Genomic DNA, 54,987 nt, shown 5'->3' with positions numbered 1-54,987 from the left:
AACTCTTTAATGTGGTTATGTTACTTAACTCTTTAATGTGGTTATGTTAATAAAACTCTTTAATGTGGTTATGTTACTTAACTCTTTAATGTGGTTATGTTAATAAAACTATTTAATGTGGTTATGTTAATAAAACTCTTTAATGTGGTTATGCTACTTAACTCTTTAATGTGGTTATGTTACTTAACTCTTTAATGTGGTTATGTTTCTTAACTCTCTCATGTGGTTATGTTACTTAACTCTTTAATGTGGCTATGTTACTTAACTCTTTAATGTAGTTATGTTTCTTAACTCTTTAATGTGGTTATGTTTCTTAACTCTTTAATGTGGTTATGTTACTTAACTCTTTAATGTAGTTATGTTACTTAACTATTTAATGTGGTTATGTTACTTAACTCTTTAATGTGGTTATGTTAATAAAACTCTTTAATGTGGTTATGTTAATAAAACTCTTTAATGTGGTTATGTTACTTAACTCTTTAATTTGGTTATGTTAATAAAACTCTTTAATGTGGTTATGTTAATAAAACTCTTTAATGTGGTTATGTTTCTTAACTCTCTCATGTGGTTATGTTACTTAACTCTTTAATGTGGTTATGTTTCTTAACTCTCTCATGTGGTTATGTTACTTAACTCTTTAATGTGGTTATGTTACTTAACTCTTTAATGTGGTTATGTTAATAAAACTCTTTAATGTGGTTATGTTTCTTAACTCTCTCATGTGGTTATGTTTCTTAACTCTCTCATGTGGTTATGTTACTTAACTCTTTAATGTGGTTATGTTACTTAACTCTTTAATGTGGTTATGTTAATAAAACACTTTAATGTGGTTATGTTACTTAACTCTTTAATGTGGTTATGTTAATAAAACTCTTTAATGTAGTTATGTTACTTAACTCTTTAATGTGGTTATGTTACTTAACTCTTTAATGTGGTTATGTTACTTAACTCTTTAATGTGGTTATGTTACTTAACTCTTTAATGTGGTTATGTTACTTAACTCTTTAATGTAGTTATGTTACTTAACTCTTTAATGTGGTTATGTTACTTAACTCTTTAATGTGGTTATGTTACTTAACTCTTTAATGTGGTTATGTTACTTAACTCTTTAATGTAGTTATGTTTCTTAACTCTTTAATGTGGTTATGTTTCTTAACTCTCTCATGTGGTTATGTTACTTAACTCTTTAATGTGGTTATGTTTCTTAACTCTCTCATGTGGTTATGTTACTTAACTCTTTAATGTGGTTATGTTACTTAACTCTTTAATGTGGTTATGTTACTTAACTCTTTAATGTGGTTATGTTTCTTAACTCTCTCATGTGGTTATGTTTCTTAACTCTTTAATGTGGTTATGTTACTTAACTCTTTAATGTGGTTATGTTACTTAACTCTTTAATGTGGTTATGTTAATAAAACTCTTTAATGTGGTTATGTTACTTAACTCTTTAATGTGGTTATGTTACTTAACTCTTTAATGTGGTTATGTTTCTTAACTCTCTCATGTGGTTATGTTTCTTAACTCTTTAATGTGGTTATGTTACTTAACTCTTTAATGTGGTTATGTTACTTAACTCTTTAATGTGGTTATGTTTCTTAACTCTCTCATGTGGTTATGTTACTTAACTCTTTAATGTGGTTATGTTACTTAACTCTTTAATGTGGTTATGCTACTTAACTCTTTAATGTGGTTATGTTACTTAACTCTTTAATGTGGTTGTGTTACTTAACTCTTTAATGTAGTTATGTTTCTTAACTCTTTAATGTGGTTATGTTTCTTAACTCTCTCATGTGGTTATGTTACTTAACTCTTTAATGTGGTTATGTTTCTTAATTCTCTCAAGTGGTTGTTACTTAACTCTTTAATGTGGTTATGTTACTTAACTCTTTAATGTAGTTATGTTTCTTAACTCTTTAATGTGGTTATGTTACTTAACTATTTAATGTGGTTATGTTACTTAACTCTTTAATGTGGTTATGTTTCTTAATTCTCTCAAGTGGTTGTTACTTAACTCTTTAATGTGGTTATGTTACTTAACTCTTTAATGTAGTTATGTTTCTTAACTCTTTAATGTGGTTATGTTACTTAACTATTTAATGTGGTTATGTTACTTAACTCTTTAATGTGGTTATGTTACTTAACTCTTTAATGTGGTTATGTTAATAAAACTCTTTAATGTGGTTATGTTACTTAACTCTTTAATGTGGTTATGTTACTTAACTCTTTAATGTGGTTATGTTTCTTAACTCTCTCATGTGGTTATGTTTCTTAACTCTTTAATGTGGTTATGTTACTTAACTCTTTAATGTGGTTATGTTACTTAACTCTTTAATGTGGTTATGTTACTTAACTCTTTAATGTGGTTATGTTACTTAACTCTTTAATGTGGTTATGTTTCTTAACTCTCTCATGTGGTTATGTTACTTAACTCTTTAATGTGGTTATGTTACTTAACTCTTTAATGTAGTTATGTTTCTTAACTCTTTAATGTGGTTATGTTACTTAACTCTTTAATGTGGTTATGTTACTTAACTCTTTAATGTGGTTATGTTACTTAACTCTTTAATGTGGTTATGTTACTTAACTCTTTAATGTGGTTATGTTACTTAACTCTTTAATGTGGTTATGTTAATAAAACTCTTTAACGTGGTTATGTTAATAAAACTCTTTAATGTGGTTATGTTACTTAACTCTTTAATGTGGTTATGTTACTTAACTCTTTAATGTGGTTATGTTTCTTAACTCTCTCATGTGGTTATGTTACTTAACTCTTTAATGTGGTTATGTTAATAAAACTCTTTAATGTGGTTATGTTTCTTAACTCTCTCATGTGGTTATGTTTCTTAACTCTCTCATGTGGTTATGTTACTTAACTCTTTAATGTGGTTATGTTAATAAAACTCTTTAATGTGGTTATGTTACTTAACTCTTTAATGTGGTTATGTTACTTAACTCTTTAATGTGGTTATGTTAATAAAACTCTTTAACGTGGTTATGTTAATAAAACTCTTTAATGTGGTTATGTTACTTAACTCTTTAATGTGTTTATGTTACTTAACTCTTTAATGTGGTTATGTTTCTTAACTCTCTCATGTGGTTATGTTACTTAACTCTTTAATGTGGTTATGTTAATAAAACTCTTTAATGTGGTTATGTTTCTTAACTCTCTCATGTGGTTATGTTTCTTAACTCTCTCATGTGGTTATGTTACTTAACTCTTTAATGTGGTTATGTTAATAAAACTCTTTAATGTGGTTATGTTACTTAACTCTTTAATGTGGTTATGTTAATAAAACTCTTTAATGTAGTTATGTTACTTAACTCTTTAATGTGGTTATGTTACTTAACTCTTTAATGTGGTTATGTTACTTAACTCTTTAATGTGGTTATGTTACTTAACTCTTTAATGTGGTTATGTTACTTAACTCTTTAATGTGGTTATGTTACTTAACTCTTTAATGTGGTTATGTTACTTAACTCTTTAATGTGGTTATGTTTCTTAACTCTCTCATGTGGTTATGTTACTTAACTCTTTAATGTGGTTATGTTACTTAACTCTTTAATGTAGTTATGTTTCTTAACTCTTTAATGTGGTTATGTTACTTAACTCTTTAATGTGGTTATGTTACTTAACTCTTTAATGTGGTTATGTTACTTAACTCTTTAATGTGGTTATGTTACTTAACTCTTTAATGTGGTTATGTTACTTAACTCTTTAATGTGGTTATGTTAATAAAACTCTTTAACGTGGTTATGTTAATAAAACTCTTTAATGTGGTTATGTTACTTAACTCTTTAATGTGGTTATGTTACTTAACTCTTTAATGTGGTTATGTTTCTTAACTCTCTCATGTGGTTATGTTACTTAACTCTTTAATGTGGTTATGTTAATAAAACTCTTTAATGTGGTTATGTTTCTTAACTCTCTCATGTGGTTATGTTTCTTAACTCTCTCATGTGGTTATGTTACTTAACTCTTTAATGTGGTTATGTTAATAAAACTCTTTAATGTGGTTATGTTACTTAACTCTTTAATGTGGTTATGTTAATAAAACTCTTTAATGTAGTTATGTTACTTAACTCTTTAATGTGGTTATGTTACTTAACTCTTTAATGTGGTTATGTTACTTAACTCTTTAATGTGGTTATGTTACTTAACTCTTTAATGTGGTTATGTTACTTAACTCTTTAATGTAGTTATGTTTCTTAACTCTTTAATGTGGTTATGTTTCTTAGCTCTCTCATGTGGTTATGTTACTTAACTCTTTAATGTGGTTATGTTTCTTAACTCTCTCATGTGGTTATGTTACTTAACTCTTTAATGTGGTTATGTTACTTAACTCTTTAATGTAGTTATGTTTCTTAACTCTTTAATGTGGTTATGTTACTTAACTCTTTAATGTGGTTATGTTTCTTAACTCTCTCATGTGGTTATGTTACTTAACTCTTTAATGTGGTTATGTTACTTAACTCTTTAATGTAGTTATGTTTCTTAACTCTTTAATGTGGTTATGTTACTTAACTCTTTAATGTGGTTATGTTACTTAACTCTTTAATGTGGTTATGTTACTTAACTCTTTAATGTGGTTATGTTACTTAACTCTTTAATGTGGTTATGTTACTTAACTCTTTAATGTGGTTATGTTAATGAAACTCTTTAACGTGGTTATGTTAATAAAACTCTTTAATGTGATTATGTTACTTAACTCTTTAATGTGGTTATGTTACTTAACTCTTTAATGTGGTTATGTTTCTTAACTCTCTCATGTGGTTATGTTTCTTAACTCTTTAATGTGGTTATGTTACTTAACTCTTTAATGTGGTTATGTTACTTAACTCTTTAATGTGGTTATGTTTCTTAACTCTCTCATGTGGTTATGTTACTTAACTCTTTAATGTGGTTATGTTACTTAACTCTTTAATGTAGTTATGTTTCTTAACTCTTTAATGTGGTTATGTTACTTAACTCTTTAATGTGGTTATGTTAATAAAACTCTTTAATGTAGTTATGTTACTTAACTCTTTAATGTGGTTATGTTACTTAACTCTTTAATGTGGTTATATTAATAAAACTCTTTAATGTGGTTATGTTTCTTAACTCTCTCATGTGGTTATGTTTCTTAACTCTCTCATGTGGTTATGTTACTTAACTCTTTAATGTGGTTATGTTAATAAAACTCTTTAATGTGGTTATGTTACTTAACTCTTTAATGTGGTTATGTTAATAAAACTCTTTAATGTAGTTATGTTACTTAACTCTTTAATGTGGTTATGTTACTTAACTCTTTAATGTGGTTATGTTACTTAACTCTTTAATGTGGTTATGTTACTTAACTTTTTAATGTGGTTATGTTACTTAACTCTTTAATGTAGTTATGTTTCTTAACTCTTTAATGTGGTTATGTTTCTTAACTCTCTCATGTGGTTATGTTACTTAACTCTTTAATGTGGTTATGTTTCTTAACTCTCTCATGTGGTTATGTTACTTAACTCTTTAATGTGGTTATGTTACTTAACTCTTTAATGTAGCTATGTTTCTTAACTCTTTAATGTGGTTATGTTACTTAACTCTTTAATGTGGTTATGTTTCTTAACTCTCTCATGTGGTTATGTTACTTAACTCTTTAATGTGGTTATGTTACTTAACTCTTTAATGTGGTTATGTTACTTAACTCTTTAATGTGGTTATGTTACTTAACTCTTTAATGTGGTTATGTTACTTAACTCTTTAATGTGGTTATGTTAATAAAACTCTTTAACGTGGTTATGTTAATAAAACTCTTTAATGTGGTTATGTTACTTAACTCTTTAATGTGGTTATGTTACTTAACTCTTTAATGTGGTTATGTTTCTTAACTCTCTCATGTGGTTATGTTTCTTAACTCTTTAATGTGGTTATGTTACTTAACTCTTTAATGTGGTTATGTTACTTAACTCTTTAATGTGGTTATGTTTCTTAACTCTCTCATGTGGTTATGTTACTTAACTCTTTAATGTGGTTATGTTACTTAACTCTTTAATGTAGTTATGTTTCTTAACTCTTTAATGTGGTTATGTTACTTAACTCTTTAATGTGGTTATGTTAATAAAACTCTTTAATGTAGTTATGTTACTTAACTCTTTAATGTGGTTATGTTACTTAACTCTTTAATGTGGTTATGTTAATAAAACTATTTAATGTGGTTATGTTTCTTAACTCTCTCATGTGGTTATGTTTCTTAACTCTCTCATGTGGTTATGTTACTTAACTCTTTAATGTGGTTATGTTAATAAAACTCTTTAATGTGGTTATGTTACTTAACTCTTTAATGTGGTTATGTTAATTAAACTCTTTAATGTAGTTATGTTACTTAACTCTTTAATGTGGTTATGTTACTTAACTCTTTAATGTGGTTATGTTACTTAACTCTTTAATGTGGTTATGTTACTTAACTTTTTAATGTGGTTATGTTACTTAACTCTTTAATGTAGTTATGTTTCTTAACTCTTTAATGTGGTTATGTTTCTTAACTCTCTCATGTGGTTATGTTACTTAACTCTTTAATGTGGTTATGTTTCTTAACTCTCTCATGTGGTTATGTTACTTAACTCTTTAATGTGGTTATGTTACTTAACTCTTTAATGTAGCTATGTTTCTTAACTCTTTAATGTGGTTATGTTACTTAACTCTTTAATGTGGTTATGTTTCTTAACTCTCTCATGTGGTTATGTTACTTAACTCTTTAATGTGGTTATGTTACTTAACTCTTTAATGTAGTTATGTTTCTTAACTCTTTAATGTGGTTATGTTACTTAACTCTTTAATGTGGTTATGTTACTTAACTCTTTAATGTGGTTATGTTACTTAACTCTTTAATGTGGTTATGTTAGTTAACTCTTTAATGTGGTTATGTTACTTAACTCTTTAATGTGGTTATGTTACTTAACTCTTTAATGTGGTTATGTTACTTAACTCTTTAATGTGGTTATGTTACTTAACTCTTTAATGTGGTTATGTTTCTTAACTCTCTCATGTGGTTATGTTACTTAACTCTTTAATGTGGTTATGTAATAAAACTCTTTAATGTAGTTATGTTTCTTAACTCTTTAATGTGGTTATGTTACTTAACTCTTTAATGTAGTTATGTTTCTTTCTCTTTAATGTGGTTATGTTTCTTAACTCTCTCATGTGGTTATGTTACTTAACTCTTTAATGTGGTTATGTTACTTAACTCTTTAATGTGGTTATGTTACTTAACTCTTTAATGTAGTTATGTTTCTTAACTCTTTAATGTGGTTATGTTACTTAACTCTTTAATGTAGTTATGTTTCTTAACTCTTTAATGTGGTTATGTTACTTAACTCTTTAATGTGGTTATGTTAGTTAACTCTTTAATGTGGTTATGTTACTTAACTCTTTAATGTAGTTATGTTTCTTAACTCTTTAATGTAGTTATGTTACTTAACTCTTTAATGTGGTTATGTTAGTTAACTCTTTAATGTGGTTATGTTAGTTAACTCTTTAATGTGGTTATGTTACTTAACTCTTTAATGTAGTTATGTTTCTTAACTCTTTAATGTAGTTATGTTACTTAACTCTTTAATGTGGTTATGTTAGTTAACTCTTTAATGTGGTTATGTTAGTTAACTCTTTAATGTGGTTATGTTACTTAACTCTTTAATGTAGTTATGTTTCTTAACTCTTTAATGTAGTTATGTTACTTAACTCTTTAATGTGGTTATGTTACTTAACTCTTTAATGTGGTTATGTTTCTTAACTCTTTAATGTGGTTATGTTAATAAAACTCTTTAATGTGGTTATGTTACTTAACTCTTTAATGTGGTTATGTTACTTAACTCTTTAATGTGGTTATGTTAATAAAACTCTTTAATGTGGTTATGTTACTTAACTCTTTAATGTGGTTATGTTAATAAAACTCTTTAATGTGGTTATGTTACTTAACTCTTTAATGTGGTTATGTTACTTAACTCTTTAATGTGGTTATGTTAATAAAACTCTTTAATGTGGTTATGTTACTTAACTCTTTAATGTGGTTATGTTAATAAAACTATTTAATGTGGTTATATTAATAAAACTCTTTAATGTGGTTATGTTACTTAACTCTTTAATGTGTTTATGTTAATAAAACTCTTTAATGTGGTTATGTTAATAAAACTCTTTAATGTGGTTATGTTAATAAAACTCTTTAATTTGGTTATGTTAATAAAACTCTTTAATGTGGTTATGTTAATAAAACTCTTTAATGTGGTTATGTTAATATAACTCTTTAATGTGGTTATGTTACTTAACTCTTTAATGTGGTTATGTTAATGAAACTCTTTAATGTGGTTATGTTACTTAAGTCTTTAATTTGGTTATGTTAATAAAACTCTCTCATGTGGTTATGTTTCTTAACTCTTTAATGTGGTTATGTTACTTAACTCTTTAATGTGGTTATGTTAATAAAACTCTTTAATGTGGTTATGTTACTTAACTCTTTAATGTGGTTATGTTAATACAACTCTTTAATGTGGTTATGTTTCTTAACTCTCTCATGTGGTTATGTTTCTTAACTCTCTCATGTGGTTATGTTACTTAACTCTTTAATGTGGTTATGTTAATAAAACTCTTTAATGTGGTTATGTTACTTAACTCTTTAATGTGGTTATGTTAATAAAACTCTTTAATGTGGTTGTTACTTAACTCTTTAATGTGGTTATGTTACTTAACTCTTTAATGTAGTTATGTTACTTAACTCTTTAATGTGGTTATGTTACTTAACTCTTTAATGTGGTTATGTTAGTTAACTCTTTAATGTGGTTATGTTACTTAACTCTTTAATGTAGTTATGTTTCTTAACTCTTTAATGTAGTTATGTTACTTAACTCTTTAATGTGGTTATGTTAGTTAACTCTTTAATGTGGTTATGTTAGTTAACTCTTTAATGTGGTTATGTTACTTAACTCTTTAATGTAGTTATGTTTCTTAACTCTTTAATGTAGTTATGTTTCTTAACTCTTTAATGTAGTTATGTTACTTAACTCTTTAATGTGGTTATGTTAATAAAACTCTTTAATGTGGTTATGTTACTTAACTCTTTAATGTGGTTATGTTACTTAACTCTTTAATGTGGTTATGTTAATAAAACTCTTTAATGTGGTTATGTTACTTAACTCTTTAATGTGGTTATGTTAATAAAACTCTTTAATGTGGTTATGTTACTTAACTCTTTAATGTGGTTATGTTAATAAAACTCTTTAATGTGGTTATGTTACTTAACTCTTTAATGTGGTTATGTTACTTAACTCTTTAATGTGGTTATGTTAATAAAACTCTTTAATGTGGTTATGTTACTTAACTCTTTAATGTGGTTATGTTAATAAAACTATTTAATGTGGTTATATTAATAAAACTCTTTAATGTGGTTATGTTACTTAACTCTTTAATGTGTTTATGTTAATAAAACTCTTTAATGTGGTTATTTTACTTAACTCTTTAATGTGGTTATGTTAATAAAACTCTTTAATGTGGTTATGTTAATAAAACTCTTTAATGTGGTTATGTTAATAAAACTCTTTAATGTGGTTATGTTACTTAACTCTTTAATGTGGTTATGTTAATAAAACTCTTTAATGTGGTTATGTTAATAAAACTCTTTAATGTGGTTATGTTAATAAAACTCTTTAATGTGGTTATGTTACTTAACTCTTTAATGTGGTTATGTTAATAAAACTCTTTAATGTGGTTATGTTACTTAACTCTTTAATTTGGTTATGTTAATAAAACTCTCTCATGTGGTTATGTTTCTTAACTCTTTAATGTGGTTATGTTACTTAACTCTTTAATGTGGTTATGTTAATAAAACTCTTTAATGTGGTTATGTTACTTAACTCTTTAATGTGGTTATGTTAATACAACTCTTTAATGTGGTTATGTTTCTTAACTCTCTCATGTGGTTATGTTTCTTAACTCTCTCATGTGGTTATGTTACTTAACTCTTTAATGTGGTTATGTTAATAAAACTCTTTAATGTGGTTATGTTACTTAACTCTTTAATGTGGTTATGTTAATAAAACTCTTTAATGTGGTTGTTACTTAACTCTTTAATGTGGTTATGTTAATAAAACTCTTTAATGTGGTTATGTTACTTAACTCTTTAATGTGGTTATGTTAATAAAACTCTTTAATGTGGTTATGTTACTTAACTCTTTAATGTGGTTATGTTAATAAAACTCTTTAATGTGGTTGTTACTTAACTCTTTAATGTAGTTATGTTACTTAACTCTTTAATGTAGTTATGTTACTTAACTCTTTAATGTGGTTATGTTACTTAACTCTTTAATGTGGTTATGTTTCTTAACTCTCTCATGTGGTTATGTTACTTAACTCTTTAATGTGGTTATGTTACTTAACTCTTTAATGTAGTTATGTTACTTAACTCTTAATGTGGTTATGTTACTTAACTCTTTAATGTGGTTATGTTTCTTAACTCTCTCATGTGGTTATGTTACTTAACTCTTTAATGTGGTTATGTTAATAAAACTCTTTAATGTGGTTATGTTAATAAAACTCTTTAATGTGGTTATGTTAATAAAACTCTTTAATGTGGTTATGTTAATAAAACTCTTTAATGTGGTTATGTTAATAAAACTCTTTAATGTGGTTATGTTAATAAAACTCTTTAATGTGGTTATGTTACTTAACTCTTTAATGTGGTTATGTTAATAAAACTCTTTAATGTGGTTATGTTACTTAACTCTTTAATTTGGTTATGTTAATAAAACTCTCTCATGTGGTTATGTTTCTTAACTCTCTCATGTGGTTATGTTTCTTAACTCTCTCATGTGGTTATGTTACTTAACTCTCTCATGTGGTTATGTTACTTAACTCTCTCATGTGGTTATGTTACTTAACTCTCTCATGTGGTTATGTTACTTAACTTTTTAATGTGGTTATGTTACTTAACTCTTTAATGTGGTTATGTTACTTAACTCTCTCATGTGGTTATGTTACTTAACTCTTTAATGTGGTTATGTTACTTAACTCTTTAATGTGGTTATGTTACTTAACTCTTTAATGTAGTTATGTTTCTTAACTCTTTAATGTGGTTATGTTACTTAACTCTTTAATGTGGTTATGTTACTTAACTCTTTAATGTGGTTATGTTACTTAACTCTTTAATGTAGTTATGTTTCTTAACTCTTTAATGTGGTTATGTTAATAAAACTCTTTAATGTGGTTATGTTTCTTAACTCTTTAATGTGGTTATGTTAATAAAACTCTCTCATGTGGTTATGTTACTTAACTCTTTAATGTGGTTATGTTAATAAAACTCTTTAATGTGGTTATGTTAATAAAACTCTTTAATGTAGTTATGTTACTTAACTCTTTAATGTGGTTATGTTACTTAACTCTTTAATGTGGTTATGTTAATAAAACTATTTAATGTGGTTATGTTAATAAAACTCTTTAATGTGGTTATGTTAATAAAACTCTTTAATGTGGTTATGTTACTTAACTCTTTAATGTGGTTATGTTACTTAACTCTTTCATGTGGTTATGTCATTAAAACTCTTTCATGTGGTTATGTTACTTAACTCTCTCATGTGGTTATGTTTCTTAACTCTTTAATGTGGTTATGTTAATAAAACTCTTTAATGTGGTTATGTTACTTAACTCTTTAATGTGGTTATGTTAATAAAACTCTTTAATGTGGTTATGTTACTTAACTCTTTAATGTGGTTATGTTACTTAACTCTTTAATGTAGTTATGTTACTTAACTCTTTAATGTGGTTATGTTACTTAACTCTTTAATGTGGTTATGTTACTTAACTCTTTCATTGTGCACAGTCCTGTCTCCACAAAGAAATGGCTCACCAGTGTTTCAAAGGGGAACTAAGAAACAGCACGGTCTGGATTGCTATTTCTGATTAGCTGGTAAAGCCAACCAGGAACAATGTTCTCTCAAGTGGATGGTCTGTTTATTCCACCAAAAGGTGGACTTTTGTTCAGTCTGGTTTTGTTTAACCTAATAAGAAGTAAAGCTTTGAACATATATTATCATATAAAAGTTAACAATGCATCAAGAATGTGGGCAGATGTATGATACGTTACGTTAATGTGTTTGTTTATTAAGACAGTAATAATAAATAAAAATGTCCCTCTTGTATGGGTTAGACATGGTGTAAAGTGGTATTAGGGCTTGTGTTTTGGTTTGTGTTGTTGCCAGGATGACAGATGGTTGTTCAGCCCAAGTCTTGTGCAGATGGCTGGCACAGCGAAATGTGAATTGATCTGTTGACTCCAATGGTGCAGCACTCAACGTGACAAGGAGATTATGGGGTCTCTCCAAATGATCCCTCTGACTCTTGATGGTGTAGGTAGGTCAACATGAACATCTCTATTGTATTCTTACATGTTTGACACCATTGATATAATGGTTGACATCAGTGATACAATGGTTGTCAGATAGGGTTTAAAGCAGTACTGATATCCTTTCCACTATTATGTGGAGACCCCTACTTTTATGATCTTTCCTTTTATTGGTTGTCATTTCCACTTAAATGCACAGTCTGTAATAGCAATCTCTGTCCAAATTCACACAAGACAGATGGTGACACTCAGGTAGCTAGATTGAATGATATCTGGCCTCAACAAGCTCTCACAGTCTCTCTGCAGAATCAGACGTCCAAACCCTTGTCCCTAAACGTCAATCAACTCCACGGCGAACTGAATGGTTAAGGGTTCAGGTTTGGGATAGGGTTCAAAGAAAACCAACACCTTGCACTGGGATTGAACACGCAACCCTCGGAGCTGGAGCGTGTGGCTTACACATATTTACCATTCACATCCACAACGCCCTAATAAAACCCAAGCAACAATGACAAGCTACTGGGGACTGACAATCTGGATGGAAAATTACTGAGGATAGTAGCAGACGATATTGCCACTCCTATTTGCTATATCTTCAATTTAAGCCTACTAGAAAGTGTGTGCCCTCAGGCCTGGAGGGAAGCTGAAGTCATTCCTCTACCCAAGAATAGTAAAGCCCCCTTTACTGGCTCAAATAGCCAACCAAACAGCATGCTACCAACCCTTAGTAAACTTCTGGAAAAAATTGTGTTTGACCAGATACAATGCTATTTTACAATATTTTTATTTTATTTTTTATTTCACCTTTATTTAACCAGGTAGGCTAGTTGAGAACAAGTTCTCATTTGCAACTGCGACCTGGCCAAGATAAAGCATAGCAGTGTGAACAGACAACAACACAGAGTTACACATGGAGTAAACAATTAACAAGTCAATAACATAGTAGAAAAAAAAGAGTCTATATACATTGTGTGCAAAAGGCATGAGGAGGTAGGCAAATAATTACAATTTTGCAGATTAACACTGGAGTGATAAATGATCAGATGGTCATGTACAGGTAGAGATATTGGTGTGCAAAAGAGCAGAAAAGTAAATAAATAAAAACAGTATGGGGATGGGGTAGGTAAAATTGGGTGGGCTATTTACCGATAGACTATGTACAGCTGCAGCGATCGGTTAGCTGCTCAGATGGCAGATGTTTGAAATTGGTGAGGGAGATAAAAGTCTCCAACTTCAGCGATTTTTGCAATTCGTTCCAGTCACAGGCAGCAGAGAACTGGAACGAAAGGCGGCCAAATGAGGTGTTGGCTTTAGGGATGATCAGTGAGATACACCTGCTGGAGCGCGTGCTACAGGTGGGTGTTGCCATCGTGACCAGTGAACTGAGATAAGGCGGAGCTTTACCTAGCATGGACTTGTAGATGACCTGGAGCCAGTGGGTCTGGCGACGAATATGTAGCGAGGGCCAGCCGAATAGAGCATACAGGTCGCAGTGGTGGGTGGTATAAGGTGCTTTAGTAACAAAACGGATGGCACTGTGATAAACTGCATCCAGTTTGCTGAGTAGAGTGTTGGAAGCTATTTTGTAGATGACATCGCCGAAATCGAGGATCGGTAGGATAGTCAGTTTTACTAGGGTAAGTTTGGCAGTGTGAGTGAAGGAGTCTTTGTTGCGGAATAGAAAGCCGACTCTAGATTTGATTTTAGATTGGAGATGTTTGATATGAGTCTGGAAGGAGAGTTTACAGTCCAGCCAGACACCTAGGTACTTATAGATGTCCACATATTCTAGGTCGGAACCATCCAGGGTGGTGATACTAGTCGGGCGTGCGGGTGCAGGCAGCCAACGGTTGAAACGCATGCATTTGGTTTTACTAGCGTTTAAGAGCAGTTGGAGGCCATGGAAGGAGTGTTGTATGGCATTGAAGCTCGTTTGGAGGTTAGATAGCACAGTGTCCAAGGACGGGCCGGAAGTATACAGAATGGTGTCGTCTGCGTAGAGGTGGATCAGGGAATCGCCCGCAGCAAGAGCAACATCATTGATATATACAGAGAAAAGAGTCGGCCCGAGAATTGAACCCTGTGGCACCTCCATAGAGACTGCCAGAGGACCGGACAGCATGCCCTCCGATTTGACACACTGAACTCTGTCTGCAAAGTAGTTGGTGAACCAGGCAAGGCAGTCATCAGAAAAACTGAGGCTACTGAGTCTGCCGATAAGAATATGGTGATTGACAGAGTCGAAAGCCTTGGCAAGGTTGATGAAGACGGCTGCACAGTACTGTCTTTTATCGATGCCGGTTATGATATCGTTTAGTACCTTGAGCGTGGCTGAGGTGCACCTGTGACCGGCTCGGAAACCAGATTGCACAGCGGAGAAGGTACGGTGGGATTCGAGATGGTCAGTGACCTGTTTGTTGACTTGGCTTTCGAAGACCTTAGATAGGCAGGGCAGGATGGATATAGGTCTGTAACAGTTTGGGTCCAGGGTGTCTCCCCCTTTGAAGAGGGGGATGACCGCGGCAGCTTTCCAGTCCTTGGGGATCTCAGACGATATGAAAGAGAGGTTGAACAGGCTGGTAATAGGGGTTGCGACAATGGCGGCGGATAGTTTCAGAAACAGAGGGTCCAGATTGTCAAAACCAGCTGATTTGTACAGGTCCAGGTTTTGCAGCTCTTTCAGAACATCTGCTATCTGGATTTGGGTAAAGGAGAACCTGGAGAGGCTTGGGCGAGTAGCTGCGGGGGGGGGGGGGGGGGGGCTGTTGGCCGAGGTTGGAGTAGCCAGGAGGAAGGCATGGCCAGCCGTTGAGAAATGCTTGTTGAAGTTTTCGATAATCATGGATTTATCGGTGGTGGCCGTGTTACCTAGCCTCAGTGCAATGGGCAGCTGGGAGGAGGTGCTCTTGTTCACCATGGACTTCACAGTGTCCCAGAACTTTTTGGAGTTAGAGCTACAGGATGCAAATTTCTGCCTGAAGAAGCTGGCTGACTGTGTGTATTGGTTCCTGACTTCCCTGAACAGTTGCATATCGGGGGGACTATTCGATGCTATTGCAGTCCGCCACAGGATGTTTTTGTGCTGGTCGAGGGCAGTCAGGTCTGGAGTGAAACAAGGGCTATATCTGTTCTTAGTTCTGCATTTTTTGAACGGAGCATGCTTATCTAAAATGGTGAGGAAGTTACTTTTAAAGAATGACCAGGCATCCTCAACTGACGGGATGAGGTCAATATCCTTCCAGGATGAGGTCGATTAGAAAGGCCTGCTCACAGAAGTGTTTTAGGGAGCGTTTGACAGTGATGAGGGGTGGTCGTTTGACTGCGGATCCGTAGCGGATACAGGCAATGAGGCAGTGATCGCTGAGATCCTGGTTGAAGACAGCAGAGGTGTATTTGGAGGGCCAGTTGGTCAGGATGACGTCTATGAGGGTGCCCTTGTTTACAGATTTAGGGTTGTACCTGGTGGGTTCCTTGATGATTTGTGTGAGATTGAGGGCATCTAGCTTAGATTGTAGGACTGCCGGGGTGTTAAGCATATCCCAGTTTAGGTCACCTAACAGAACAAACTCTGAAGCTAGATGGGGGGCGATCAATTCACAAATGGTGTCCAGGGCACAGCTGGGAGCTGAGGGGGGTCGGTAGCAGGCGGCAACAGTGAGAGACTTATTTCTGGAGAGAGTAATTTTTTTAATTAGTAGTTCGAACTGTTTGGGTATGGACCTGGAAAGTATGACATTACTTTGCAGGCTATCTCTGCAGTAGAATGCAACTCCTCCCCCTTTGGCAGTTCTATCTTGACGGAAAATGTTATAGTTGGGTATGGAAATCTCAGAATTTTTGGTGACCTTCCTGAGCCAGGATTCAGACACGGCAAGGACATCAGGGTTAGCAGAGTGTGCTAAAGCAGTGAGTAAAACAAACTTAGGGAGGAGGCTTCTGATGTTGACATGCATGATGATGATAAGAGAGGTTGTATCTCTGGACATGCTGGCTGTAATGGGTGAGCTCACCGCATGTGTGGGAGGTGGGACAAAGGAGGTATCAGGGGTATGAATAGTGGAACTAGGGGCTCCATTGTAAACTAAAACAATGATAACTAACCTGAACAACAGTATACTAGGCATATTGACATTTGAGAGAGACATACAGCGAGGCATACAGTAATCACAGGTGTTGATTGGGAGAGCTAGCTAAAACAGTAGGTGAGACAACAACAGCTAATCAGCTAGCACAACAACAGCAGGTAAAATGGCGTTGACTAGGCAGAGAGGGTCGGATTAACTACACACAGAGCCTGAGTGCGGCTGGGGCCGACAGATAAAACATAAACAAACAGAATGGAGTACCGTGATTGACAACAGAATTTCAGTATGCTTATAGGGAAGGACACTCAACAAGCAATCAACAAGCAATCAACAATCACTGATGATTGGCATGATTGAAATTGATGATAACATGATTGTGGGGACTGTCTTGTTAGACTTCAGTGCAGCTTTTGACATTATAGATCATAGTCTGCTGTTGGAAAAACGTATGTGTTATGGCTTTACACCCCCTGCTATAATGTGGATAAAGAGTTACTAGTCTAACAGAACTCAAATATAATCCAGTTAGAATCAGGAATTCCCCAGGGTAGCTGTTTAGGCCCCTTGACTTTGAGTAAAGCCAGAGTGTCTATGTATGCGGATGACTCTACACTATACACGTCAGCTACTGCAGTGACTGAAATGACTGCAACACTCAACAAAGAGCTGCAGTTAGTTTCAGAGTGGGTGGAAAGGAATAAGTTAGCCATAAATATTTCTAAAACCTAAAGCATTTTATTTGGAGCAAAACACTCACTAAACCCTAAACCTCAACTAAATCTTGTAATAAATCATGTGGAAATTGAGCAAGTTGAGATGACTAAACTGCTTGGAGTAACCCTAGATTTTAAACTGTCCTGATCAAAACATATTGATGCAGTAGTAGCTAAGATGGGGAGAAGTCTGTCTGTAATAAAGCAATGCTCTGTCTTCTTAACAACACTATCAACAAGGCAGGTCCTACAGGCCCTAGTTTTGTGGCACCTTGACTACTGTTCAGTCCACAAAAAAGGACTTGTGGAAATGTGCAATTGTCTCAGAACAGGGCAAGCGGGCTAGCCCTTGGATGTACACAGAGAGCTAATATTAATAATATGCATGTCAATCTCTCCTGGCTGAAAGTGGAGGAGAGATTGACTTAATCACTACTTTTATTTAAGAGAGGTATTGACATGTTGAATGTACGGAGCTGTCTGTCTAAACTACTGGCACACAGCTTGGACACCAATGCATACCCCACAAGACATGCCACAAGAGGTCTCTTCACAGTCCCCAAGTCCAGAACAGACTATGGGAGGCACACAGTACTACATAGAGCCGTGACTACATGGAACTCTATTCCACATCAAGTAACTGATGCAAGCAGTAAAATTAGATTTAAAAAACCGATACAAAAAAACACCTTATGGAACAGCGGGGACTGTGAAACAACACAAATATTGACACACACACACACACACGATAACATACGCACTATACATGCACATGGATTTAGTACTGTAGATATGTGGTAGTGGTGGAGTAGGGGCCTGAGGGCACACAGTGTGTTGTGAATGTATTGTAATGTTTTTAAAATGGTATAAACTGCCTACATTTTGCTGGACCCCAGGAAGAGTAGCTGCTACTTTGGCAGCAGCTAATGGGGATCCATAATAAATACAAATACAAATGTTAATAGCTCTCACTGTTGCCCCTAGTGGCCATTTTGACATCATCTCCTGACGTCCTGCTTACCTGGAGGGACATCTAATTTCGCAGTGGATCTTGAGCGATCCCTCTGCTGGCACCGTGGCACGGCCCTGCCTGCTGCCATTCATGCGTCAGAAAGAGTGGGATCTCCTTTAAGCGTACCCAGGCAGAGGCGCCGACCAGATTACATCACCAGATCATGAGATGTTCAAGAGAAGGCCGGCCGAGGGTTAACCAAGGGTAACTGGGAACGTTAATACCTGTCTCCTGTACTCCTCCTCAGTGGCCTCACTACCTCTTCTGCTACTACACACATCACTGTTGCATAAAAATAGAATGATTCTATTTACATGCACTGTACACTTCCTTGAAAGACACCTGGTACTCCAGGAAAGATGATGTGGCAATGTGCACTGCAGCAGAGAAAGCAGCAGGCACATCTTTAGTTTCATTCAGGTGTTCCGTTTACACAACACAAACAATGAAGCTTATTCCTCTAAAAAAGTTCATTTTGGGTTCCACTGTGTCTGCAGTGAGCATGATTAGGTTATTATGATTTGAGTATGACTCTAGTGTAGCTTATACGGCTATCCATATAAGGAGGATTCTATCTTATTGTAACGTCTGCCTTATAGTCATTCTGATAGTACACCGTATTGCTCTACTGATCAAAGATGCTAAATGACAAGAATGTCAAATGTAAATATAATGTGGCGGAACAATGAACATCTGCTCTGTGTACGCTACCTAAAAGGAACCAACACTTCCTCATTCCTGTATCTCAGTGTTTATTGGTCAGGTCTGTGGTAAAGTGAATACTGTTTTAGGAATGATATATTTTTGACTAATGTTGATACCATAATATAAATCTAAACCAGTGTATACATTTAAACCAGTGTATACATCTAAACCAGTGTATACATTTAAACCAGTGTATACATCTACACCAGTGTATACATTTAAACCAGTGTATACATCTAAACCAGTGTATACATTTAAACCAGTGTATACATCTAAACCAGTGTATACATCTAAACCAGTGTATACATCTAAACCAGTGTATACATCTACACCAGTGTATACATTTAAACCAGTGTATACATCTAAACCAGTGTATACATCTAAACCAGTGTATACATCTAAACCAGTGTATACATCTACACCAGTGTATACATTTAAACCAGTGTATACATCTAAACCAGTGTATACATCTAAACCAGTGTATACATCTACACCAGTGTATACATTTAAACCAGTGTATACATCTAAACCAGTGTATACATCTAAACCAGTGTATACATCTAAACCAGTGTATACATTTAAACCAGTGTATACATTTAAACCAGTGTATACATTTAAACCAGTCTATACATCTAAACCAGTGTATACATCTAAACCAGTGTATACATTTAAACCAGTGTATACATTTAAACCAGTCTATACATCTAAACCAGTGTATACATTTAAACCAGTCTATACATCTAAACCAGTGTATACATCTAAACCAGTGTATACATTTAAACCAGTGTATACATTTAAACCAGTCTATACATCTAAACCAGTGTATACATTTAAACCAGTCTATACATCTAAACCAGTGTATACATTTAAACCAGTCTATACATCTACACCAGTGTATACATTTAATCCAGTCTATACATCTAAACCAGTGTATACATCTAAACCAGTGTATAAATCTAAACCAGTGTATAAATCTAAACCAGTGTATACATTTAAACCAGTGTATACATCTAAAGCAGTGTATACATCTAAACCAGTGTATAAATCTAAACCAGTGTATACATCTAAACCAGTGTATACATCTAAAGCAGTGTATACATCTAAACCAGTGTATAAATCTAAACCAGTGTAGCTAATCACTGGGAGAGGAGATTAACATAACAATGTACTGGTCCCCTAATCTGAGTTGAGGTCAGATGAACACATGCCACTTCTGCCTCTGTCCTCTCCCCTGTATCCAATGGCTGTCCTAACAAATTCAAGACAACTTCATGTACATAGACACACTGTTATACATGCTAAACCTCCCGTTTTCTTCTGAAGTTCACTCCGTAAGTGGCAAGTAGTAAAGCTATTGTAGGAGATTTTGCTAATGCATATATTAAATTGGATAGTGCAATGTAAACAGGTTCAAATCTGCATGAAATGAGCTGGTCCGAGTACACTGTCTAGACCTGACCGAGGCTGCCATTGTAAACATACTACAGCACATCAATTGCCAATAGAGAGCAATTGTAATGGCATATTACTGTAGCCACTAACTCCGCTATAGTTCATTCAAGCCTATAGCGAAATGAATGGAGTTTTTGTAGGGGTTTTGAATAAACTCTGAAAAGAAAGTCTGTGGTAAACACAGGCTTAGGAGATCTTATACGTTTTGTTCTGAGATAATCTTAATCAGTTAGTCACTTTTTATGAATTTTAAAGCATTTATGTAATCAGAAAAAGCACATAAAGGCTTCATAATTCATAAAGTTCATGTTAACTGATATTATCTCATAGAACAAAAGGTATAAGATCTCCTAAGCTTGTGTTTACCTCAGACCTTATTTTCGGCGCTTATTCCAAAACCCTATTCTTTCATTGATTCATTTCCCCCATAGGAGTGGCTGAATGAACCAGAGGTAACTCATTTCTGGTTTTTAGGACTACAAGTTGGCGAGCTCTATACAGGTGACAGATTCATGTATTTCAAATGGGCACATCACATGTCCTGTCCATTCAAAGAAGTTGGTGAAATCCTTGCTATTCTACAATAGTTTTTTGGGATTATACTCAGTCCCTCGTGTCAGTTCTAAAGATCCCTGATAAACAATATCTGTAATGAAAGGTTAAAGCAAATGTTCCTTGCGTCCCATGACAATAAAGCAAGATGGGCAATTCCAGATATTGATATCCTATCCAGTGTGTGACTTCTTTATCGATCAGATACATTGTTTGGACTCATGAGGTCACATGAGAAGCCAGGACAACAGTGTCTGTGTGCAATCATTAGATGTGTCTTATCAGTAAGCCTCTTATGCCTTGCTCTTCTGGCAACCTGATTCTCCACTCCTCAAGGAAAGCCTAAGATGCTATAAGTGTATAGCAAATCACTTCTCTTCACACATTTACACTGGGTTTAACTGGGCTTAGCCCTGCTTTTAGACACTGTGAATCTAAGAACAGTCAATGGGTGGACTGGGATGAAATCGCCATGTGCTTTTGGTACTGTATGGTCCATACTTTGCATTGTAAGTAAGCATTACACCAATCAATTCAATCAATATGTATTTCATTCATTTCTCCTATTTTTAGCATGTGACAAAAGATGTATGTCGCGTGATTACGGTAAAACAAATATAAGCTTTGTCCAGGGTTAATAAATTCCATCTATTTCCAGGCCTCTTCCTTTGTTATTCAATTACTTTCCTGGGTGTTCATCTGACAGTTTCAGCTGAAGGATGAGATCACAAAATAGCTTATGTCTTCATCTAATCCCCTTACAGCTAAGCTCTCTCCCATTTAGCCCCCATGTGGCTGAAACTATATATAGATACACAATAAATAACTTAATCATTGTCCCAGACCAGTGGCGAAACCGGTACCAGTTATAACACACCAGTACTGCACCATGCAGGGTTATAAAAGCCACACCAAGTGACGTGGAGAGTCAGAGACACTGAGGGGGAGATGGACATCGATATGAAAGGAGACTAACGTGTCTGGCTGAAGCAGAAATATGTGATTTTAGAAAATGTTATCATCTAAAAAATGACCAGTTCAAACAGTTGTGGTGCAGCGCTCTGTGGTGACTGTATATTGACCTATACGCTATATTGATACACTGTATAGTCACCCAACTAAAGTAAGTAACTTAATCAGCCATGATGTTCATATGTTCGTGACCTCCCATGGTTTCTCAGTGGTGATGGGCAGGCACATAGAAACGATTTACTTCCTGGCATGGGTATACTCAAAATAGCTGGCATTCCACCCATCACGCCATCATTGACCATATTTCTATGGGCAGGCAGGTATTAGCTATGTGCTATACGGTGTCGCTAAATGATCAGATTAAAGATGAAGAATACCAGGGTTGGAGAAGTGACAGGGCAAAAAAAAGTCTGATGCCTCTATTTTGTTATGTAGACAGCTGCCTTGAGATAGCTAGGTTCCCTCCATCAGTGTAGAACTGAGAGACAGCAGATAAGTGAAAGCAGATAACTAAGTTACCAGAAAGGGAAGGTTTTCTGTCAGATATTTCTGTGTAATTCAGCGCTTGCATAAACATAGCATCCCTGGTAATTGAATGGACAGCAACAGTAATGGGATGAGCCCAGGGTTATAATAAGACAGAAGCAGAGCATGCTGTCTGTGTGTTCGGGAATGAACCTTTATTTTTTACACCAATTTAAATGACCACATACAAAATGCTAATGATGTGCTGAACCCAACTCCAAATGTGAGTGAAATTGTTAGCAAAAATGAGCACAAAACAAAACCTGGCCTGTCCCAAATTTAAACTGTATGATCAATTATTATTAAACAATATTATACAATATACATATGATTCTAAGCAAATATCTCCTCACTATACCTGCAGTATAGAAGGAGGCAGTACAGAGTCTGCAAGGGCCATAGGGATGACAGGAGTCTGTGTGCTAAATCACTACCCAGCAAACATGTCCACATTGGCACGAGGTGGGCCTGATGCGGGTTAAAACACTGGACCCATGTAGCCTACCCACATTGGCACGATGTTGGCCTAATGCAGGTTAAAACACTGGACCCATGTAGCCTACCCACATTGGTACGATGTTGGCCCAATGCAAATTAAAACACTGGACCATGTAGGCAGCCCACATTGGTACGATGTTGGCCCAATGCGGGTTAAAACACTGGACCATGTAGGCTGCCCACATTGGTACGATGTTGGCCCAATGCGGGTTAAAACACTGGACCATGTATGCTGCCCACATTGGTACGATGTTGGCCCAATGCAGGTTAAAACACTGGACCATGTAGGCTGCCCACATTGGTACGATGTTGGCCCAATGCAGATTAAAACACTGGACCATGTAGGCTGCCCACATTGGTACGATGTTGGCCCAATGCAGGTTAAAACACTGGACCATGTAGGCTGCCCACATTGGTACGATGTTGGCCCAATGCGGGTTAAAACACTGGACCATGTAGGCTGCCCACATTGGTACGATGTTGGCCCAATGCGGGTTAAAACACTGGACCATGTAGGCTGCCCACATTGGCACGATGTTGGCCCAATGCGGGTTAAAACACTGGACCATGTAGGCTGCCCACATTGGCACAATGTTGGCCCAATGCGGGTTAAAACACTGGACCATGTAGGCTGCCCACATTGGCACGATGTTGGCCCAATGCAGGTTAAAACACTGGACCATGTAGGCTGCCCACATTGGCACGATGTTGGCCCAATGCGGGTTAAAACACTGGACCATGTAGGCTGCCCACATTGGTACGATGTTGGCCCAATGCAGGTTAAAACACTGGACCATGTAGGCTGCCCTTAACTTAAAACGTTCTCATATGTCACATGCACTTATCTAAGCCTTTTTGCAGACTGTGTACAAGATAAACCTTTATGTTGACATCACACAACAGAACACTTAAACTGGAACGACACTGGGCTGGTGTGGGATTGCTGCGGGCTAGCCCCTATCTACCTTGCCCACCAAATACCCAAACGGGGCCATGTTTGCTGTGTACCCTCTTCTGACCCACTTATTATCTGTTGAGAAACACAACATAGCTGTAAGAACAGACTACCTCAGGGACAGCAGTAAGGTTTTAGATTTGGGGGTGGGTGAGGGTTTGGGATGGGTGAGTCAGCAGTCACTGACCTCCTATAAGAAAAAGCTACAGGGAGCAACAACAATGACTGGTTTGTGGCCTTTGGAAAGTCGTGAGATGGGATTAGGCCTGTAATAAACAGAGGAGTTGAGAGGGCGGGTAATGGAATGGGCTTGTACTGACGTCAGCTTGTTTGTGTATGTTATGGGTTTGTGTGGTGGGGGTGGTGGGCAATGGATTTCTGCTGAGTTGTAAGAGGCAGCACAGCAAAGCTGGAGCCAAACAGCTGCCCACAAACGCAGTTCCACCCACTGGGTGAAGAGAGGAGGGGAAGAAGAGGAGGAAGAGGGGCGTTGTTTGCATGCCAAAAATAAGCCTCCATATCCATTTGGAGGCTGCTTTTCTGCTGGGAGAGAAAGGAGGGACAGAAAGGAGGGGGAGAAAGGAGGGATAGAAAGGAGGGAGAGAAAGGAGGGAGAGAAAGGAGGGATAGAAAGGAGGGGGAGAAAGGAGGGATAGAAAGGAGGGAGAGAAAGGAGAGAGAGAAAGGAGGGATAGAAAGGAGGGGGAGAAAGGAGGGATAGAAAGGAGGGAGAGAAAGGAGATAGAGAAAGGAGAGAGAGAAAGGAGGGATAGAAAGAAGAGATAAAGGAGGGAGAGAAAGGAAGGTGGAGAAAAAAGAAAGAGAAAGGAGGGAGAGAAAGGAGGGAAAGAAAGGAAGGTGGAGAAAAAAGGGAGAGAAAGGAGAGAGAGAAAGGAGGGAGAGAAAGGAAGGTGGAGAAAAAAGGGAGAGAAAGGAGAGAGAGAAAGGAGGGAGAGAAAGGAGGGAGAGAAAGCAGGGAGAGAAAGGAGGGATAGAAAGGAGGGGGAGAAAGGAGGGATAGAAAGGAGGGAGAGAAAGGAGGGAGAGAAAGGAGGGATAGAAAGGAGGGGGAGAAAGGAGGGATAGAAAGGAGGGAGAGAAAGGAGAGAGAGAAAGGAGGGATAGAAAGGAGGGGGAGAAAGGAGGGATAGAAAGGAGGGAGAGAAAGGAGATAGAGAAAGGAGAGAGAGAAAGGAGGGATAGAAAGAAGAGATAAAGGAGGGAGAGAAAGGAAGGTGGAGAGAAAAGAAAGAGAAAGGAGGGAGAGAAAGGAGGGAGAGAAAGGAAGGTGGAGAAAAAAGGGAGAGAAAGGAGAGAGAGAAAGGAGGGAGAGAAAGGAAGGTGGAGAAAAAGGGAGAGAAAGGAGAGAGAGAAAGCAGGGAGAGAAAGGAGGGAGAGAAAGCAGGGAGAGAACGAAGGGATAGAAAGGAGGGGGAGAAAGGAGGGATAGAAAGGAGGGAGAGAAAGGAGAGAGAGAAAGGAGGGATAGGAAGGAGGGGGAGAAAGGAGGGATAGAAAGGAGGGAGAGAAAGGAGATAGATAAAGGAGAGAGAGAAAGGAGGGATAGAAAGAAGAGATAAAGGAGGGAGAGAAAGGAAGGTGGAGACAAAAGAGAGAAAAAGGAGGGAGAGAAAGGAGGGAGAGAAAGGAAGGTGGAGAAAAAAGGGAGAGAAAGGAGAGAGAGAAAGCAGGGAGAGAAAGGAGGGAGAGAAAGGAGGGAGAGAAAGCAGGGAGAGAAAGGAGGGAGAGAAGGCAAGGAGAGCAAGGAGAGAGAGAAAGGGATGTTAGGGAGAGTAACAAAAGAAAAGGGCGGGGAACGGAGAAAGAGAGAGGGGAATAAGCTAGCCAGCACAGTGGAAAAAAGGCTGGAAAAGAGGACAAGAACGCAGGAGTGAGACAGACAGAGGCTGTGCCAAGCCTCCCACCTGAGTGTGCACGGCGCGGCTGTGTTTTGTGTTTGGGATTTCAGGGAAAAGGAGGAGAAGGAGGGGAGGAGGATGGAGCGTGGGGTGGGCCAGAGAAAGGAAGAGTCTGCTGGCAGCGTTGGTTTCACACACCAGTGATGAAGTGAAGCCCCTCGCAGGAATTCTTTCTGCTGCTGCGTCAGTTTTTTTCTCTGCCCTCGCTTTTCCTTCTTACTCACATCTGGAGCGGGGAGTCACTTCCTCTGTCTGTGCTGCCCCGCGTTGTGTTGTGCTTTAACAGGACTAGTCCTCTCATCCTCTAGCCCCCCTTCACCTCCTCTTCTGACGACACTCTAGGGAGATACGGAACACACCACGCCAGGGGGACAGGACACTCCCAACACACTCTCTGCACGGGACCGACCAGGGACCCTTGACACCCCCCACCAACACCCCCGACCCACCCTCTGTAATCTACGTCTGACAACAAAGAGGAAGAGAGAGACTGTGGAATCTGGAGAGAACTGCAACCATCAGCTGAACTTTCTGCAGGGTGTTTGCCCTTTCCCTTATATGGCAAAACAACTGGAAAATCATTTGAATTGTCTGATATCTATCCACCACAGCAAGCTGTGCAGCAGGGTTTGTTTGTATGGCTGACTGACTTCTCTTGGTTCTTCTTTCCTGTGTTGTTTGCATGCAGGGCTTTTATTGAGGGGACAGCAGCATTGTCGGTCTTTGGGGTGAGGCTGCAGGCACTACCCCCAGGGGTGGTTGGCTATATGCATCATTGCTCCCCCTCTCTTTCTCTCTCTTTCTCTCTGTCTCTGTCTGTCTGCCTGAGAGGAACATCCAGCTGTCTGTCTACCTGAGAGGAACATCCGGCTGGCAGCAACCTGCACACAGACACTGAGACAGTTGTTCTCTGTGGGGGAACTAACTGCAAGGTGGGCCTGAGTTCAGCAACTGTAGTTCTGGAATCTGGACACAGAGAAATCTGTGGGAGGGATATTGACTCTGACTCTACAACGACAACAATCCTCAAATGCAACAGGATGTGTAACCCAGTAGGACCCTGGAAGGCGTGCCTGTCTTAAATGAGGAGGACTATTGTTGTTGTCCTGTGTCGACCTTACTAATGAGGACGAGGATGCTGGAGAAGCCGTGAACACTCAAAAGGACTGAACAACGAGAGCTCCTGACTGGAGGGTCTCGTGGTGCCATGACACAGGTGTGGGACAGACTGTGTGTGTGTCATCTCTGACCGTACACCTTGTTGTGGATTACCCCGTGGGACGGACAGACACTCCACTGACTGACAGGTGGACAACAACAGCGTCGGTTGTCATGGCGGTGGCGTGGTACCACCGCGACATCAGCCGCGTGCATGCGGAGGACTTGCTGGCCCGGGCTGGGAGGGACGGCAGCTTCCTGGTCAGGGACAGTGAGTCTGTGCCTGGAGCCTACGCCCTCTGTCTGCTGTGAGTAGCCTTCCACCACACACACACACACACACACACACACACACACACACGCTCGCACACACACACACACACACACACACACACACACACACACACACACACACACACAGACACACACACATGCACGCACGCATAACATTCCTTTCCATCTCTGAGTGTGTATGGTCAATATCAACTCAGTGATGCTCACAGTCAGTGGAAAGGGAACTAACCTCACATTCACAAGTGCTATAGCGTGTCTCAATTTCTGCATTGTAAATAGATTCAGCAGCCTGTCTCTCTGTCATCTTTATCATTGTCACTCTGACCTGGGACACTGGGCAGGGAGAAGGCTGTGGCTCACAGGGCTGCTGGAAGTCTATAGCTCCTGAACACTCAGGTTGCCCAGTCCCGATACAGCCCAACCAAGCCTGGCCAGTGTCCGTGTAACCCTGGCTTAGGGCTCCCGGTCCCCCACTCTCCTCTCCTCCCCCCTCCATTCAGTCTTCCCTGGGGCCCCTGGAAGAGGGCGGGAGCTACAGTGACCACACAGCTCTCTGTGCACAGCGGCCCGAGCCAGACACATTCCTGAAAGCTGAGCCCCACTGCTGCTCATTCTGCCCCCCCTCCCTCTTAGCTGTCTCATTCTCTCTCCCGCTTAGCTGTCTCATTCTCTCTTTCCTCATTCTCTTTTCCCTCTCTTTTGCTGTTGTTTTCTATTCCGTGTTTTTTCTGTCCCTCTGTCTCTGTACCTCTTCCTCCTCTCTATGTTGTATATAGGCCTAGTGTACACTAATCTAATCTCCACATCAATACAGGTCTGCTGTTTCTTTACATTATTCTCTAACGTCATTACAGGGAAATATGAATTCATTCTAGATGAATGATACCTGTGATTCTCTACCAGGCATCACAAGGCCATGCTTTCAGCAGGGGGCTTTCAACTGGTGTCTTTTCAACAGGGGGGGTTACAGGCATTTACTGTACTGTGTTGAGAGATAAAGTAGAGATAAAAGTTAGCCATCTATTGGATACTTGACACAGACTAATGGTATGGTTTTGCTACCAAGTGATTATTATCGAACATGAAGCCCACATGCGGTCCAGATGAGTCACACTCCTCTGGCTAGTTTGTGTAGGTTGTGTAAATCGTGGTGTGTAAAAACGTGAGATGTGTGGGTAGGTTCTTTATGAGCACCAACATGTGACATTAATGGGATCATGTCAAAATGGGTGGCAAAAGAAAACTAATTAAGAGTTTTTTTTTATTTTTAATTAAGGCATATATACATTTTACAAGACTTTTCCATCCTTAGAATATGGAATAAGCATAGGCTTTAATTCCTTGTCAAACAGATGGAAAAGGAGTCTGAGAAAACATCTATCAGAATAAGTCTTAAAAGGTATTAGAAAATACATCTAAACACAATAATGCTGAAGTAAAAACCCCTGCCAACTAATATCAACACTTATATTTAGGTTAGGAAAACATTTTCTGTAATCTGTAAATTGAAGAAACATTGCCTTGTGCCTTGAAATTCTGTTACCAAAAACCCACATATTTTAAATATATTTTTTATGTGGAGGGAGAATAATGAAAGTTCACAGAAGTAACCAGTAAAGGTAGACATATCAATTAGTTTTTACCAATATCAATTATGTTAATGAATTGGCAACAGAATTTCTGAAAAATCTGCAACAGAATTTCTTCCTCCCTTCCACTGTCATGTTGATAACCGTTTTCTTTCACTTTCTGTTATCTGATGGTCAAAGCTAATGTGTCTGGACAACCCCTCCCCCAGGTCTATTTATTTCTGCAACAACATACTAACTCATCACAATTTGTGAGCAAGCTGGTTACAGTGCCTCCTAAAGACATGATTGACATGGGGAAAAGGGGGCGGGCTTGCTGATCAATAGGTGCCTTTCTTTGCGAGGCATTGGAAAACCTCCCTGGTCTTCGTTGTTGAATCTGTGTTTGAAATTCACTGCTCAACTAAGGGACCTTACAGATAATTGTATATGTGGGGTACAGAGATGAGGTGGTCATTCAAAAATCATGTTTAACACTATTACATCACACAGAGTGAGTCCATGCAACTTATTATGTGAGTTGTGAAGGACATTTTTACTCCAGAACTTATTTAGGCTTGCCATAACAAAGGGGTTGAATACTTACGTATTTACTCAAGACATTTCACCTTTTCATTTTTTAGTAATTTGTAAAAAATGTGAAAATCATACTATCCACTTTGACATTATGGGGTATTGTGTGTAGTCCAGTGACACAAAATCTAAACCTCCCAGTAAAGCCATAAAAACAATTAAGCATCCCAGAAAAGTGCAAAAAATAGCCAACGTTAACATATGTAGGTTAAGAAACAAGGTTCATGAAATCAATAATTTGCTAGTAACAGATGACATTCATATTCTGACAATCTCTGAAACTCACTTAGATAATACATTTGCTGATACAGTGGTAGCAATACATGGTTATAAGATCTACAGAAAAGACCCAAATGCCAAAGGTGGAGGTGTGGCCGTTTTCTATTCAGATACACATTTCTGTAAGGCTTAGAGAGGATCTCATGTTTGTCACGGATCCCTCCGGAACTGTCATTACGCACACGCTCATTGTGCGCTTGTGTATTTATTTGAGGTACTCCTCGCTCTTTTGTTTGGGTCTCAACCCTGTGTTTTGTATACGTCTTTGTTTGGTAGAAATTTGGGTCTAATTCTTTTTTTTTACTATTACGCATTCCTGCGCCTGTCTCCTGAACAGTTATACCAGTGTGACAATGTTAAATACTGTTGAAGTAAGATGGCTACAGGTTCATCTGCCTCACCTAAAGCCCATTCTGGTGGGAAGCAGCTTTGGACCACCAAGTGCTAGTCAGTATCTGGCTAACATGTGTGAAATGCTCGATAACGTATGTGATATCAACAGAGGTATATTTTCTGGGTGATTTAAAAATTGACTGGCTTTCATCAGGCTGCCCACTCAAGAAAAAGGAAGGAAAATAAATTGTGTATATATGTATTTTTGTCTAAGTAAACAAAGCAAAAACAGAAACGTCCCTTTTTCAGGACCCTGTCTTTCAAAGATAATTTGTAAAAATTCCAAATCATTTCACAGATCTTTATAAAAGGTTTAAACACTGTTTCCCATGCTTGTTCAATGAACCATAAACAATTAATAAACATGCACCTGTGGAACGGTCGTTAAGACACTAACAGCTTACAGACGGTAGGCAATTAAGGTCACAGTTATGAAAACTTAGGACACTAAAGAGGCCTTTCTACTGATTCTGTAAAAACACCAAAATAAATATTCTCAGGGTCCCTGCTCATCTGCGTGAACGTGCCTTAGGCATGCTGCATGGAGGCATGAGGACTGCAGATACGCCTATGGGCACAAACCCACCGTCGCTGGACCAGACACGACTGGCAAGAAGTGCTCTTCACTGACGAGTCGTGGTTTTGTCTCACCAAAGGTGATGGTCGGATTTACGTTTATCGTTGAAGGAATGAGCGTTACACCGAGGCCTGTACTCTGGAGCGGGATCTATTTGAAGGTGGAGGGTCCATCATGGTCTGGGTCTGTGTGTCACAGCATCATCAGACTGAGCTTGTTGTCATTACAGGCATTACAGGGAAGATATCCTCCTCCCTCATGTGGTACCCTTCTTGCAGGCTCATCCTGACATGACCCTCCAGCATGACAATGCCACCAGCCATACTGCTCGTTCTGTGCGTGATTCCTGCAAGACAGGAATGTCAGTGTTCTGCTATGACCAGCGAAGAGCCCGGATCTCAATCCCATTGAGCACGTCTGGGACCTGTTGGATCGGAGGGTGAGGGCTAGGGCCATTCCCCCCAGAAATGTCCGGGAACTTGCAGGTGCCTTGGTGAAAGAGTGGGGTAACATCTCACAGCAAGAACTGGCAAATCTGGTGCAGTCCATGAGGAGGAGATGCACTGCAGTACTTAATGCAGCTGGTGGCCACACCAGATATTGACTGTTACTTTTGATTTTGACCCCCTCTTTGTTCAGGGACACATTATTCAATTTCTGTTTGTTACATGTCTGTGGAACTTGTTCAGTTTATGTCTCAGTTGTTGAATCTTGTTATGTTCATACAAATATTTACACAAATAAACACAATTGACAGTGAGAGGACGTTTCTTTTTTTTGCTGAGTTTATTTTTGTGCCACAAAAGCCAAGTAGATATACATGTTTATAAACACAGGGCCGCTACAATTAATGTAATACAGTAAATTTCGATCTATCCCTTAGGTAGCAAACTTGAAGACGTCATGACGAACATGCGGGCAATGGGTTTAGAACAACAATAACAAAACTTAATACAAAAAAATATCTATACCACCCCCCCAAAATGGCACATGGTGAGTGGAAGGGCAAAGGGGCATGTACTAGGCACAGGTTGACTCCTTTCTGTGCCCCTGCCTACCAACACCTACCCATGAGCGCCCTCTCTTTCTTTCATGGATGTTGAAGAATTGTTGAAAACTGGTCAGTCCACCCTGGCCTTGATTTCAATGTCCACATATGCCATTTTTTTGGTACGGCCTGGACCGGCTTTAATTTCAATGTCCACAGATGTTGATTTTTGGTCTGTTCCGGACGGGCCATGATTTGACTGAAATAAACGTGTCTGATTGGTTAAGATTTGGACCAGACCGAACAATTGAACCAATCGTAGACGTCTATTTCTCACAAGTTTGGAGAGCGCATTACAGTACGGTAAAGTTTTAAAAAATTGAGTAGAATATAGCTCAGTACAGTAGATTAGTATAGAGTAGAGTTCAGTACAGTACGAGTTGAGTACACTATATTGTACTCTACTGAGCTCTACTGTGCTGTACTTTGATGTCAAAACTTGTGAAACATAGATGCATATGATTGGTTCAGATTTGGTCTTGCTAAGTGGAGGAGCTCATTCAAATAATAGCCAGTGTGTAGAATAATAACCAAATATGCAAAGGAGGATTTTGCATATTAATACCTGTGTGTACCTATTTAGGATACAACGCCATGAAGAGAATTACATTTATATCTATAATTATGCATTTCTGTGTAGTACAGATCAGGGACCCATGAAAGAATTCTGTTACCGCAATCCCGTTACCGGGTGTAAATCCACTTACTGTGGCTCAATAACCAAAATAGATTTTGTTCAGAGTCAAGGTGTCATGGCATAGCTAACTTCCAAATTCTTTCGGTAGACATCTTTTAACCATGAAAAACATGGTCACATGAAAAACAGAGGGTGATTTTACCGAAAAAATTTCACTAAACTTTGCATATGCACAGTTCTTCCAGTAAATGTTTCTGTAAACTGTTCTGTGTAAATTGTTAAAAGCAGTCATTGTGCATGGAGTTGTATGGTTTGTTTAACTTTGAAATCAATGGTTTTTGTTTGGAATACATTTTAAGTGAAAAATCTGCTTCTCAGCGCAGTTCCGTTTCCATGGAATTGCCCGGTAGTAGTCATGTAATCCCACGCTGTGCAGTGGACCATGAAGCTGCTAAAATAACCATCGAACTGAGTCACACCATCAACAAATTAGCGTCTTGTTTATCTTTAACAAGGGCAGCACATCTGCTCATCCTTATTTCATTGTTACTTTAAAGCGTGTTTTGCCTTTTAATGTTTATTTCTGCCCATGACAGTGGTATAGTTATGTATAGTGCTGTCTTGGGATATACAGTACATTTGTAAATGTTATTTTCCCCTTTTCAGGTACCAACGGCACGTTCACACTTATCGTATTCTTCCTGATGCAGACGGCCTGTTGGCTGTACAGGTGAGTGACCATCATCAGTTTAACTTTCCAACCCCCCCCCCGCCTCACATACACACACATGACCTAATCCTGACAGTAACTAGGCTAATACTGTAGCATATCCTACATGTGCAAGCATGATATTATCCTCTTGTAGCAACCACTTTCGAGAAAGAATGGACTGTACAATACTGTAGTTGTTATCGTTACAAAAGAGTTGTGTTGTTGTATGTTGTAAGGGAAACAGGAAGTGTCTTGTGTTCATATACTAGGCTCATTCTGCCTTAGGCCTTTTTGTTTGAATGGCATCTCTGCCATGCGGCTGCATGCTTGGAGAATGACAATTGCACGGAGGAGAAATTGCGTGTGTGTCTCACAGATTCCTGACCTACCCACTCATTGACCAGTGCTCTAAGGAGGATGGGTCTGTTTGTGCTTTGTGTGTGAATGTGCCGTGGACAAGGATGTGTGTGTTGAGGGTTAGTTGGGTGGGGGATAGGGATGGTTCGGATTAGTTTGTGTGTGGCGGTTGTATGGGTGTGTTTTAGATAGTGACTATAGGGGACGACTCCTTTCAAGAGCCACAGCTCCTGGTCCTAATTATCAGGAATGAGGAAAAAAACACAGTAACAAAAAACATTTGAGGCAGCCCGCAAACCAGCCTGTGCATTCCTTTACCATATCTGGTGCAAAACCAGCTCAATAACAATTGTCTCATAGAGACAGTCATTTAATGAGTCTTTGATTTGAAAACACCATTGTAAACGTTCTTTTCAGATGAGGGCTGCGCTCCATGTACTGTATCGCTGCCTCGCTTGTTTTCCACGGAAGTCAGTAAAATCCCCAATAAGCAGATTGTCTCACTGGCTTTGCTATTAAAAAACATTACCACATAGGGATTGCGTGGTTGCTTTCTTGTTTTTCTGAGGGGGCTATTTTATAGAAGGGATATTTTGAGCTAAAAGACAGGCTGTTTTTGTCTCCCTGAGTCGTTTAGTCTGTATTTTCTTTGTAATTACTTCTCAAGAGTTCCTCGAAAAAATGCATAAACCATTAGAGGAGTCCCTGGCAACTGGGGCAGGTAATGTCTGCCAAAAATGGTTTTTCAAACCACACAATGAAAACAAACGTTTCTAAAATAAGACGTACAGGAAAGGGGCTTTTAGTTTGCAGTGTTGCTGTGTGCGCCCTTTGGGTCCTGTGTCTGAGAGTGTGTCCGTGGCATCTAATATGTCTATGCCCGCGGTGTGTGTGTGTGTGTGACTGGCACTTAATGCGTTTGTCGATGGCTGTTGAATATGTGTTTCCCCTCCATGTTTACTGTACGTATCTGAGACAGCTGGCTGTTGGAGTGTTGTTTATAGCGGGCAGCGTTTGTGCGTGTGTACGGTAGACCGGCTCAGAACACAGAGGTCGGCTAGTAAACTGCTGGAACACTGTGACTCATGGCAGCCAACCTTGCCAGTGACCAGAATTTGGGGGGGTAGGTTTGTGACATCATCTCCTGTCCTGTGGCTGATTAGCAGTGGTTTCTGCAGCCTGCTTGGCAATGAGTGTTTGATGTGGTTCTTGTTCTGGCTATGCAAACAGAGGTGAGTGGTTGTAGCTTCTGTTTGGCACCTCCAGGGCCCAAGAGACCGCACCTCTACTCCAAGGGATCCCCCTGAATATATCCAGGTCCATTTTGTTTTGGTGGACACTGTTCGAACAACACATGCGTATCCTGAACAGGTTCATGTGGATTTGAGACATTTGTGCGGTCTTCCAAGCTTTAGGAACTTTAGAGAAACAGTTTATAAACATTATCTTGATGGACGGTTTGCAGCTCATTGTGGCATCAGTTCAGGGAATTTGTACATCTCTCCTGTACATTAAGGACACTCTCATGAAGATCAACTTGTGTTGTGTAGGTTCTGTATCATGTGTTTATGGTATTTTTGACCTTTCTGGGTAACCACAGCCCATGTATGTATAACCACAGCCCATGTATGTATAACCACAGCCCATGTATGTATAACCACAGCCCATGTATGTATAACCACAGCCCATGTATGTATAACCACAGCCCGTGTATGTTCATTCTTACATGTTTGAGCAAATCGCTATGTCTGTGAATGTCTATTTATATTATAATTCTCTCTATGCTGTATGTGTGTTTCCCCACAGACATCTCAAGGGGTGCAGGTGAACTGTTTCCGTACACTGGGGGACCTGGTGTTGGGGTACCAGCACCCTCATAAGGGTCTGGTCATCCCCCTGCTGTACCCTGTGGGGAGGGACACAGAGCCTGGTGAGGAGAGCTCAGGTGATGATGAGAAGCCAGGGCTGGTGTGGAGTCCCAGCCCAGCCCCAGTCTCAGTCAGTACATCTCCCCCAGAAGGACCCCCAGTCACCCCAGTCACCCCATCCCCCCATCTCCTCTTCCTCCACAGGCTGCAGGAGCTCAACACACCCAGGTACACACACCCTAACACCAATCACACATCAGGAGAATGCAGATATACTTCCAGTTCCACACATAAATAGGGAAAAATGTGCACTATTGGTCTGGGGCTATTTGGGGTACTTTAGCACTGTAGTATTTTCCTGTGGCATCTAGGTATCCCCTTTCCCTTCCTTGAAAGTGCTGCTTTCAACCAGGCTTACGTTTGCGAACACTCATGATAAACTTTGTTTCTTTTCAAGAGTGTGTTGAATTATTAATTTTTTTACACTAACATTCCATTCCGTTAGTTTTATTTTCTCTTTCTGGTAAAAATGATGGATAAACCACATAAAATGTAGATTTTTTTTACTGTGGTTTCACAGCATGGCAGGTGAGGTGGTTGGGCTGCTCAGTGAGTATCTGTGCAGTGAGCTGCCTCTGGATGTGGAGGGTCTGCGTAGAGGAGCAAAAGGCCTACTCCATCTACACCACACCCTGGGCACAGCATGCCAGGGACTCAACAGGTGGGTTTCAGCATTTTGCTACTGCTACTACAGTTAGTGCTGTATGTCATTTAGTGTTTGTGATGTGATGGATTTGTTAGTTATCACAGGGAGAAAATGAAACTGATTGTCTGATCCACAGTGAGATTGATCTGACCATGTCCAGTTTGGAGACGCTGGCCAAAGTGTTTGACCATCCCACCTGCCCTTTAACCTCCACCAAGTCACAGGTACATCCCATCTGTGATATACCCTGTCTGTCCTACCCGTTCTGTCTGTCCTTTTTTTAACCCTGTTTTCTCCCCAATTTCGTGGCATCCAATTGGTAGTTACAGTCTTGTCTCGTTGCTGCAACTCCAGTACGGACTCGGAGGTCCTACCCTGTCTGTCTTACCCCGTCTACTCTACTATGGTCCACAATGGACCCACAAACAAAGAAGACAGAAAATGAATGGAAATCTGATCTGCTGCGCCCTCTAGTGCACTAATTGAGAAAACTAACTTTCACAGCGCATCACTGTTAAAAAAGTTGAAAATAAAACACCTCTAAATATGTTCCATTCATGGGGTACAATTCTATATTTAGACCTGTATTTCACATAGCACACAGCTACTTAATACTTAATATTACTGTCCCTCCTTTTAGAATATGGGTAGAGGTCCAGACATGGAGTTGGACAGCCTGCTGTGTAAAATCTCTGCCCTGGTCAGCCTGCTGTCCTCCCTGGAGAAGAGGGTTTGTACCCACATACATACACACACACACACTGTCCCCCCCCCCCTCCCCAATGCAAACCAGTCTGATATTAATTTACTTTCCAGTCTAAAGCTCTCTATGCTCTTACTGTGCAGGTGCTGAAAGCTCTTCAAGATGCTGTGACCAATCACAACCTGGCTGTGCAGCCTGCCCCTCTCCGTGAACCCGCCCCTGTCTCAGCTCCAGTCCCTGCTCCTGCCCCAGCTCCAGTCCCAGTCTCTGCTCCAGCCCCAGTCCCTGCTCCATCCCCTGCTCCTGCCCATGCTCCAGCTCCAGCCCCTTCTCCAGCCCCAGTCCCTGCTCCAGCACTAGTCCCTGTAGCCAAGAACAATGCCAGGCCCATACCTGTCCACTCCTTTCAGGTGACAGAGAGAGACAAAGGGCACGTCATACTTTTAGGGGGGCATACCAGCTGTTTAGTCATATTTTGATCATTTTTGTGGTACAGTATTGTATATCTTGTATCATCTTTGCGTGTGTGTCTAGATTAAGATGGTGCGTTACGGCAGACAGACCGTGTCAGTGGACTTGGACACAGGAGTGCTGCTGTTTGACAGGAAGGCCGGGTCATTCGGAGCGGAGACAGTCTCACACGACCGGAGTAAGAGAATAACATCAACATCTGACATTACTTGACCGAGTTCGATGAAGAAGTGTTCAATGATCCTAACGATTCCCCTCTTTTCCCTTGCGTGCGCACGTGTCAGTTCTGCAGCTAGTCAAGTTCCAGAGCAGTCCAGCCAAGCTGCGCATGGTAGTGGACAGTCATCACAACACCCCACGAGAGCTCATGTTTGAGAGTGCAAGGGTACATACAGGTCTACATTCGTCTGTGTATGTTGCCACCCATTGGATTCCATTGTATTGACTGAGAACACTCTCTCTTCCCTCCAGAAACGGGAGGCGTTCTGCCAGCTGCTACAGCTGATGAAGACCAGACACTCCCATCTGAGTGAACCTGATGTCATCTCTGTGTTTGTGGGCAGCTGGAATATGGGTAACTACGACATCAGTAGAACCTCACTGTCCTAGAGTAATATGTCTTCCGTTGTCACTGTCTGACATCAGTACTTTTCCTGGTATGGCTACGGTTATTACAGGGTTATTACACTGGAAAGCCACCATTTTCTTATTAGAAACACTGTTTTTTATATTTGAAGCACTAGATAGTGGCCTATACTGAGTAGGACCCTCACTAATGATCTTATTGGCTGTGTGTCCAGGTGGCTCCCCTCCCCCTCGCAGTCTGCAGTCCTGGGTGACGTGCTGTGGTCTGGGGCGAACCCCAGATGAGTCCACAGCTCTGCTGCCTCACGACATCTACGCCCTGGGTACCCAGGAGAACTCTCAGGGGGAGAAGGAGTGGACCGAGCACGTCAAGGCTACCCTACACAGCTACACTCATATAGAGTACAAACAGGTGAGCATCACTTTTTCCTCTATTGTCCTCCATTTATGTCAAAACAAATTTGGGACACAGACAATGTACAACAAAAACACACGTTTTAGAACACGGAGAAAGGAAATTGTTGCACCAGATTTAGCAAACAGCTCATTTCCATCTGTTGTCCCCCAGTCCTCTTTCTCCATCTCTCTCTGCTTCTTTTTCTCCATCGCTATGTCCCTGTTTTCCTCCACCTCTACTGTATGTGCCGCTCTTTCGCCATCTTTCCATCTGTCTCTTTCTTTCTGTCCCTATACCTTATTGGCCCTTTCTCCCAGCTTTCGGTGTCTCTGATTGTCATGTGTTTGCATTATGTCATTATGTCCTTGCTCACCTTATAGGATATCTGTTCTGATGCACTTTTTATTTTACCATTCATCCTGAAGCAATGATAGCTGTTTATCTCTCTGTGACAGTGACTTTACATGCTCTTTGTATTTGCACAAAGAGGTAATAAAAAAGGGTGCATAAACCAATGACTTATATAAACCCCGGATTACGGATGCTATGTATTGGCCAATGAGAGGATTTGAAACCACCAGTGGGCCATATTGGCACTCCCTAGTAGAGAGGGTTCTCCATAATAATGAATGGAATTCTACAGTATTTCAATTAAATGTTTTAAGGACAAAATGACATTGATTTCAGTATTTTGTTGTTGTAGTGGGGACAGTAACATTCAGACTTTCAAAAAGTATGCTTTAAGGAAAATAATTGTATATATTTTACACTTTTTATTTGTATGTTTAGCTCACATATAATGAAAAGGTTTGCATTAATGTGTCTGTAATGGAATAAACGCGGCAAAAACTATGCATTTCTATAGCTTCCCCAAAAAAATTTTACAACAGTGGAGTGCCAAGATGGGGGCGCGGTGGCTTCAAAACAGCTTCCCCTGTTAGTCATCTAGTGTATATATAGATCGTTGGTATAAACTGGAAGTCTAGAGCATCTTAAGGTTTATTGCTCATTCATTTACCTGATACTCACTGGAGTTAGCCTCGCAATAAAATGTCTAAAAACAATTGCTTATGTCTATGATTATGATACTTCCATGAGAAATCAAGACATATATGTTATCATTACTTTAGCTTTTTTCAATCAGCAGTACTGTAGGCCGATGTCTTGATTGCTCTGTTATAGTGTTCTGTGGTTATGTGTCCTGCAGGTGGCAGTACAGTCACTGTGGAACATGAGGCTGGCAGTGTTCGTGAAGCCGGAGCACGAGAGTCGCATCAGCCATGTAAACACAGCCAGTGTGAAGACTGGCCTGGGGAACACACTGGGTATGATACCAGGCCCCTACTTTGGGTGGTCTATGGGTCGGCTACCCATAACACCACACCCGCCTCCTCGTCTCAGAAATGAATGCGTAGTATACACATACATACCAGTGGAGACTGCTGAGGGGAGGACGGCTCATAGTAATGGATGGACGGGAGTCAATAGAATGTCAAGGAAACCACATGTTTGATACCATTCCATTGACTCTATTCCAGGCATTATTATGAGCCGTCCTCCAGTCAGCAGCCTCCACGGACACATCCTGTATCTTTGGCATAGCCTACAGCCAAAGACACGTGTCAAACTCATTCCACGGGGGACCTACGGGTTTTTGCTCCTCCCTTGTACTTGATTGATGAATTAAAGTTGCTAATTAGTACATAACACCCCTCACGTGGTTGTCTAGGTCTTAATTGGAAGGAAAAAAACAAAAACCTGCAGACACTCGGCCCTCCGTGGAATGAGTTTTACACCCCTGATCTATGATATCAGAGCATGATCAACAGGAACGAGATGTTGTGTTTTATCAACAAAATGAGGTTAACCTTTAAATGTCAAATCTGTTTGTTTCCAGGAAATAAAGGTGCTGTTGGGGTTTCCTTACTCTTCAACAGTACTTCTTTTGGATTTGTTAACTGCCATCTGACCTCTGGCAGTGAGAAAGTAGTCAGGTATGTACATATTGTATACACCAGTGGAGGCTACTGAGGGGAGGATGGCTCATAATAATGGCCGGAACGGAGCAATTTGCATCAAACTATGTGTTTGATGCATTTGATACCATTCCGCTAATTCCGCTCCAGTCCGTCCTCCCAAATTAAGGTACCACCAGCCTCTTGTGGTATACACATCTTGGGTGTATACCACAGGAGGGGTGTTAGTTGACAGATAATTTTTATTTTATTTTATTTCACCTTTATTTAACCAGTTAGGCTAGTTGAGAACAAGTTCTCATTTGCAACTGTGACCTGGCCAAGATAAAGCATAGCAGTGTGAACAGACAACACAGAGTTACACATGGAGTAAACAATTAACAAGTCAATAACACAGTAGGAAAAAAAAGAGTCTATATACATTGTGTGCAAAAGGCATGAGGAGGTAGGCGAATAATTACAATTTTGCAGATTAACACTGGAGTGATAAATGATCAGGTGGTCATGTACAGGTAGAGATATTGGTGTGCAAAAGAGCAGAAAAGTAAATAAATATAAACAGTATGGGGAAGAGGTAGGTAAAATTGGGTGGGCTATTTACCGATAGGCTATGATAACTTCAGCGCTTTTTGCAGTTCGTTCCAGTCACTGGCAGCAGAGAACTGGAACGAAAGGCGGCCAAATGAGGTGTTGGCTTTAGGGAAGATCAGTGAGATCAGTGAGATACACCTGCTGGAGCGCGTGCTACGGGTGGATGTTGCCATCGTGACCAGTGAACTGAGATAAGGCGGATAATGTTCAACACAACTATCATCAGATTGATGTCCACTGTGTCCGTTCTATATAAGGACATGCCAGGGCTGTAGAGTGTATACGTTTCCAATGTATGTACGCAGCATGTCTATGTGTGTGAGTTGATGTTGTCACTCCCTGTGCTTGTGGTCCTGTCAGGAGGAACCAGAACTGTGCGGACATCCTCAGACTGTTGTCCCTGGGTGACCGGCAACTCAGTGCCTTTGACGTCAGCCTGCGCTTCACACATCTCTTCTGGTGTGGAGACCTCAACTACAGACTAGATCTGGACGTACAGGTCAGACAAACCCTGTCTGCTCTCCGCTCTCTGTTTCGTTGTTCCCCAGCAAATAGATCAAATGTAGTTTAACCCGAAATCAAGAATCTCCATAGATCCAGAGCGGTACCTTGAATTCTCTCATACTGAATCGCTATTGCTTTACAGGACATTCTGAAACATGTTTCCAAGCGGGAGTTTGATGAGCTCATGTGTGCTGACCAGCTGACGCAAGAACGACACAAGAGGAAGGCCTTCCTCAATTTCAGTGAGTAGCATCCTACTGACGTCATGTCCAACTGTGTGTTCCTGTGCGGGTGAAAATACCTGTGTTATTTATTCTTGTCAATAATTTCTCCTCTTCCTTGCTTTTGTCGCTGAATCTACCCATTCTCTCTCCCTTTCTCTCACTTTGTCCTGGTTAAGAGGAAGAGAAGATTGCGTTTCCGCCCACCTATCGGTACGAGAGGGGGTCCAGGGACAGTTACCTGTGGCAGAAGTACAAGACCTCTGGCGTGAGTCTATCTCCTTGTGACACTCTCGGACACAACCTCTCAAAGCTACATTGTGTCCAAATCAGTGTGTTGTCTGAATTACATTCAAGCAGTAAGTGATAAATAATCCACACAAAGCATCACTGTGAGCCTTGTGAAAGCAGTCAGCAAATAAGGGAATTTGCTATTTTGGGAACGTTACCTTTTGCAACTAGTGTAACCTGCCCCCCTAAACATTCTACACAAAGAAGTATAGCTCACGACTAGATTTACTGTATGTGTAACCCAATCAGTCTCTATTGGGGTCACAGGTGCTTTGACGGCAGCTGTCATCACGACTACTAAAACTACCTCACAGAGTGAAATGGCTTGTATGATTGGAATGCAGTGTTCCCTACATTATATAATACCATTTTTCTAAATCAATTCTATGTTCAATGTGTCCGCACCGAACACAAACACACAATAAATATAGCCATTCTTCTATTCTGTGTCTACAGGTGCGTGTCAATGTGCCATCATGGTGTGACCGGATTCTGTGGAAGTCTTACTCAGAGACACATATCACCTGCAACTCCTATGGTGGGTTTAGGTTTTACGACATGGATGATTTTGATGGGGCTGGGGGCCACAAAAAAACGGAACTCATCATGAGGGGCCGCAGTGGCTCATGGGTCTGCGTACCCCCCCCAACCCCATCCCCTTGTGAGAAAACATTTTAGCGGCCCCACTCATGACAGCCATGACCGATATTTACATTTGAAGGTGAATTTCCTGCAATTCTACTCATTTTGCCACAGGGTGCAGGCAAATGTTTGCAGTTTTTTATGTGATAACTGATGATCAATGGGCCCCACCCCGGTCGGTAATTAGACCATGCTTACTACAAGTTTAGATAGCTGGCCGCGAGACTAACTTACCAAACCTTTAAAAAAAATGCTGACGTGCTAATTGAGTGACTGCTGATGCACACCCAAAAAAAAAATAATTTACCCCTTTTTCTCCCCAATTTCGTAGTATCCAATTGTGTAGTAGCTACTATCTTGTCTCATCGCTACAACTCCCGTACGGGCTCGGGAGAGACGAAGGTTGAAAGTCATGCGTCCTCCGATACACAACCAACCAAGCCGCTGCTTCTTTAACACAGCGCACATCCAACCCGGAAGCCAGCCGCACCAATGCGCCGGAGGAAACACCGTGCACCTGGCCACCTTGGCTAGCGTACACTGCGCCCAGCCCGCCACAGGAGTCGCTGGTGCGCGATGAGACAAGGACACCCCTACCGACCAAGCCCTCCCTAACCCGGGCGACGCTAGGCCAATTGTGCGTCGCCCCACGGACCTCCCGGTCGCGGCCGGTTACGACAGAGCCTGGGCGCGAACCCAGGACTCTGATTGCACAGCTGGCGCTGCAGTAGCACACCCAAATTTCTAAGTTGCACACTGTGGATTCTATTATTCCAACGCTCAACAGAAAGTTGAGACCCCGATTGAGTTCCAACAAAAATAGTATTTTTGTTATTATTATTATTGGGCCACAGGCCTCCAAAAGGGGGGCTGTGGGCAACTAGTTGCCCATCCCTGGTTTAGAACATAAACTCAGCAAAAAAAGAAACATCCCTTTTTCAGGACCTTGTCTTTAAAGATAATGGATTTGACCTCAATCGAACATCTCTGGAGAGACCTGAAAATTGCTGTGCAGCAACGCTCCCCATCCAACCTGACAGAGCTTGAGAGGATCTGCAGAGAAGAATGGGAGAAACTCCCCAAATACAGGTGTGCCAAGCTTGTAGCGTCATACCCAAAAGACTCGAGGCTGTAATCACTGCCAAAGGTGCTTCAACAAAGTACTGAGTAAATGGTCTGAATACTTAGGTAAATGTTATATTTCCGTTTTTATTTTTAATAAATTAGCAAACATTTCTAAAATCCTGTTTTTGCTTTGTAATTATGGGGTGTTGTGTGTACATGAGGGGAAAAAACAACTTAATACATTTTAAAATAAGGCTGTAACCATAACAAAATGTGGAAAAAGTCTAGGGGCCTGAATTCTTTCCGAAGGCACTCTAACAGCTTTGTAGTTTAGCATTCAGGCACAGCCAATTGGATATGATAGTATTATTTCTCGTGGCGTTCCTAAATTAGATATTTTGTGGCCATTTCTTTGATTGTTTTCCTGTAAAATGCGAGAGTCCCTGTTTAAGGTATGATTGGCAACTCCTACGTCCTCTGGTCTGTGGTCCTCAGACGAGCAGTCACTTCCTCACTGTGGCCCTGACTCCAGGGCACTGCTTTTGACCTCCTTCAGCAAATACTCACCATACAGCATACCATACAGCATACCATACAGCATAGTCCGTCATAGCCATTAGAGGATCATTAGTTTAGTCTGTGCCGCAGGTTTTGACGAAAAGGTTGAATAGCATAGAGTGCTGAAGTGATCATTAGTGACATAAGAATGCTTGTATGATGGTACAGTTAACAGAATAAGGATAATGGACACGGTTGTATCATTACGACTGAGATCTCTCTGCCTCCAGGTTGTACAGATGACATCTTCACCAGCGACCACTCGCCTGTTTTTGCCACATTCCATGTAGGGGTGACGTCACAGTTCATTTCCAAAACAGGTGATTGTGGTTATTTTGACATAAGAATTTTGATTAATATACGTTGTATAATATAACTGTGATACTTGCTTGTGAGCCTCGATTTCTTTGCACTACAAAACAGACCCAAACTCGAGCATGGAGAGGGCCTGGATGGAGTTGGAAGGTGTTGAGGCCATTGTGAAGACAGCCAGCAAAGCCAAGTTCTTCATTGAGTTTCACTCATCCTGCCTTGAAGGTGCTTTGTCCTTAACCCTTTCTCACCTAGTTCATCTAAAGTTATATAACAAACTCTGTGACTTATGTGATGAATAATTTAAGTCGATATCTGTTTTGAGCAGAGATCCGCCGTTCCGTAGAGAATGACTCACAGAGCTGTGACGTGCCTGGCTTCCTCAAACTGGGCTGGTCCCCCAAGCAGCTGCCCAAGGTAAATACATCAATCTGGAGCTAGATGAGCAAACTCATACCAAAGACTCATAGCTAACCTGTTTGTGTGTGTGTGTCTACATATCATAGCTTCTCCCGATCGTCTCAGACATGGAGTACCTTCAGGATCAGCACCTCCTGCTGTCTGTCAAGTCATGTGACGGGTTTGAGTCATACGGTTGGTCATTACTCCTTCCCTTCCTGTTCGTAACCACCACCATTCACTATTTCCCCTCTCATCAGTCACTTAGTCAATCAATGCCATTTGACCGTAGTCATTGAGATGTTTAGGTTTTTAAAGTGTATTTTAGGCACAGATCAAAGATCAGTGTACAGTCTTCAAATCTTAACTATTAGGATAGAAAAAAGCTAAACTGACCAGAGATCAGTGTCTAGGCCGGGATCAGTGTCCACTCCATTGTTGATCCTACTGTTGACTTTGTAGGTGAGTGCTGTGTGGCACTGCGCTCCCTTATCGGCGCGGCAGAGCAGTTTGAGACATTTCTGACCCACCGGGGTGAGGAGATGGGCTCCATACGTGGGCGGGTCAGGGTCCATGTGCCCAAGGACCGGCGAGGAACACGGGAGAAGATCTACGGTGGGTTCGCCTGGCTGCCCTCCCACCAACCTCATCACTGCTCTCCTCTCCTTCCTCTGCTCACACTATCACTTCCCGCTGGGCTTCTGTTGCAACAGTCAATATGCCCTCTGGTTCTCCTGTGTATCTCTCATTGCTTCCTCTATTTGGTTCCTGATTGATCCAAGGCTTGGCTTTCTCTCTCTGTGGTCTCTGCCATGGCTTCCTCTTTTGGCTCCTCGCTGACTGACCCTGACCAGATGCATCCTGAGACATTCAAAAGACACACAGTGTGAGTGGGTGCCATTTGCCCTATAGGTCAGGCATTATGCATTGCCATGACAACACACATAAACACTGCCACCACACGCCACGGGCAACCTTTACCCCAGACAACACAGGACATATGGAGAAGACATTAGTTAGATGGTGTCCAATAAACATCTGTTTTGTCTTTTTCAGAATGGTTCTGCTTTGAGAAGGATGAGAAGGGTCTGGTGAGGGGATGCTTGTCTCCTCCGCCCACTCGGGCACCTATCAGCCGGTGAGGATCTTTTTGGTGTTTTTCAAGCCACTCATTGTAAAACTAGCCAACATACATTGTCAGCATATGATTCCGAGATATAATTAGTGATGGGAGTTTATAGTATGGTTTGTCATTTAGCCTACTTTCATTATTATCTGTCCACACATTTCAGATCCTCACCGTCTCCACCCAAGCCGGCCCCTAGCAGTTACACAAACCCTGCATACTTCATATTTGAAGGTGTGTCTGTCCTGGGAAGAGTAGAGGAGTCTCCACCCCCTCGCAGGGACCCTCAGGTGGTCTGGGCCGGCGACTCCGCGCTGCAGTTACCCAAACTCTTCAGGGGGCGTGGCTGTGACAGGAAGTCCCCTCGCAGGTCTGACTTCACTGAAATCGAGATTCCAGGGATCCTGCCCCACTATCCTTCCACCAATGACCATCATCCACCCCAGACTAACTCCTCCTATCAGCTCTTCCCAGCAAAGGACCCATTGCCAATCCCCCCAGCCCCAAGCCCCACCTCTCACTATCATGAACAACCCATACAACCACGACCAAGCAAAAACAATGTTGTCCAGGACTCCATCCTGCCTGCCAAGAACCTGAGGAACATGTACATGAACCACTCCGCCATCATCAGAGAGACCCCCAGGAGAGAACAGCCTAGGGTGCACCAACAGGAACAAGCCATCCCTGTACGGAGCAGAAAACTCCCAGCCTTCTACCCATATGTGTCCACCTGTGTACCCCACACCCAGGCCTCAGCACCGTGGGTAGTAGAGCAGCCAGTTGGACCCCTTGGGGACCACTCCCTCACAGCCCTGCAGATAGCCAAGTCACTCAGTGAGGTAGACTTCTTCCCATTGGACCTTGAGGCTCCATCTACCCCATGCCAGAGACCGACCCAGAGGAATGACCTGGCCATAGCTGCAGAAAGAGGATACTGCTGGGAGAAAGAGGTGGGTAGATCTAAAATGTTTATTTTATATTTTATCTCACCTTTATTTAACTAGGTAGGCCAGTTGAGAACAAGTTCTTATTTACAACTGCGACCTGGCCAAGATAAAGCAAAGCAGTGTGACAAAAACAACACAGAGTTACGCATGGGATAAACAAACGTACAGTCAATAACACAATAGAAAAAATTTAAATCTATATACAGTGTGTGCAAATATATACAGTGTGTGCAAATATACAGTGTGTGTTTCCTAACTGACTGTGTATAAGGCAATACATAGGCCATAGTGGCGAAATAATTACAATTTAGCATTAACACTGGAGTGATAGATGTGCAGATGCTGATGTGCAAGTAGAGATACTGGGGTGCAAAAGAGCAAAAATAAATAACAATATGGGGATGAGGTAGTTGGGTGGGCTAGTTACAGATGGGCTGTGTACAGGTGCTGTGATCGTAAGTTGCTCTGACAGCTGATGCTTTAAGTTAGTGAGGGATACAGTGCCTTGCGAAAGTATTCGGCCCCCTTGAACTTTGCGACCTTTTGCCACATTTCAGGCTTCAATCATAAAGATATAAAACTGTATTTTTTTGTGAAGAATCAACAACAAGTGGGACACAATCATGAAGTGGAACGACATTTATTGGATATTTCAAACTTTTTTAACAAATCAAAAACTGAAAAATTGGGCGTGCAAAATTATTCAGCCCCTTTACTTTCAGTGCAGCAAACTCTCTCCAGAAGTTCAGTAAGGATCTCTGAATGATCCAATGTTGACCTAAATGACTAATGATGATAAATACAATCCACCTGTGTGTAATCAAGTCTCCGTATAAATGCACCTGCACTGTGATAGTCTCAGAGGTCCGTTAAAAGCGCAGAGAGCATCATGAAGAACAAGGAACACACCAGGCAGGTCCGAGATACTGTTGTGAAGAAGTTTCAAGCCGGATTTGGATACAAAAAGATTTCCCAAGCTTTAAACATCCCAAGGAGCACTGTGCAAGCGATAATATTGAAATGGAAGGCTTTGGTGATAGACTACATATAAATTGGTGAGTAGAGTGTTGGAGGCTATTTTGTAAATTACATCGCCGAAGTCAAGAATCGGTAGGATAGTCAGTTTTATGAGGGTTTAGCAGCATGAGTGAAGGAGGCTTTGGTGCGAAATAAGAAGCCAATTCTGGATTTAATTTCGGATTCGAAGATGCTTAATGTGAGTCTGGAAGGAGAGTTTACAGTCTAACCAGACACCTAGGTATTTGTAGTTGTCCACATATTCTAAGTCAGAACCGTCCAGAGTAGTGATGGTGCAGGCAGCGATCGGTATAAAAGTATACATTTAGTTTTACTAGCATTTAAGAGCAGTTGGAGGCCACGGAAGGAGTGCTGTATGGCATTGAAGCTCGTCTGGAGGTTTGTTAACACAGTGTCCAAAGATGGACCAGAAGTATACAGAATGGTGTCATTTGCGTACAACTGGGTCAGAGAATCACCAGCAGCAAGAGCGACATCATTGATGTATACAGAGAAAGGAGTCGGCCAGAGAATTTAACCCTGTGGCACCCCCATAGTGACTGCCAGAGGTCCGGACAACAGGCCCTCCGATTTGACACACTGAACTCTATCTGAGAAGTTGTTGGTGAACCAGGCGAGGCAGTCATTTGAGAAACCAAGGCTGTTGAGTCTGCCGATATGAATGCAGTGATTGACAGAGTCGAAAGCCTTGGCCAGGTCGATGAAGACAGCTGCACAGTACTGTCTTTTATCTATGGCGGTTACGATATCGTTTAGGACCTTGAGCGTGGCTGAGGTGCACCCATGACCAGCTTGGAAACCAGACTGCATAGCGGAGAAGATATGATGGGTTTCAAAATGGTCGGTGATCTGTTTGTTGACTTGGCTTTCGAAGACTTTAGAAAGGCAGGGCAGCATGGATAGAGGTCTATATCAGTTTCGGTCTAGAGTGTCTCCCCCTTTGAAGAGGGGGATGACAGTGGCAGCTTTCCAATCTTTAGGGATCTCGGACGATACGAAAGAGAGGTTGAACGTGCTAGTAATAGGGGTTGCAACAATTGTGGCAGATAATCTTAGAAAGAGAGGGCCCAGATTGTTTAGCCCAGCTGATTTGTAGGGGTCCAGATGTTGTAGCTCTTTCAGAACATCAGCTATCTGGATTTGGTTGAAGGAGAAGCGAGGGGGGGGCTTGGGTAAGTTGCTGCGGGGGGTGTGGAGCTGTTGGCCGGGGTAGGGGTAGCCAGGTGGAAAGCATAGCCAGCTTTAGAAAAATGCTTATTGAGATTCTCAATTATCGTGGATTTATCGGTGGTGACAGTGTTTCCTAGCCTCAGTTCAGTGGGCAGATGGGAGGAGGTGCTCTTATTCTCCATGGACTTTACAGTGTCCCAAAACTTTTTGGAATTTGTGCTACAGGATGCAAATTTCTGTTTGAAAAAGCTAGCCTTTGCTTTCCTAACTGACTGTGTATATTGGTTCCTAACTTCCCTGAAAAGTTGCATATCGCGGGGGCTATTCGATGCTAATGCAGTACACCACAGGATGTTTTTGTGCTGGTCAAGGTCAGTCATGTCTGGAGTGAAACAAGGGCTATATCTGTTCTTAGTTCTACATTTTTTGAATGGGGCATGCTTATTTAAGATGGTGAGGAAAGCACTTTGAAAGAATAACCAGGCATCCTCTACTGACGGGATGAGGTCAATATCCTTCCAGCATACCCGTGCCAGGTCGATTAGATAGGCCCGCTCGCTGCAGTGTTTTAGGGAGCGTTTGACAGTGATGAGGGGTGGTTGTTTGACCGCGGGCCCATTACAGACGCAGGCAATGAGGCAGTGATCGCTGAGATCCTGGTTGAAGACAGCAGAGGTATATTTGGAGGGCAGGTTGGTCAGGATGATATCTATGAGGGTGCCCGTGTTTACGGATTTGGGGTTGTACCTGGTAGGTTCCTTGATCATTTGTGTGAGATTGAGGGAATCTATCTTAGATTGTAGGTGCCTAGTAATTGGCCCAGACCTAAGGCTTTATCATTCCGTTTTTTGACTAGACATTTGTTTTGGTGTTTGATACAGGTCCTCTATGGAGCTCCAGAGACGGTGCGAGAACTACTCAGCACCCTGGGTCTACAGAAGTACACTCTGGGACTCAGCCTCAACGGCTGGGACGACCTGGACTACTTCAGGTGAGAGGAGAAATAACGGTGGATGGAACCTGATTTGTTCTCGGTGGTTTGGTTCCCGAAATGACCTTTGCTCTCTCCACAGTGGCATCACAGAGGAGGACCTGCGTGCAGCCGGAGTGTCGAACCCGTCGCATCGCCGGAGGATCCTGGAGAACCTACCCAGGATCTGGGATTCACTATAGACCTACTCACTTTGTTTGAGTTCTCAAACTGAACCCAATGGACGTCGGCGACAGATGCCTGCCCTTAATGGACAACTCGTCATCTCTTCCACTCACGTCCTTTTATATACAGTAAAAAATAGTTTCTAGTAAGCACACACACAGACATGGTGCCTGTCCCATGAAATCCTCATCTCATATCCGTTTCCATTCATGTGTCCACCTTAAAATGGTCAAACATTTTTTATATCCAATTGTAGATCCACATAGCTAAATATTGATTTTATGTCTCCCCAGCAGTCACCAGACGAGAGTGTTTACTGAGCATTCACACGCATCACCTCCTCCCCTGCCCTTTCCACTGCTCTGCCGTTTATAAAGAACAGCACAGAGCTTGTAAAATCACTCAATAAGGGCCATGGAGGATGAAATGTACAGCTGTACATATTTACCGGCACACATTTGAACATGGCCTGGAAAGTTAATGATAAGGCCTCGCTTTCTGTTTACTGTCCGATGGTATTATTATCTTGTCACTGTGGTGTAGCTGTTAGTGATAAGAGGGGAATCTGGTGGGAGGAAAATGCGAACCCTGGGCTCGTTTATTTACATTCTTACTATTACATTGTACATGTTTCTCTATTCTCTCCCTTATCCCATAACTCTCGTGCGCTCACAAGATAATAAAGTGGCACCCACCCATTTAACATGAACATCACAGTCACTTAATCAATGCTTCTGTGAACTTAGCATTTTTTTTACTGCCTTTTTAAAACGTTATTGTATAAAACTAACTGTTGACATATGTGGGTTCTTAGACACTGCTACTGTGGGAAGATTGAGGGCGTAAAACTTGTGCTTGACGCCTGTGGTTCTTTGCCAGTGTACTTTGGTCATCATCTGAGTTTTAGATATACATTTAACTGTGGATCATAGAAGTTTAACTACTTTATTTGCTGAAGGTTGTTGAATTAAGGTCATGAAGTATTACATACAGGTGATGTTCAATTTTTTCAACCAAATGGGACACCACGTGAATAAAACAATGTTGTGTCAACATTATGAAATAAACTCTATATATTTATTAGGACATTTGGGACCATATAATCCAAAGGAGATTCATATCCCAGACTGTACTCTGGAATTATGTTTGTTTTGTCTTCATATAAAACTATAAACTAGCCACACTCTTAATGGTGCAGGCCTTGCTGGCACAAAAATACAATAGCGGAAAAACACTTCGACCATGCCTTGATATAACCATCAACCTAAAATGGTATACCTAGATACAGCATATAAACACAATGATATTGCAATCTTTATAGAAACGACAGAAATTCAATTGAATAGCTGTCATAATTTGCTTAATTTGCTAAATTATAACAGGTTTAGTTATTATCTTTGCTCATTGTTATTTTTTCTTGAAGCCTTTGTTGGATATCTTCCCCAAAACTTCCTGTGTCTGGTTTCACACTATATTGCCAGTTACACCCACAAAAACCACACTACTCTGTCTCTGTGCTGTACTCACTTGTTCCCCTGACATGATTTGGGTCTTTTACATAATGAATGTCAATGTCAGTACCACACACGATAGCTCAGTGGATGTTATCAAGGCCTGCATGTTTGAACAGGAGAAATACTTTTACTCTTATGTAAATTCCAATGTAAAGTGTACCCATGGAGCGACAGTCATTATGGGAAAATAAAAGGCATTTGTCCTTACAGCAAATGTTCTATAACTACGAGCTGAATGTGGGTCTGATGTAACTTCGGAACCCAGAACCATTTCCTGTCTGCGCTGGCCATGTAAGTTCTACTCGTTCTAACACAGGCAAGAGTGGAGGACGCGTGTCCATGTGAGATTCGGAGAAATCTGTTGATATTATCGGCCTGTGTGTTTGCGTCCTGTGGTGGTGCATACGTACAAGTTAGTCATTCAAAAATGAGCCAACACATCCCTCTGTATCCCCTGACAGCAGGTATGTGTCAGTGACCCCCTGGCTGACCGTAGAGGCAAATGTGTACTGGTCTCCCCTCCTGGACTCAGACACTGCGGCGGGGTGATGGCCAGGGTGATAAGACCCCCGGTCAGACTGGCTCCGGTGGAACTCTCATGATGTCATCACAGGACATCCTCAGGGGATTCTGGGACTTTTAGCAGAACGTCAACATAGTGATCCTGTCTGCTCCTCTATAAACCCAACAGCCTTTGTCCACTACAGTAGGTTAGTTTAAAGCCAGGAACAAGATGACAGTGTGTCTGTGATTCCTTTCAAATCATTCTAATCCAACTGCTACTACTAATAGTAATAAGGCTGTGACTGCGGAGCTGACTTTTCCCTGACCTTTTTTTCCTGAGTGCATGTGTTTCTCTACCTCTACGTTAGGTACATATTTTTCTGGTCTCCTTCCTTCACATTTCTCGCTGCCAGGTGTGAATGATAATTCACGACTGGCAGCATTTTACTGGTGAAACGTCCATGCAGCGTCTGCATACCAACTATTTGATCTCAAATCAGTTTCATTGGGATATACGCTTAGATCTTCTTTAGTTATACTATACAGTGTGGTTTCGTAGTAGCCTACAGAGCCGACCTTTTTTGTTTTGCCTAGCGGAATGACCTGTTGAGTTTCAGCCACATGAGAGGAAAATGGGGTGGTGTTTGTTGTCTTACAGTAACGCAATGCTACTGTATTATTTCATGTAGAGTACTATCCTCATGGGATCTTTCAGATGTTGATTCATCTTTCATCTATCTTTATTAAACAAGCACCATTCACATGAGTTCTCTAAAAGTAGAGCACGGAGAGCAGATAAGGAGAGAATTAACACAGCTTGGGGACCATTAACGTTAGAAAATAAATGTCTGGGAAAAGTTGGATCCTCAGCCAAGCCATAATAATAATACCCTGAATGTATAATGCACAGTGAGTGCGTTAAGATAAATACAATTAAAAAACACGAAATAAGGCCACAAGTAGACAGGGTACCTGAAACAAAGAACAAAGGGACAAACAACAAAAAGCAGAGCTGCCGCTACAAACACAACAAGGAACACGTCTACAGTGAGCGTCAAAATTGTTGTGACAGTGACACATATTTTGTTGTTTTGGCTCTGTACTCCAGCACTTTGGATTTGAAATGATACAATGGACCTGTGAGGGGTAGAGCCTCGGTTTTGCGGCTATTAAGTTGAAGGGAGTTTTTCTTCATCCAAGCTCTTATCTCCTTAAGGCAGGTGTTTCGACGAGCACAGGCAGCAGAGAGACTTGGGGCAGTTTTCACCAGTGGCGATCAGGGTTGTTTAAGATGAGGGAGGACGATACACATTTTTTATATATTTTTTATTATGGGCATGGCCTTATTTCTATTACAGCATATTGGGTGACTGTCATTTATATTACATTCACCCAGCTCAATGTAACATTGATAAGTTTAGGCTACTACATGATACTCTAGTTTTCCCTGTACACTTCGTGAGGTTGCTACAACCTAGCCTATGAATGAACGTTTTTCAACATAGGTGCACAGGTCGAGACACATTTTGTAGTCAAGGTGACAGACATTGGCACATTCAATACCGCCTTGCACACTTTTGCCCGCATCTAGCTGATCTAGGGTGTAATCATTAGTACTTTTAGTTTCAAATGAGTTTCTATTGGACACATTCAGGTTATGTTTATCCCCGTTTTGTTCTGTTTGCTTCCGTTTATGAAACGTTTTTCAACAGAATCGGCGGGATGAATACACCCCTGATCACATGCAAACACAGTTCACTTTCATAGAAGCCACATAGAAACAGCATGATCCCTTGATCGTTGTATAATTCCTTCTCGCATCCATATGCTCTCCTCCTCTCACCTTTTCCCTTCGCTTGTGGACTTCAGTGTTCAAAACATCAGCGGGCTGTCATGTGCCTTTTACTGAGGAGTGGCTTCCGTCTGGCCAATCTACCATAAAGGCCTGATTGGTGGAGTGCTATGGCCCTGACCAAGACCCTTCTTCCCCGATTGCTCAGTTTAGCCGGGCAGCCAGCTCTAGGAAGAGACTTGGTTGGTCCAAACTTCTCCCATTTAAGAATGATGGAGGCCACTGTGTTCTTGGGGACCTTCAATGCTGCAGAAATGTTTTGTTACCCTTCCCCAGATCTGTGCCTCGACACAATCCTGTCTCGGTGCTCTACGGACAATTTATTTGACCTCATGGCTTTGCTTTTGCTCTGACATGCACTGTCAACTGTGGGACCTTATATAAACATGTGTGTGCCTTTCCAAATCATGCCCAATAAATGTAATTTAACACTGGTGGTCTCCAATCCAGTTGTAGAAACATCTCAAGGATGATCAATGGAAACAGGATGCACCTGAGCTCAATTTTGAGTCTCATAGCAAAGGGTTTAAATACTAATGTAAATAAGGTATTTCTGATTTGGATTTTTAATACATTTCAAACATTTATAAAAACGTGTTTTCGCTTTGTCCTTATGGCAAATTTTGTGTAGTGTAGATTTTATAATAGGCCTGTAACATAACAGAATGTTGAAAAAGGGAACGGGTATGAATACTTTCCGAATGCGCTGTATTTGGTGACGTGAATATGTATATTTGGTATAGATGTATCTAAAAAGGATAACTGTTAAAAATATTTTCCTATTTTTCTTTTTTTTTTATCACAGAGGGGGATGGTCCTCCCCTTCCTTCTCTGAGGAGCCTCCACTGGTTTTCACATATAGCTGGGTGTCATCAGCAGAGGAATATCATTGATATTATCTGTATGAGTGCTCATCTGATGCTAACTCATCACCCTAGTAGTCTACTACAGATGGTATTGGATTTGATCATTTTTAAAAAATACAATACACTGACTTTCTGTCTGTGAAAGTCATATAAAGCAAGTCAGC

The 54,987-nt window shown here is 40.4% G+C and overlaps 1 protein-coding gene across 4 annotated transcripts; it reads left to right on the top strand.

The window, feature by feature from the left end:
* The first annotated feature begins 25,605 nt into the window (after nucleotides 1-25,605).
* Nucleotides 25,606-51,154, top strand: LOC110487728 (phosphatidylinositol 3,4,5-trisphosphate 5-phosphatase 2B). Of its 4 annotated transcripts, XM_090198344.1 has the most exons (27): nucleotides 25,876-26,279; nucleotides 26,430-27,207; nucleotides 32,956-33,019; nucleotides 35,165-35,454; nucleotides 35,807-35,947; nucleotides 36,069-36,156; nucleotides 36,573-36,662; nucleotides 36,779-37,045; nucleotides 37,170-37,284; nucleotides 37,391-37,491; nucleotides 37,578-37,680; nucleotides 37,907-38,103; nucleotides 39,296-39,413; nucleotides 39,986-40,082; nucleotides 41,016-41,154; nucleotides 41,302-41,401; nucleotides 41,560-41,648; nucleotides 42,128-42,209; nucleotides 44,167-44,256; nucleotides 44,360-44,473; nucleotides 44,577-44,665; nucleotides 44,755-44,842; nucleotides 45,110-45,262; nucleotides 45,704-45,785; nucleotides 45,940-46,726; nucleotides 49,813-49,922; nucleotides 50,005-51,154. In XM_090198344.1, exons 2-27 carry the CDS (start codon nucleotides 27,074-27,076, stop codon nucleotides 50,102-50,104), a joined length of 3,828 nt encoding a protein of 1,275 aa, XP_090054470.1. In that variant the 5' UTR covers nucleotides 25,876-26,279; nucleotides 26,430-27,073; the 3' UTR covers nucleotides 50,105-51,154. The 4 variants fall into 4 exon arrangements, 1 of the variants encoding a protein (XP_090054470.1); XR_016486278.1 differs by having other exon boundaries at nucleotides 25,606-27,207; nucleotides 45,110-45,533; XR_016486279.1 differs by having other exon boundaries at nucleotides 25,606-27,207; nucleotides 44,557-44,665.
* The last annotated feature ends 3,833 nt before the right edge of the window (nucleotides 51,155-54,987 follow it).

Source organism: Oncorhynchus mykiss, chromosome 14 (genome assembly GCF_057628025.1).
Source record: "Oncorhynchus mykiss isolate SJ-2025 chromosome 14, ASM5762802v1, whole genome shotgun sequence".
In the NCBI taxonomy this organism is placed as follows: Eukaryota; Metazoa; Chordata; class Actinopteri; order Salmoniformes; family Salmonidae; genus Oncorhynchus; species Oncorhynchus mykiss.
Note: the sequence above shows the minus strand (reverse complement) of the source record. Positions and strands in the feature narration are given on the sequence as shown.

Bases quoted from the DNA above. Each gene is read 5' to 3' on its own strand.
- LOC110487728 (XM_090198344.1), top strand. From the start codon at position 27,074: ATGGCGGTGGCGTGGTACCACCGCGACATCAGCCGCGTGCATGCGGAG. The intron at 37,285-37,390 runs GTAAGAGAATAA...CGCACGTGTCAG, and splicing joins GACAGTCTCACACGACCGGA to TTCTGCAGCTAGTCAAGTTC. The intron at 45,263-45,703 runs GTGGGTTCGCCT...TGTCTTTTTCAG, and splicing joins AACACGGGAGAAGATCTACG to AATGGTTCTGCTTTGAGAAG.